We start from the raw sequence: 71,038 nt of genomic DNA, 5'->3' as shown, positions 1-71,038 counted from the left end.
ACGAGCATCTTGCTTGTAATTATATAACGCAAATCACGAGCAGGAAGTGACATTTTTTTACACAACCACGTTAACATGGCCACGTAAATCACTAGCTAAAGTAAATACCATTATACTTATATCCCGATGCAAAAGGTTGAGTACATGTCCGAAGAGTAGAGTCGCACACACGCACTCTGTCTCTCAGAATCTCACACACACACACACACACACACACACACCAGTTACGTGACGCCCACTTAAGCAGACACGTATGTTACAATTTCTGCACCCGCGGGTACACGTGATGCTGCGCATTTATTTAAGCCGGACGGCGAACCCAAACAGTAGCTGCATTCATTCCCCTCCCGCCGCCTCTTCTCTGGTCGCCGTCGCCCGGTAGCCATGGCCCGGCCGAAGGTAACAACATACTCCATACTCCCGCCGGAGCGGCTGTTTAATCTGGAAATTTTAGTGGTCATGCATGCATCTTTTTGTGCTAGCACTCCTATATAAGGGTTGACCGGTCGCTTCCCGCGGACGTGCGCGGGCGGTGGAAGAGGAAGCAGAAGGGAAGCAGGCTGTGGAGTAACGTTTTTTACCACAATTTCTTAGGAAACTGAGTGCAATAATTGAGTAGTTTTGCAAACTACCAGTACTACACATGAAACGGTTCAAAACCTATACTCCCTTGCCAGCGCGCGCTTCCCGCGTGAAACGGTCAGCGTCGCCCTGGAGCATCAGTGCCACATTAATGCCCGGCCAGAGCGGAGGCGACCTCTCACTGGCGCCGGCTTTGAAGCGGCGCGACGGCCGAGAGAGCGCCGCTTCCCGGTGCACCGACTGCTCCGCGTCGAGGCTGGCCATCGACCGGGGTGATGCCCCCCTTCCGTTTCGCACTCTAATCTGGTGCATGACACGTATTACGTCGACCCGGATGCTGCTGGCTGTCCCACATGTCGGCGAAGTAGTACATAGTAGTAAGAAGAAGCAAAGAATCATGCAGTATACTAGAGATTCCAACAAGTGACTAGACTACACCGCGTGTAGTATCTCAAATCTCCCTTCCGGTTTATAGGGCTCAAATCTCAAATCTCATCAACCAAGGCATTTTGCGACTGGAGGAATGTATCTCGTACTTTACAAAACTACCCTAATTAAACTCATGCATTAATTACGTAGTTTTCTCGTTTTCCTCTCCGCCTTGGTCACGGTGCACAATATTGACCACTCCTATATGACTAGCCGCTCTATCTACATGCGGGACATCAAAGCATCCAGGCCCGCGTGCCATCCACCAAATCACAGCGAGGTGCTACAGTCGAAACTCACCGGTCACCCCGGTGTGGCCGTCATGACCCGTCATATCACAAAACCCACACCTTTACCAGCAGTGGTAAAGTGGCCTCGAAGTTGGACTGGACGAAGCAACCATCATTTCACCGGAACGCTCGTTGAAGCCCTTTCTCCCCTTTCTTGAAGAAAACCTCACTCCACGCTACTCACTTCTACCATTTTTCTTCTGTACCGACAAAGGAAAGGTGGGAGAATCAGTGATGCTGCTATATTTTCATTCCAAGAATCTTCTTTTTGCGAAGCACCGACCGATTCTCACAGCCTATTCTTTTCCCGTTTTCATTGCGATTGTGGTTTCCTTTTGATTGATTTTTGTTTGTCAGTTTATTGATGGATCCTAGAGCACTAGGCAAAGAGTTGCCAGCGGACAACCCACTGGAGACAGCGATCTCCAGGAAGCGAGCACCGACCAACGAGTTGACCATGTTGGCGGGCCAACCCATGGATACGAAGAACTCCAAGAAACAAGCACTAGCCAAAGAGTTGACGGCGTTGGCGGACGAACTCCTCAAAGAAAGTTGGAAGAACAGCAAGGGCCCCACCGTTCCTACCCCAGAAACTATGATGGCCACCTTTGCGCGGCTCAAGGCCGAGTTTGAGGAGATAGTCGCCGTTGAGAAGCAGTATTCCCCTGGCAAGGTGATGGCCCCCATCGAGGACGAGGAGATGGCCCCCGAAGGGATGGGATCCCCCGGTGAGCAGCACAAGGTAAAAAATGAAAGTTGTGGTTTTTGATTATTTGCAATGTGCTTGCTAATATGTTAGGGTTGTGCAGGTGCCGGTGGACGTCCTTGATGATTCCGATGTCGCGGCCCGTCCTGTGGACAACACCCCAGAGATTGTTTTCGATGTCGCGGTCCGTCCTGTTGGCATCGCCCCGGAGATCAATTCCGATGCCGCTGTCCATCCTGTGGACATCGCCCCAGAGATCGATTCCGATGTCGCGGTCAGTCCTGTGGACATCGCCCCGGAGATCGAATCCCATGCCGCTGTCCGTGCTGTGGTCATTGCCCGAGAGATCGATGACAAGAAATAGTTGGTCGCGCTAATCCTTCAGGGTAGTTTGCATTGCCCTGTGTTTAATTACCAGAACGATGCGTGTTATCAAACCATCTTAGGGCTAGTGCATTGTCTTGTGTGGGCAGTACTTGCTAGTACTTTTGTTTGATAGTGAATCATGCGAACCCTCTCCGAGTTATGGAAACAGATGTATCCTCACCAGCTTTTGATGTAATATATGGCATGCTTAGATCCAAGTTTGAACTGTTTATCATATTAGCAGGGCTTATTTGATGATTCTTGGTGTTAGTAGGCTAGCTACTGTGCGAGCTATAGTACTTGCAAAACACTCACCGAAGAGAAATGTTGGGGCTGATGAGCTCGTGGTACGCTTATACTGATCCGTCGTTGATCGGCCAATAGCCCAAGCTCCTAAAATTGTAGGCTTAGCGATCAATCAGACAATAGTCGACACAGATACATTCAGGCCTCATTTGGTTCATAGGTTAGGAAAATCATAGCAAAAGTACAGAGACGTACAACACAAAATCATAGCAGTACAGAGACGTCCCTCCGTTTCAAAATAGATGAGTCAACTTTGTACTACTAACTTTGAAACGGAGGGAGTACAGATCCTAGGCGGGCTAGTTTGGCCTAGGGGGTTTTAGTGATATGATGTGGTACAGTGCTGTCCAGTCTTCGCGTGTGGTAGCAGTACTGCGGGTAGAGTAAGTTTTCTTGAAGAAGCAGAATTCAATGAAGTCATGATGGTTCCTTCGTCCGACTAACTTACAGTGGGAAAGGTTGAGCCTGCGCTACGACCGGGGTGGACCAGGATAATTTTGTGCATGGCAGGTGGACCAGGATGGTCGACGTCCCACATGTCGGCGAATGAAAGTATTCTTTACGATATAGTGGACGAGCAACGAGTATTCATTGTTTATTTTTGATGAAACCTATTGTCTCCACTGTTACGACGGAGGAGTGTGAAACACGGTAGCCTAGTGAACTTGGCATGTGCACCACTCCCTCCTTCCTCATGTAATACTACCATAGTGTTGACTATAAGGTTACAACTTTTTCTCACTTTCTCTCTATCTATTTCCTCTCAAATGTTTTTTACTGTTCTTTTTTTAGACACAATTGTTTTTTATGCCTCTTTTTTAGAATTAGTTTTTTTATACCTAGGAGCACGTGTAGAGACGAGCTCCTGCAGATCCCACTCCTTGACTTTGTCAATGCCTCTCTCTCCTCCACATAAGCGGGCTTGTCGAGAAGACAAGAGATGGTCTCTTAGCACAATATGTTTCACCATGTTTTTAGGAATAACTAGTTATTGCAGATAAGGCTAAGTGATGATCCATTGTACACATTTTTTTGTCATCTCTAAATTACATGCAAGACTTATGATAAGACTATCTTATCAACCATTGTACATGCCCTTTATAGCCCAGAATTTTACTGGTAGTACTTGCTATGAATGAGGGCAGCTGGCCTCTGAGGGGGGAGCGTGCGCGGGGAGGTGGTGGGGTGGGGGAGGGGTTCTGGTGGGCCAGGGCGGTAAGAAGCGGGCTTGGAAGCGGTGCGGACTCCCGCATGGCCCACCTCACATTATCACCACATATTTCTTGGAGTCCGTGCACGGCGGGCAGGCGATCTCTTCTCCCTCCCCCGTCTCTCTCCTCTCAGCCGATGCCCGCTGAGCGATTAGATTTCGGCTATCGACGGTTTATTCAATTGCAGTCCCACATGTCAGTGAAAATGCAAGACAACGCGTGTCCCCACTGGTGAGTGGCGTGCGAGCCGGACTGTCGGGGGTGCGACGTGAACGCGACGCGTACGAGTTGTAAGTGTGCCGCCTTTTCCTTTTGAACTTGCAAAGCGAAAAAAATTCGTGCGACCGATTGATAGAAATCTAGAACAAAATGGCAAGGGCGGTGCTTTCCCCCGCGTTAGGCGGGCTAGTTTGAGTGATATGACGTGCTACAGTGCCGTCCACTTGATCCATTTTTATGTAAGCAAGAGTCTACACTCTTATGTGGGAGGAGTGCGAAACACGGCGGATCTGATTTTGATCGAGGGATAACAATTCCCTGCGAAATAATGGAGCACTGTTAGCGATTATAGCATGATAGTTAGGGCATCTCCAGCGCTAGCCCTCAAATTTACACCGGCATCTGTCCGAGGACACTGGTGGATGCCATCCAATGCTGCCTGCATAACTTTCGACAACTATATGAACTAACCGGTCGAAATTCGTGCAAACAAAGCAAATTTCAAATTGACCGGATGAAATTCATTACATTTCGAGAACTTTTCCTGTAAACTGGATGAAATTCATTACATATTTCGCACAAACCGTACTAAAACCTACTGTAAAGCTAATCTAAACGATCGCCGGGCCCTGACCACCATGTCCGGCCCTGAACCCGAGAAAGCCGGCCATTGCCTTTGCCTCCTCCTTATCCGCCTCGATAACCTCCTCCTCCGGAGCACAAGGTTATGTAGATTTCCGCTTCCACGTCACCGTCAAGCGGCTAATCGGCCACCGATTTTTATCCCACCAAGCTTGGCGTCGACTGAGTGGAGGAGCGGTGGCCTTCCTGGGACCAGAGCGGTGGCAACCTACCGTGTACTACTCTTCCTCGGCCTCGTGGTCGTGGCGGCGGAGGGTGGCCGGGGGGGCGGCGATCTCCTTCGTCTGCTCCTGCGAGAGTACGTCCAAGAGAGCTTTGGAGCGCGCCCGGAGCGGAGCCACCGATGTCCTTCGTCTCCTCCTGCGACAGTACGTCCAAGAGAGCTTTGGAGTGCCCGGAGGCCATGGTTGGAGTGGTGCCAACAAAAGGAAGGGACCGGAGGAGAATGAGTGTGGGTCTTTGGCTATGGCTGGGAGCTGGGGCTCAAGTTAATATAGCGGGAGAATGGCAATGAGCCACGGCAGACAGATGGACGGCTGGCACCAGAGTAGGTTCGTCGGTAGCCGTGGTGTAACGCGGAGCAATCGCTTGCACCGGGATGCCGCGCGGGTGGCGCTCTCTCGGTCGTCGCGCTGCTGCAATGCCGGCGCCAGTGAGAGGTCACGTCGGGCGTGAATGCGGATGCTGCTTCAGTGACTTAACCGCAGGTGCTTTGTCTCACTGACATGTGGGCCCAACGAGCATTAGGCCCGCATGTCAGTGACACACCAACTGCACCTGCAGTTAAGGCCGGTGAATGCGGCATTGACGTTCTGGAGAGATGGTGATCGTTTCAGGCGGGAAGCGCGCGCTAGCGATGGAAGGGGTTTCGGTAGGCCAGGGCGGTCAGACGCTGGCGTGGTGGTAAAATGTGAACTCATGGATGACGAGCCTTTGAAGCGTATGCGGCACGTGTTGACAACCAGGCGTCCACGCAACCGCTCTTATCGCCAGCTAGCATTCGACGACCACCATTAGACACCACACAACCATACATAACTTACGAATAATGGACGAATCGATCAGACACACACTCGTGTGCAGTGGCACTATGATCAGTTGCTCACGATAGTACATACTTCGCACCATAGTACCCTCTCTAGCTAGGCTGTTTTATAGATTGTCGTTGTGATGGACAATATACATGAGCAAGGCGCCGAGTCACGAGTATGACCGTTGGTGTTGATCCAGGTGAATACATGCTCGGTGTTCGCGGAGGCCTCCAGCAAACGTCTAAACAGTAATATCACATACGCATAATTTTGGTTTTTATTTCTTTCTCCACTGACAGGTAGGCCCGCATAGATAGATAGATAAAGAACACAAGCTGATGAGGCGCATGCGGACTGTTTGACTGGTCAACCAGACAAATACAGAGCTATACGCTGAGCCAGTGACCGTATAATCACCATATCTCGTATACAACAATGATCAAAGTGAGCTATCAAGACAAGTTCAATGACCGCCAATGCATTTTACTCGGTAATAAATGACCAGGATTGAAGGGGAATCCAAATTTCCTTCGTCTTCTGTCCTTGAGCTCTTGACAAACCAATGCACTTTCCGGTTGTCCGGCCACTCCACCCCAGAGCTGTCACCAAGCGTCGTTCATGCCACCGCGCCGCACACTAACCGGTAAGGAAGCGATGGCATCCTGCCGCGCCGAGTTCTTCGCCGCCCACGACCGCACACAGAATGGTAGGCAAGCGGTGGCATCCCGCCGTGCCAAGTTCATCGCCGCTCGCAACCTCACACCTATGTGGGCGGAATTTGAAGCTGCCAAGGCCGAATGGGTGGTAGAGCAAGAGGCGGCCAAAGCCGCACAGAGGGAGCGGAAAAGTCAGAAAGCACTCAAGAAAAGAGAGGCCCGCCGCCGCAAGAAAGAAGAGGACGCACGCGCTACTGCGGAGAGGTCGGCGGAGATCCAAGCACGGTGGGGTGTCGCCGACAAAGTCGGGAAGGAGAACGACGGTGTCTGGCCAGCATGTGAGAAGTAGTAGTACTAGTAGTTAGTGTGTGTGTCTGTGGCGCCCGTACATTTGTTTAATTAATTACGAGCATGTAACAGTACTACTAGTTACTACTGTAGTTTCTAGAGCAAATTACCAGTACATTAGCCTAGACTCAATGGAAAAATTCCTATCCTATGCATCAAATGGCATATCTTTCTCTATAGGAATTGAGATGCATGTCATCTCACTTCCTATGATTTTCATATTCCTATAAAATTCCTATCCTATGAACCAAAGGAGGCCTCTGCTGGAGTAATACTGTAGCTAGCAGTACTATTGGTACAGTAGTTTTCTTCAAGAAGCGGAATTCAAAGTCATCATGGTTCCTTCGTCCGAGCAACTTCACAGTGGGTAAGGTTGGGCCTGTGATTTGATGGCTCATTAGTAATTACTGCGGCGCGACGACCGGGGTGAGTCTCCCTTGGAGTTCTGCGGGCATGGCAAGTGGACCAGGATGGTCGACGTCCCACATGTCGGCGAGTGGAAGTATTCTTTCCGATATCGAGGAGCAAGGAAACCGCGTGGTATAGTATCACTAGTGATTTATATTTATTTATTTTTCTAATGAATGCTAGCGTTTCAACTCTTACGACGAAGGAGTGCCAAACACACGGCACGTGCTGGATGTCGCACACGTCAGTGAAAGGAGTGGGACATGAACAACGTGGTAGAGCGTCTCCACTTCTGGGTCGGAGACCACACATAGTAGTACTACTGTACTAGTGGTATGAACGATACAAAATGCGACCCGGAGAGTGTCGGTGTGGAATGACACCTATGGGATCACAAGAATCCCTACTACGGTTGCCGGGGCACAGGGTTGCAAGAAGAGCAGGATCAGTAGTCAGCACAAGGATCGTTTACCCAGGTTCAGGCCGCAAGGATGCGTAAAACCCTAGTCCTACTTTGGTGGGTGTATTTCAGAGAGTTCTTGAGCTCTCGAACTAGCTGTGGTGAGCGTGTGGTTTGAAAGAGCCGAATCCTTCTCCAGTATGCCATGGGCCTCCTTTTATAGTCGAAAGGGGCTGCCACAGTGGCACACAGGAGGTGGAAAGGCGCACAGTGCTATGAGCTTATCGCTCGTATTACAGGACAAGTCGCATTTAATGCGCCGCTGAGGTGTCCCCTAGCTTTATCGGGCACGGGGGCGAGGCCCGTCCCGTCCGTCGCCGCTCCTCCTCGCTTCGACATGCGCCCTGGCCAGTGATGCGTGCGGCGCCATGTAGGCAGGTAGGCAGCTGAGGTGGCGCGGTGGTAGGGTCTTCACGAAGATCTGCATGCCGCCATGCAGGCGCTTGATGAGTTGGCCTGGGAGCTGCATGTTGCTATGCAGGTGCCTGCCCAGCTGGTTGGGTTGGCAGCTGCATGCGAACGGCGGTGGAAACTTGGTTGGTGCGGGCCTGACGGTGTCCCTGCTGGCGTCATCGGTGAGGGCCTTGCTGGGTGTCCCGGCAAGGGTCTCGCCGTGGCGCGCTGTCGTCCCCGGCAAGGATCTTGCCGGGGGGTCTTGTGGTTCCCCTCAGCAAGGATCTTGCCGAGGATCGCTGTCTTCTAATCCTCATCCGATCTTGAATATTCCTTGTCTTCACAAAGATATGCATGCCACCACAGAGGTGCCTCCCGAGCCCTGGCCCAACGTGGTTGATGGTGTTTGGGGACGTGGGCTCAAGGGTGGCTCGCTCTGTTCGTGTTTTGGGCGTGCTGCCCCGGCAAGGGTCTTGCCGGGGCCGCTGAGGCCGCCCCCGGCAAGGGTCTTGCCGGGGGAAACTGCTCCGCCCCTCTGCTTCTTTGCGTCCTTGGTCTTGGCGTTGCTCTGGCTATCTTGGGCTTCGGTTTTACCTTGGTTCACCTCCCCTGTTCTGCTTGGTGTGACCGTGGGCGCGGCTCCGACTGCCCGTGCACAGGTAAAGGGGTACAAAGGTGCGCCCCTTCTTTTGTACATCGACAGGAGCCCCCGGGCCTGGGCCACACATAAGCGCGACACATTGTTGGGCCAGGCCCAAAACAGTGCGCGGGCAGGCGGGGCGGTTTTTACCGCGGTAAAACTTTTCGCGCGCTTTGCTTCCCATGACCCGTGCGCGGCGTGGAGGGGTGCGCGTGACGTGGGTGGCGTGCATGGGGCAGTTCCCGCATGCATGCGTCACATCGTAGTAAAGAGGTGGCTCGCGCCTTCCCCATAAAAAGAGGGAGGCGTGGAGGCGCGGCTCATTTACCGCGCAGGGCCGGGTCGCGGTCTTCAAGGCGTCCACACCCCATGATCACGGGGTGGGGAGAGGTCGCCTCACCCGTCCCCTCGATTCTGCACGTTTGCCACGTGTCCTCCATGCGCTTGGGGTGGCAAGTGGTGGAGGCGGGAAACCGGGCCGTTGCTGGTTGGGGTAGCGGGTCGGTCCCGATCCCATGCGCCTCTGGTGGCTGGATTGGCCGAGCGGGGCGGCCGAGTTCCGACCCCGCCCCTTTATAAGGAGGGGGTAGGGGGATGGCATCCCGCACTCTTTTGTCATCTATCTCCTCTGGCTTCTGCGTCTTCCTTTTACTCGCCATGGAGAAAGGGAATCCTGGTCCCTCGACGGTGGCGGCGAGGGTTGCCGCTCGACAGCGCGTCCCTCCTCCTCCTGAGCCCGCGGTGGTGGAGCCGGCCGCAAGGGGAAGGGGGAGGGGGCGAGGCCGGGGCAGAAGTCGTGGTGCTCGGGGAAGAGGAGGACGGGGCGGCGCGCCGGCTTCGCCCCCGCCAATGATGCCCTTCCCGATGGAAGGCCATCTTGGAGACCAGTGATGACCCACAAGTATAGGGGATCTATCGTAGTCCTTTCGATAAGTAAGAGTGTCGAACCCAACGAGGAGCAGAAGGAAATGATAAGCGGTTTTCAGCAAGGTATTCTCTGCAAGCACTGAAATTATAGGTAACAGATAGTTTTGTGATAGGATAATTGGTAACGAGCAACAAGTAACAAAAGTAAATAAAGTGCAGCAAGGTGGCCCAATCCTTTTTGTAGCAAAGGACAAGCCTGGAAAAACTCTTATATAGAGAAAAGCGCTCCCGAGGACACATGGGAATTATCGTCAAGCTAGTTTTCATCACATTCATATGATTCGCGTTCGGTACGTTGATAATTGATATGTGGGTGGACCGGTGCTTGGGTGCCCTTACTTGGACAAACATCCCACTTATGATTAACCTCTATTGCAAGCATCCGCAACTACAACAAAAGTATTAAGGTAAACCTAACCATAGCATGAAACATATGGATCCAAATCAGCCCCTTACGAAGCAACGCATAAACTAGGGTTTAAGCTTCTGTCACTCTAGCAACCCATCATCTACTTATTACTTCCCAATGCCTTCCTCTAGGCCCAAATAATGGTGAAGTGTTATGAAGTCGACGTTCACATAACACCACTAGGGGATAGACAACATACATCTCATCAAAGTATCAAACGAATACCAAATTCACATGACTACTAATAGCAAGACTTCTCCCATGTCCTCAGGAACAAACGTAACTACTCACAAAGCATATTCATGTTCATAATTAGAGGAGTATTAATATGCATAAAGGATCTGAACATATGATCTTCCACCAAATAAACCAACTAGCATCAACTACAAGGAGTAATCAACACTACTAGCAACCTACAGGTACCAATCCCAGACTTGGAGACAAGAATTGGATACAAGAGATGAACTAGGGTTTTGAGAGGAGATGGTGCTGGTGAAGATGTTGATGGAGATTTCCCTCTCCTGATGAGAGGAGCGTTGGTGATGACGATGGCGATGATTTCCCCCTCCCGAAGGGAAGTGTCCCCGGCAGAACAGCTCTGCCGAAGCCCTAGATTGGTTCCGCCAAGGTTCCGCCTCGTGGCGGCGGAGTCTCGTCCCGAAAGCTTGCTTATGATTTTTCTTCGGACGAAAGACTTCATATAGCAGAAGATGGCCACCAGAGGGCCAACAGGGGGCCCACGAGGTAGGGGGCGCGCCCAGGGGGGTAAGGCCCGCCCCCACCCTCGTGGCTAAGTGGGGCCCCCTCTGACGTACTTCTTCCGCTCAATATTTTCTATTATTTCCAAAAATAACTTTTGTGGAGTTTCAGGACTTTTGGAGTTGTGCAAAATAGGTCTCTAATATTTGCTCCTTTTCCAGCCCTGAATTCCAGCTGCCGGCATTCTCCCTCCTTATGATGACATAATGTGTAATAACAGCCCATAATGCAATAAATATCGATATAAAAGCATGATGCAAAATGGACGTATCAACTCCCCCAAGCTTAGACCTCGCTTGTCCTCAAGCGAAAGCCGATAACGATAAATATGTCCACATGTTAGAGGTAGAGGTGTCGATAAAATAAAATACGGACATGAGGGCATCACGATTATTCTCATAACAACAACGTAAAAGGATATTGTCATATGATTTCTTATGCTCAAGTAATAATATATTCACAATGCGAAGTATGAATCAGAAACTTTATTGAGAACCAACCAACTATAATCTCAGTCATTGAAGCAATTGCAATTTATCATGACATCAGAAAGAGTCTATGTCAGAGCTTTCTAGCAAGTCCACATACTCAACTATCATTTAATCTTTCATAATTGCTAACACTCACGCAATACTTGTGGTTACGGAGTTTTAGTCGGACACAGAGAAAGATAGGGACTTATAGTTTCGCCTCCCAACCTTTTACCTCAAGGGTAATGTCAACAATAATAGTTCATGCTAACTCACATCCAATTAGATATATCTATCAGGGTCTTTCCAACACACTGTGCTTGCCAAAGGATAAAATATAAAAAGGAAAGGTGAAGATCACCATGACTCTTGCATAAGGTAGAAGATAATAATAAAAGATAGGCCCTTCGCAGAGGGAAGCAGAGGTTGCCACGCGCTTTCAGGGTTGGATGCACAAAATCTTGATGCGAAAGAACGTCACTTTATATTGCCCCTTGTGATATGAACCTTTATTATGCAGTCTGTCGCTTTTATTTCTTCCACATCACAAGATCGTATAAAGCTTATTTCCTCCACACCAATCAATCATACATATTTAAAGAGCAATTTTTATTGCTTGCACCGATGAAAACTTACTTGAAGGATCTTACTCAATCCATAGGTAGATATGGTGGACTCTCATGGCAAAACTGGTTTAAGGGTTTTTGGAAGAAGCACAAGTAGTATCTCTACTTGGTGCAAAGAATTTAGCTAGCATGAGGGGGAAAGGCAAGATCAACATGTTGGATGATCCATGACAATATACTTTATCTCAGATATAAGAAAACATAACCCATTACGTTGTCTTCCTTGTCCAACATCAACTCTTTAGCATGTCATATTTTAATGAGTGCTCCCAATCATAAAAGATGTCCATGATAATATATTTATATGTGAAACCTCTCTTTCTTTATTACTTCCTATTAATTGCAACGATGACCAAAGCTATGTTTGTCAACTCTCAACAATTTTTAATCATCATACTCTTCCTATGTGAAGTCATTACTCTCAATAAGATCAATATGATCTCTTTATTTCTTTTTATTCTTTTATTCACTCAAGATCATGGCAAAACAATCAAGCCCTTGACTCAACACTAATCTTTATTATATAGCTCACAGACTCGATTAGATAGAGGGATCATAAAGCAAAACTCAAAACTAGATCATACCAAAACTTTATTCTACTAGATCAAGATACTACTAATAGGATCGAACTAAGAAAAACGGTAAAGATAGGAGTGTGATGGTGATACGATACCGGGGAACCTCCCCCAAGCTTGGCAGTTGCCAAGGGGAGTGCCCATACCCATGTGATTATGTCTCCTTTGTTGAAGAAGAAGGCGATGATTTAGTTGATGGCGTAGTCTTCTTCCTTAATTTGCGCTTGAGGACAGAATTTTGATCCCTCAAGTCATCAATTTCCTGCTCCAGGGTTAATATCTTTTTGCATAATTCCTGCTTCTTTTCCTGCAAGAGACGAAAAGGGATAAACTCGATCTTAAATTTCTTTGCTCTATCAGGGAGACTCGACTTTTTGAACTCCACATGCATGTCCCCAGGTTGAGGTAATGGGACTTCATCTTCATCTGAGCTCGTCTCCTCCTTTCTCTTGGGCTCATAGTCCTCTTCTTCTTCCATAGTCCAACCACAATGCTCCACATCTCCATAGACCTTGGGATTTGTAAGGTAATCAGCCACATAGCTTTCTCCTTCAGAATCCTGGGACGACATGTTGCTCTAATCTGCAGCAGGACAACTCGAAACAAAAACAGAGGATATTTGCATGATAGAGGAGTCAAAACCTTCGGGAGAATATATAATGAATTTTTACCGACCAAAATACGTATCGTGCAAGAAAACGGAGTCCGGAGAGCACACGAGGTGCCCACGAGGTAGGGGGTGCGCCCAGTAGGGTAGGGCGCGCCCTCCACCCTCGTGGAGGCCTCGTGGCCTTCCCGGACTGCTTCTTATTTTTCTATTTTTCTAAATATTCCAGAACGAAGAAATATTGCCATAAAAACTATTTTGGAGTCGGTTTACTTACCGTACTACATACCTATTCATTTTCGGAGTCTGAAACGTTCCGAAAAGTGTCCGTTATGTATTCCTCCAGGGTTACGGTTTCAATAACATTGGTTTCAACATTTATGGGATTACCTGAGATATAATGTTTGATTCTTTGACGGTTCATCACCTTCGGATTTGTGCCTTCGAAGTTGTTGATTTTTATGGCACCGGAACGATAGACCTCCTCGATAACGTAAGGACCTTCCCATTTAGAGAGAAGTTTTCCTGCAAAAAATCTTAAACGAGAGTTGTATAGCAATACATAATCACCTACATTAAACTCACGCTTTTGTATCCTTTTGTCATGCCATCTTTTAACTTTTTCTTTAAACAACTTGGCATTTTCATAGGCTTGTGTTCTCCATTCATCAAGTGAGCTAATGTCAAATAACCTCTTCTCACCGGCAAGTTTGAAATCATAATTGAGCTCTTTAATAGCCCAATAAGCCTTATGTTCTAGTTCGAGAGGTAAGCGACATGCTTTTCCATAAACCATTTTATACGGAGACATAACCATAGGATTTTTATATGCAGTTCTATAGGCCCATAATGCATCATCAAGTTTCTTGGACCAATTCTTTCTAGATCTATTAACAGTCTTTTGCAAAATTAATTTGAGCTCTCTATTGATCAATTCTACCTGACCACTAGACTGCGGATGATAAGGAGATGCAATTCTATGATTAACATCATACTTAGCAAGCATTTTACGAAAAGCACCATGAATAAAATGTGAACCACCATCAGTCATTAAATATCTAGGGACTCCAAACCTCGGAAAAATAACTTCTTTAAGCATCTTAATAGAAGTGTTATGATCAGCACTACTAGTTGGAATAGCTTCTACCCACTTAGTAACGTAATCAACAGCAACTAAAATATGTGTGTAACCATTAGAGGCAGGAAAAGGTCCCATATAATCAAAGCCCCAAACATCAAATGGTTCAACAACAAGTGAATAGTTCATAGGCATTTCTTGACGTCTACTAATATTACCAATTCTCTGACATTCATCACAAGACAAGACAAACTTACGGGCATCCTTGAAGAGAGTAGGCCAATAAAAACCGGATTGCAAATACCTTATGTGCAGTTCTATCTCCAGCGTGGTGTCCTCCATAAGCCTCGGAGTGACACTTGCGTAGGATCTGTTCCTGTTCATGCTCAGGTACACAACGTCTAATAACACCATCTACTCCTTCATTATAAAGATGTGGGTCATCCCAAAAGTAATGCCTCAAATCTTAGAAAACCTTTTTCTTTTGTTGATATGTGAAACTAGGTGGTATAAATTTAGCAACAATATAATTAGCATAATCAGCATACCATGGAGCAGTACGAGAAGTATCTATGACATTTAATTGCTCATCAGGAAAACTATCATCAATAGGTAGTGGGTCATTAAGAACATTTTCTAACCTAGACAAGTTGTCTGCAACGGGGTTCTCAGCTCCCTTTCTATCAATAATATGCAGATCAAATTCTTGTAGCAAGAGAACCCATCTAATAAGTCTAGGTTTAGCATCTTTCTTTTCCATAGGATATTTAATAGCAGCATGATCAGTGTGAATAGTTACTTTAGAATCAACAATATAAGGTCTGAACTTATCACAAGCAAATACGACTGCTAAGAATTCCTTTTCAGCAGTGGCATAATTTCTTTGAGCATTGTCTAGAGTCTTACTATCATATTGAAAAAACATTTAATTTCTTATCAACTCTTTGCCCTAGAACAGCACCTAGAGCATAATCACTAGCATCACACATAATTTCAAAGGATAAATTCCAATCAGGTGGCTGAACAATAGGTGCAGAGATCAATGCTTTCTTAAGTAATTCAAATGCTTCTACACAATCATCATCAAAAACAAAATGGTATATCTTTTTGTAATAAATTAGTCAGAGGCCGAGAAATTTTTGAGAAGTCCTTAATGAACCTCCTATAAAATCTGGCGTGACCAAGGAAACTTCTTATACCTTTGATGTCCTTGGGACATGGCATCTTTTCAATAGCATCAACCTTGGCTTTATCAACTTCAATACCTCTTTCAGAAACTTTGTGCCCCAAGACAATACCTTCATTAACCATAAAGTGGCACTTTTCCCAATTCAAGACAAGATTAGTTTCTTCACATCTCTGCAAAACTCGATTAAGGTTGCTCAAGCAATCATCAAAAGAGGATCCATAGACGGAAAAATCGTCCATGAAGACCTCACAAATCTTTTCACAAAAGTCAGAGAATATAGCCATCATGCATCTTTGAAAGGTAGCAGGTGCATTATATAAACCAAAAGGCATACGTCTATAAGCAAAAGAACCAAAAGGGCAAGTAAAAGTAGTCTTTGATTGATCATTGGCTGACACAGGTATTTGAGAAAAACCGGAATAACCATCTAGAAAGTAAAAATGTGTATGTTTGGATAATCTTTCTAGCATTTGATCGATAAAAGGCAAGGGGTAATGATCCTTTTTAGTAGCCTTATTTAATTTGTGGAAATCAATTACCATCCTATAACCTGTAATAATTCTTTGTGGGATCAATTCATCTTTATCATTAGGAACGACAGTAATACCTCCCTTCTTAGGGACACAATGGACAGGACTTACCCACTGACTATCAGCAACGGGATAGATTATACCTGCCTCAAGGAGCTTTAGTATTTCCTTTCTTACCACTTCTTTCATTTTAGGATTCAGCCGTCGTTGATGATCACGAACTGGTTTGGCATCTTCCTCCAAATTTATTTTGTGTTGACATAGAGTGGGACTAATGCCCTTAAGATCATCAAGAGTATATCCAATAGCAGCACTGTGCTTCTTCAGAGTTTTCAATAATCTTTCTACTTCCTGACTTCTTACCTTCATCGAGATCCCAATCTTCGGAGTTGCATTTAATTCTATCCAATAAATCCCATTTGAATTCAATAGTCTTCATCATAAAAGAGCTAGCACAAGAAGTATCGAGCATGGTGCGATTGTTATCAGAAAGCCGAGCATAAAATTTTTGAATAATCATTTCTCTTGAGAGCTCATGATTGGGGCATGAATATAGCATTGATTTAAGTCTCCCCCAAGCTTGAGCTATGATTTCTCCTTCGCGAGGCCAAAAATTATATATATAATTGCGATCACGATGAACAAGATGCATAGGATAAAATTTCTGATGAAATTCCAATTTCAATCGTTTGTAGTTCCATGATCCCGTATCATCACATAGCCTATACCATGTTAATGCATCTTCCTTCAAAGATAAAGGGAAGACCTTCTTCTTAATAACATCACCGGGTATACCTGCAAGCTTAAATAATCCACAAACTTCATCCACATATATTAGGTGCTCATCATGATGCTTTGTTCCATCTCCTGCAAAAGGATTAGCTAGCAGTTTTTCTAACATACTCGAAGCAATCTCAAAGTGGAAATTTTCATTTTCAGTAGGTTCAGTAGGTTGAGGAGCAACTCTTTGCTCTACTGGTCGGGGTGAAGATACCCAGAACAAGCCCCTCAGAGGATTACTTTCCATAGTAACAAGTGACAGTAAATTTCAGCACACTATATAAATTTTTCCTTACCAAATTCCACCTACCAAAGGCGCTTCACTCCCCGGCAATGGCGCCAGAAAAGAGTCTTGATGACCCACAAGTATAGGGGATCTATCGTAGTCCTTTCGGTAAGTAAGAGTGTCGAACCCAACGAGGAGCAGAAGGAAATGATAAGCGGTTTTCAGCAAGGTATTCTCTGCAAGCACTGAAATTATAGGTAACAGATAGTTTTGTGATAGGATAATTGGTAACGAGCAACAAGTAACAAAAGTAAATAAAGTGCAGCAAGGTGGCCCAATCCTTTTTGTAGCAAAGGACAAGCCTGGACAAACTCTTATATAGAGAAAAGCGCTCCCGAGGACACATGGGAATTATCGTCAAGCTAGTTTTCATCGCATTCATATGATTTGCGTTCGGTACTTTGATAATTTGATATGTGGGTGGACCGGTGCTTGGGTGCTGCCCTTACTTGGACAAACATCCCACTTATGATTAACCTCTATTGCAAGCATCCGCAACTACAAAAAAAGTATTAAGGTAAACCTAACCATAGCATGAAACATATGGATCCAAATCAGCCCCTTACGAAGCAACGCATAAACTAGGGTTTAAGCTTCTCTCACTCTAGCAACCCATCATCTACTTATTACTTCCCAATGCCTTCCTCTAGGCCCAAATAATGGTGAAGTGTTATGTAGTCGACGTTCACATAACACCACTAGAGGATACACAACATACATCTCATCAAAATATCGAACGAATACCAAATTCACATGACTACTAATAGCAAGACTTCTCCCATGTCCACAGGAACAAACGTAACTACTCACAAAGCATATTCATGTTCATAATCAGAGGAGTATTAATATGGATAAAGGATCTGAACATATGATCTTCCACCAAATAAACCAACTAGCATCAACTACAAGGAGTAATCAACACTACTAGCAACCTACAGGTACCAATCCTAGACTTGGAGACAAGAATTGGATACAAGAGATGAACTAGGGTTTTGAGAGGAGATGGTGCTGGTGAAGATGTTGATGGAGATTGCCCTCTCCCGATGAGAGGAGCGTTGGTGATGACGATGGCGATGATTTCCCCCTCCCGGAGGGAAGTGTCCCCGGCAGAACAGCTCTACCGGAGCCCTAGATTGGTTCCGCCAAGGTTCCGCCTCGTGGCGGCGGAGTCTCGTCCCGAAAGCTTGCTTATGATTTTTCTTTGGACGAAAGACTTCATATAGAAAAAGATGGCCACTAGAGGGCCAACAGGGGGCCCACGAGGCAGGGGGCGCGCCCCCCACCCTCGTGGCCAGGTGGGGCCCCCTCTGATGTACTTCTTCCGCTGAATATTTTTTATTATTTCCAAAAATAACTTTCGTGGAGTTTCAGGACTTTTGGAGTTGTGCAGAATAGTTCTCTAATATTTGCTCCTTTTCCAGCCCAGAATTCCAGCTGCCGGCATTCTCCCTCCTTATGTAAACCTTGTAAAATAAGAGAGAATAGGGTGACATAATGTGTAATAACAGCCCATAATGCAATAAATATCGATATAAAAGCATGATGCAAAATGGACGTATCAACCAGCCCCGCGAGTTCTTCATCAGGCTGCGCCAGCCTCCGTGTCGCCGTCTTCGTCTTCCCGCCCCGTTTGCTCGGGAGATGGAGCGTGACCCGCCCCAATCCCTCAGATTGCACATGAGGGGCTGTGGGAATGGGGGCACGCGGGTCGACGTCGACTTCCCGGCTCCTCGGGTCATGGACCTCCTTCGTGGATGGAAGACGTTCGCTCACATCCACAGCCTGACGGCGGGGCTCATCCTCTTCTTCAAATTAATGGAGGACAGCCTGCTCTCCGTCATGGTCTTCGGAGACTTCGGGACTCGCCTGAAGTGTTGTGTGGAGAGCTCCTCCGACGGAGATTCCGACGATGGAAGCTCTTCCTCGAGCGAAAGTGATGAGGAGGACAGCGGGGCAGATGACGGGGACAAGTCCGACTAGGCGTCGGACGCCCCGCGCCTGGGCGGGTGTGGCAGCAGCAACATCTGCACCTGGTCGCTCCTCCGGCAGAGTTTTGCCGAGGGTGGGGCCAGCTCCTTGAACTTCTCAGGGTCGTCTCCTTGGGCGGCTGGCGTTGGGAGGCTGCGGAACAGGAAGAGGGCGGGTGGCAAGGCCGTCAACTCGGAGTACGCGGGCACCAATGCCTTCATCGCGTATTGCCGGTCCTGCTGCCTCGTCTTCCAGCTCCTTTCCCGGCACCGTCATCACCGGCCCACCCGTGGGCGGCCACCGAGGTGTTCTCTTGGTGCTTTCTGCTGCTCGTAGCTCGCCTAGGCGCCCCTTTTGCCCTTTCGCCTCCTTGACCTGCCTCTTGAGGAGAGGGACAAGAAAGGGATCACGGGCATCTTATCTCTTTTTTTAATCTGTAAACCTTCGGGCCTTGTTAAATTTAAAGCTTGTAATCCCCCTTGCTCATGTTTTTCATTCCGTACGGACTATACCGATGTGGGATGCTTTTAATGAAAAAGGGATGTCTGCCGGGTTTTTCGTTCGTGGGTAGACCCCGCGACAAGGAGCGAATCCTTGTTACAATTTAGGATAAACGTTTTCACCCGGCAACAGGCCTTGCCGTCCCCCCACTTCGCTTGACCATTCTCGCGCCCTTGGCGGAGGCAGGGATGAAGCGGGCTTAGGCTCCTCATTCTACTTCCTTGCCACCGCGACTACAACAAAATCCGGGCCCAGGAGATAATCCTTGGGTATAGAAAAGGGGAGCACGGTGGCCTAGAAATAAAATGAGGTTTCACATATCCCAGTTCCGTTCCGAAATGCATGATAGAGGATGAAAGACTTATCTGGATCTGCAGCCCCCGGCAACCTTGTCTTGCAGCGGTTGGATCCTTGTGCCTGCAGCCCCCGGCAACTCTGGTTTGCCGGGGTCGGGACGCCGGTCCGTTTCCTTTCTTCCAAGTAGCTCAGCAGAAGTGCTCATGTGCCCTGCGAACCAAAGGAGGACAGAAAAGAAACAGATAGACGCGCACTCGACCTCTATGCTAGGGTTTAGTCGCCGCTAAGCACTATCAACCCTAACCAAGGAAGAGACTCGACCTAGCATGCATGCTATAACTTAGGGCGCCAGCGCTTCATTTATTTATGCTCAGGGTCTGCGCCTGGCTTTGTACGAAGGGTTACATGCCTTGCCGGCAAAGCTTGTACAAAAGGTGGCTTGCCGGGAAGCCCGACAAGCCGCGCCTTACGGGTAAAACTTGCGAAGATGCTTGATGTTCCAGGAGTTGCTCACTGGGATAGCATCTTCGGTCTCCAGGCGGACTGCGTTGGGCCTGGTGACTCGCATTACCCGATATTGGCCTTCCCACTTTGGCGTCAACTTGTTGGAATTCTTGGCCGACTGAACGCGCCGAAGAACAAGGTCGCCTTCCTCAAAGCTTCGGGCATGAACCTTGCGGCTATGGTAGCGGCGCAAGGCTTGCTGGTAGCGTGCTGCTCTCACAGCCGCCCGAAGACAATCTTCCTCAAGGAGCGTCGCGTCATCTTGGCACAACTGCTCTTGCTCAAGCTCATCATAAGCGAGCACTCGAGGTGACCCGTATATGAGTTCCGTGGGGAGAACTGCTTCTGCCCCGTATACCAGGGCAAAAGGTGTCTGGTTGGTGGCTCAATTTGGCGTCGTCCTGATCGACCAAAGAACCGTCAGCAACTCATCAATCCAGCGCCTTCCATTCTTGTGCAGCTTGTCAAAGGTCTTTGTTCTCAGGCCTCGCAACACTTCAGCATTTGCCCTCTCCACTTGGCCGTTGCTCCGTGGGTGTGCCACGGAAGCAAAACAGACCTTGCTACCGAGGTCTTGAATGTATTGCATGAAGGTGTGGCTTGTGAACTGCGTGCCGTTGTCGGTGATGACTCTGTTTGGCACACCAAAATGGCAGACCAGTCCCTTGAAGAACTTGACGGCTGATTGAGCAGTCACCTTTCTCACTGCTTCCACTTCCGGCCACTTTGTGAACTTGTCGATTGCAGCGTACAAGTACTCAAAGCCCCCGACAGTGCGGGGGAAAGGGCCCAGTATATCGAGCCCCCAGACCGAGAATGGCCAGGAGAGAGGGATTGTTTGAAGGGCTTGAGATGGTTGATGAAGCTTCTTTGAATGGAACTGACACGCTTCACACTTGGTTACTAGTGCTGTCGCATCCTGGAGGGCGGTGGGCCAGAAGAAACCTTGCCGGAACGCCTTTCCCGCAAGGGCCCTCGCCCCTATGTGGGAGCCACATATGCCTCCATGTATCTCTGCCAACAGCTCCAGTCCTTCCTCCCGGGGGATGCACTTCAGTTTCACACCGTTCGGCCTTCTCCTATACAGGACGTCATCGACGAACTGGTACAGGGCGGACCGACGGGCTACTTTCTCCACTTCTTCCTGCTCCTCAGGAAGCTCCCCTGTTTGGAGGAATTGGACGGTATGCTGCGCCCATGCCGGAGCCTGGGGCTCGATGGCAAGGACCAAAGGCATCTCTTCCGCCATGGGAGCGGTTGTCTCTATGGCCAGGGCTTGACGCCCTGCCGGAGCCAGTTGCTCTTGGGCAGGCCCAGTGTCCGCGGCAGCACCCTTGCCGGCAGCCCCAGGGGGCTCGGTAGGAAAGTACTTGCCGGGACCTGACTTCCTCCGCTTGTTCTGCCCCGTTGATGGCTCGATGAATGGTTGAGTTAACCGGAGCAAAAAGGTACCTGGTTCCACAGGTAGCTTGAATGCAGCACGCTTTGACAGGTAATCGGTGATGTCATTCTCCATTTGGGGGACGTGCTCCGCTTGGATACCGTCAAAGCATTCCTCCAGCTTCCTCACCTCATCTACGTAGGCCTCCATCAATGGGCTCTAGTAATCCTTGTTGACCTGCCTAACGACAAGCTGCGAGTCACCCCTGACGATGAGCTTCTTAACCCCGAGGTCTGCCGCGATCCTGAGATCGGCGAGCAATCCCTCGTACTCAGCAGTGTTGTTGGTGGACATCTCCCTGGGGAAGTGCATCTGGATCATGTACTTGAGGTGCTCTCCAGTGGGCGCGACGAGCAGCACACCGGCACCGCCGCCTTGCAGCGAGGAAGCCCCATCAAAGTACATGATCCAGTCGCGGTCTGCTTCCTTGCCAGGGAGAGTGGTCTCCTGGATTTCTTCCTCAGGCGTTGAGGTCCATTCTGCAATGAACTCCGCCAATACTCTGCTCTGGATTGTCGAGGTACTTTCAAACTTTAAACCGAAACTTGATAACTCCAATGCCCATTCCACAATCCTTCCGGTTGCATCTGGGTTATGCAGTATCCGTTGCAACGGGAGGCGGGTGACGACAGTGATCTTGTGGGCTTGGAAGTAATGACGCAGCTTCCTCGAGGCCATAAGGAGGCCGAAGAGCAATTTCTGCACACCAGAGTACCTCGATCTAGCTCCCTGCAAGAGGGAGCTGACAAAGTAAACTGGGTGCTGCATCATCTTCTTCTTCTGCACCACCTCACTCGACCGCGCGGGCACTGCCTTGGTGGCATCAGACTCTGCCGGGGGCCTCGCCTTGCCGGCACCAGGCCCTGCCGGGGGAATCTTTGGTTTGCCATCCGCTGGTTCTGCCGCCGTCACTGCCTCCCTGTCGACCTCCCTCTATGCCACCAGTGCGGCGCTGACCACTTGATTCGTCGCCGCCAGATACAGCAGCAACGGCTCTTGTGGTTTAGGCGCAACCAGTACTGGCATGGAGGAAAGGTATTTCTTTAGATCCTGCAATGCTACCTCGGCTTCTGGGGTCCACTCCATTGGGCCTGCCTTCTTCAAGATTTTGAAGAAAGGAAGGGCGCACTCGGCAGACTTGGAGATGAATCGGCTCATGGCGGCAACGCAGCCGGTGAGCCGACGCACATCCTTGATCCGCTTGGGCGCCTCGATCTGCTCAATAGCCTTGATTTTGTCTGGGTTTGCCTCGATCCCGCGCTGCGACACAAAGAACCCGAGAAGCTCGCCGGACGGAACACCAAAGACACACTTCTCAGGGTTCAGCTTGAGGTTGATCTTGCGCAGGTTGGCAAATGTCTCTTCCAGATCTTGCACAAGAGTTGCCCCGTCTTTGGTCTTGACCACTATGTCATCCATGTATGCTTCCATATTTCTATGGAGCTGGGGTTCAAAACCAATTTGGACTGCTCTTGCAAACGTCGAGCCGGCACTCTTCAACCCGAAAGGCATCCACAAAAAGCAATACGTACCACATGGGGTGATGAATGCTGTCTTCTCTTCATCCTCTCTTGTCATGAAGATTTGGTGGTAGCCCGAGTAGGCGTCGAGGAATGATACCAGATCACACCCGACCGTGGAGTCAACAATCTGGTCGATGCGCGGCAACGGGAAGGGGTCCTTAGGACAAGCCTTATTGATATCTGTGTAATCAATACACAGCCTCCACTTCCCATTCGCCTTGCGCACCACTACCGGATTGGCCAACCACGTCGGGTGGAGCACTCCTCTCACCAAACCTGCCGCTTCCAACTTCCTAATCTCCTCTGTGATGAACTCCTGCCTCTCCAGAGCCTGCTTTCTAACCTTCTGCTTGACGGGCCGCGCATGAGGGCAGACAGCTAGGTGGTGCTCAACCACCTCCCTGGGAACACCGGGGATGTCGGATGCTTGCCACGCAAACACGTTGACATTCGCCCGCAGGAAGGTGGCGAGCGCGCCTTCCTATTTGCTGTCGAGGGTGGAGCCTATGGTGAAGGCCCCTCCCGTGCCATCCTCCCTGGCGGACACCTTCTTGGTCTGCGGTGGCTCGGCTCTGGATTTCTTGCTCTTGCCGGTAGAGCTCTCTGGCACATCCTCGACGGTAGCGTAGCACTCCGAAGAGGCGTGCTTCCCGGAGTGGGTGCGAGAGGTCTTGTCGGGCTTTCTCTTCCCTTCCGGGCCTTCAGCGTCAGGAGCAGGTGCCTTGACGGCAGCTGCTGCAACTGCTTCCCGGTAGAGTTGGTTGGCGCAGATCAGCGCGTCCTTCTTGTCGGAGGGGACGAAGATGATGGTCAACGGCTCGGGCATCTTTAGCATGTTGTAGGCATAGTGTGATGCTGCCATGAACTCGGCTAGTGCCGGGCGGCCGAGGATCCCATTGTAGGGCAAGGGGATCTCGGCCACGTCAAAGGTGATCCTCTCCGTCCTGTAGTTCAACTCTCCTCCAAACGTCACGGGCAGTGTGACCTTCCCCTTCGGCTGGCTCCTCCCCGGATTGACCCCATGAAACGTGCCTGTTTCCTCGAGGTCTCCATCAGTAATTTGCAGCCTTTTGATCACGACAGGCGAGATCAAGTTCAGGCCGGCCCCGCCGTCAACCAACATCTTGTTCACCTTGAGGTTGCGTATCGTTGGTGAGACCAATAATGGCAAACACCCGACCGCGGTTGTGCGGTCAGGGTGGTCCTCGGCGTCAAAGATGAGGGGCGTGCTGGACCACTTTAGCGGCTTCTGAGCGTTGAACGGCGGCTCCGCTGCCGTAATCTCTCGCGCCCACTGCTTGAGCTGGTGGCGAGAAGTATGCAGCGAGGCACCACCATCGACGCACATGGCCTCCGTAGCCTTCTGGAACTCTTGCTCACCGGACTCGTCGTCCTCGTCGTGATCATCGTCTTCTTGTTTCTTGTCACGGCCCTGGGCAGTCCTCTCTTGCTGGTTGTCCTTGCTGGGGCGGCTTCCTTGGCCGCCATGCTTCTTGCCGGATCCCCCAGCACCGTCCTGGCCTTTCTCCTTGTCCCGCCTTTCGTACTCGGCCTTTTGATTTTCAGCAAGCAGCTCGACTTGTCGGCAGTTCTGGAGGTCATGGCCCTTGGTGCAGTGGATCTTGCAGTACTGCTTGCCGGAGGCCCCTGGCTTGTCGGCAGCTGCTAAGGCCCGGCAAGCGGCGCACCCGGCTATCTCCTTGCCGGGGCTGTCTGCCTTGACCTTTTTGGCAGCGCCGGTGTTGTCAGACCCCTCGACGGCAAGTACGGCCTTGCCCTTGCATTTCCTGTTGCGACGCCGGCCCTTCTTCGTCGGGGTGGCGACGTCTTCGTCGGTAGAGTCGGTTTCCGCACCGGCATCTTCGCCGGGGTACTTCCTTCCCTCTTCAGCCCGGGCGCATCTATCGGCCAGAACGTAGAGCTCGGGCACATCCTTAACCTTGGTCATCGCCAGCTCTTCGTGCATCTTGCGGTTGCGCACGTTCTGATGGAACGCGCTGATCACAGCGGCGGGATGAACGTCGGGGATGTTGTACTGCACCCGGCTGAATCTCTGGATGTACTTGCGCAAGGTTTCCCCTTCCTTCTGGGGAATGATATGCAGATCACTGGCCTGGCCATGAGCTTGGTGGCCTCCTGTGAAGGCGCCAACAAACTCATGGCACAGATCCGACCAAGAAGAAATGGAATCCGCCGGCAAGTGCATCAACCAAGACATAACATTGGGCTTCAGTGCCAGTGGGAAATAATTGGCAAGCACCTTGTCGTCGCGAGCTCCGGCAGCCTGCATCGCGATGGTGTAGATGCTGAGGAACTCGGACGGATGGGTCTTGCCAGTGTACTTCGGCGACTTCTCGCTGACGTCAGGCTTGAACGTGCGGTGGGACGGCCACTGGAACTGCCGCAGCTCATGGGTAAAGGCCGGGCAACCCACCTCGTAAGGTAGGCCGCCGGAGTCCCCCGGTGCTGGGCGGTCCATAGCGGGTCCCGCCCGCTTGTCCGACTGGTGGCGTGTATCGCACCGGCGCGCGATGGTGGTCCGAGCATCTTCGTGAGCTCGTTCTCGAAGAACTTGGCGCTGGTCGCGGAGGGTCCGCGGGTCGGACGACGCTATGGAGATGTTATCACAAGCGTCGTCACGGGCTGGCGAGGAGGAGTAAAGTGCACCGTGGCCGCAGCTCCCCCGGTCCTCCTAGCGCCAGCACGTGGCGGCTCGGTGGAGCGCCGACCCGAGGGCCCCGCCGGTCGCGGATCGTCTTTGTTGGCGACAGCGACGAGGCTCCGGATGGTGGCCCTCCACTCGTCGAGCTTCTCTGCAGTAGGAGGGAAGTCGAGGAGCAGTTGCGCGCGCGCCAAAGCTTCTGCCGGCATGGACGGCGGCGACAGCTGCGTGGATCGCAGCGCGCTTCGACTTCTAACTGCGTTAGAAGGAGCTCCGTTACGACCCAGCGGCTGCGTGCCATTTTCGCCAGCACTTCGGCGGGCATGCTGAACCCCTTCATCCCGCGAATGACGCACAGGGCTCTTCCCACGGCGGTGCCTAGGGTCACCAGCGTGGTGACGCTGCTCGGCGCGCACACCATGGGAAGAGCGCGCAGTGGTCGCCGGTGTGGGCATCTTGGAGGTTGCTGCGCCGCCCGGAGGTGGCACAACGACAACCCTGGAGGGCCCCGCGCCGCCTGCAGGGGGCCCAGCTCCGTCTTTGGATCTGGCGACGTGCGGCCGGTCGTCTGCCGCGCGAACGACGCCGCTCGCCAGGCTCTGACTGCCAGGGCGATGCTGGTGCTCGCGGACCGTGGCCCGGGTCCTGTCCGCGACCGGTCCACTGCTCGTCCGCATCGGCACGGGCCGTTCGGCTCCCAACGAGCCGATTGCCGTGGCCGTCTTCTTCTTGTGAGCCATGGCGACGAAGAGCTGCTAGGCTAACTGCTAGACCAGATTCTCACAATTGCGCCCCCTACCTGGGGCGCCAAAGATGTCGGTGTGGAACGACACCTATGGGATCACAAGAATCCCTACTACGGTTGACGGGGCGCAGGGTTGCAAGAAGAGCAGGATCAGTAGTCAGCACAAGGATCGTTTACCCAGGTTCGGGCCGCGAGGATGCGTAAAACCCTAGTCTTGCTTTGGTGGGTGTATTTCAGAGAGTTCTTGAGCTCTCGAACTAGCTGTGGTGAACGTGTGGTTTGAAAGAGCCGAATCCTTCTCCAGTATGCCATGGGCCTCCTTTATAGTCGAAAGGGGCTGCCACAGTGGCACACAGAAGGTGGAAAGGCGCACAGTGCTATGATCTTATCGCTCGTATTAAAGGACAAGTCGCATTTAATGCGCCGCTGAGGTGTCCCCTAGCTTTATCGGGGACAGGGGCGAGGCCTGTCCCGTCCGTCGCCGCTCCTCCTCGCTTCGACATGCGCCTTGGCCAGCGATGCGTGCGGCGCCATGTAGGCAGGCAGGCAGCTGAGGTGGCGCGGTGGTAGGGTCTTCACGAAGATCTGCATGCCGCCACGCAGGCGCTTGATGAGTTGGCCTGGGAGCTGCATGTTACTACGCAGGTGCCTGCCCAGCTGGTTGGGTTAGCAGCTGCATGCGAACGGCGGTGGAAACTTGGTTGGTGCGGGCCTGACGGTGGCCCCGCTGGCGTCCTCGGTGAGGGCCTTGCCGGGTGGCCCGGCAAGGGTCTCGCCGTGGCGCGCTGTCGTCCCCGGAAAGGGTCTTGCCGGGGGTCTTGTGGTTCCCCTCGGGAAGGATCTTGCCGAGGATCGCTATCTTCTAATCCTCATCTGATCTTGAATATTCCTTGTCTTCACAAAGATATGCATTCCACCACAGAGGTGCCTCCCGAGCCCTGGCCCAACGTGGTTGATGGTGTTTGGGGACGTGGGCTCAAGGGTGGCTCCCTCTATTGGTGTTTTGGGCGTGCGGCCCCGGCAAGGGTCTTGCCGGGGGAAACTGTTCCGCCCCTCTGCTTCTTTGCGTCCTTGGTCTTGGTGTTGCTTTGGCTGTCTTGGGCTTCGGTTTTACCTTGGTTCACCTCCCCTGTTCTGCTTGGTGTGACTGTGGGCGCGGCTCCGACTGCCTGTGCACAGGTAAAGGGGTACAAAGGTGCGCCCCTTCTTTTGTACACCGACAGAGAGAAAGACACGTCTAGTTGGAAGGTCTCGGGGCATACACGTAAACAAATATAAAACCTAATATGTGCCTCCAATTAATATAGTAGTAGTAGAGTACTTAGTCACGTACTCCATAACATCACCGGGCATTGCACGTACAACATTTAGTGGTAGTAAGAGACAAATGCCTATATGCCACGCACGTTCATACTATTTGTGCCTTTCTACTTCACTTACTGCGCTACGTTACATAGGTTCGCACGTCCAGTCCTGGGTACATGTCCGTCTCGTAGTTCCAGTCCCACGTGTTCTTCAGATAGATGGAACGATCCTTGCATGACACGTGCACCTTGATGCTAGATGTGTCGCGTGTTGGCAAAAGGATGAACAAAGCTCATGTAAAAAAATAGAGTGGAAGAACATAGATTCCCGACGACCGAGAAGGAGCAAGGAACCTCGGGGTGGAGCGTCTGCACTCATAATATTTTATATTATTCAGCGATATAAAATCAACCAAACATCTCCACAGTGGACTGGAAGAGTACGAAACACGGCAGCCCAGTGTAGTTACATCATACTAGTACATGGCTAACCCACGCTATCACCATATTTCTTGGCTTCAGTGCGACACCTATCGCTAGTAATCCAGCAGCCCGTATCGCTTCTCCCTCCTCGTCTCTCTCAATGGCCCTATTTGGATACTCTAACTCAGTTAAAGGTTAGAGTTAGATTCTAATCCTGAACTAACCCTGAAGTAACTCTAGTGAAAGAGGTGTTTGGATGACAGGGTTAGATGGAGCGCGGATACGGCGAGGTGCCTTCATGGGCGGTGCGAGAGGGAGGGAGGGAGGGACAGGATGAGAAGCTTCGAGGAAGTGGGGAGGGATCTGCTGCAGGGAGAGCGAGAGAAAAATGTGTTTTTTAGTGTCCCGAGAAGAACTAACCCAAATAAGCACCTCTTGGGTGGGTTAGATTTTTTTGGGTTAGTTGAGTTCAAACTAACCCAAACTAACTCTAACACGTGAATCCAAACAGTAACCCAAACTAACCCTCCTGTTTGGATATTTTTGGGTTAGTTGAGTTCAAACTAACCCTCCTGTTTGGATATTTTTGGGTTAGTTGAGTTCAAATCGCACAGCCTGACCTTTCCAGCAGTAAGTAAGTTGAATCCGCTACTCCCTCACCCTCCTCGCCTCTGTGTCAAACCGCCTACGCGAAAACTGCCGCGCGTACTGCCCGGGAAAAGCCCCGCCCTCAACTTTTAACTACGCGAAAATAGTTCGAGCTTGTTCGTTCTATATAAATACTAGTACTGTATGTTTATTCACCCATGGGGTTGTTCAATGAATGGAGGGCCGGGGAGCACAAGTGAACAATACTACTAGTAGTAGTAGTAAGTAGGAGTCGTACAGGTAGTCACCTTAAATAGAGAGTTTCTTTTCTTTAATGCCACGTACACAAATTGAAACGCTTGTTGTGGAGAGAAAAAGATAATCACTCCACTATATATGTACGCAGGGGCCTGAGCGCTTTCTTTACTAGGGTTGCTCTCTTCATTCTCTCATCCTCTCCAGATATAAACAAGACATCGGTAGCGACATTTTCTCTCTGCTCACCGCTGGTCACAGATCCGGCCGGATCCCTTCGGCTGGTGTGTGTAGAGGACGAGGTGCATCGTTCACGCGGTCATCGCCGGCGAGGGAGGAACCCCACAGCTGCCGGACGGGCCCGATCCTCTTCCCGTGCCATTCTCTCTGACACAGCGCCGGCTCGGGAGGTCCTCCGACCCTTCTTCCTCCCTGTCGTATTGTCCGCAGATCCGACCTGCCGCCGCCGACATCCCGACGACCCTTAGGTATAAGTTCTTCGAAAGCGGCCTTGCTCTACTACCCCAGCTCCCCACATGTCTGCATGTGCATCTTTTTCTACTCCCATCAGCTCTTCCAAAGCCACCTAAATTTTTAGTATTATTAGAGGTAAAGCTACTTCATGCATTCGAATCTAGGGCTTTGTTCAAACAACGAAGAAAGGGGGGAAAGTTGTAGCATTAATCTAGGACTTGATTCAAAGAGGAATTAATATGGTGAAAGTAGTAGAGACCGGATACCCAACCGGTCTCTTGGTTGAAAAGGGAAATAATGGGAAAACGTAGTACAAACTAGATAAGGAACAGATCTATTATTGGTTGAAAAAAGGATAGAAAGTGGCGGCTGGTGGACAAGTCAACAGAGTATGTTCAGGATTAGATTTGTTGCCCTCACATATTAAAAGGTCTCCAGGATTAGAATTGCTGCAGATAGGGATATCCATTTCACCTTGTTGCTATTGTGACCTTTTGGTGAACTGCACAAAACACTTTTTTTTGAATGAGTGTCTTGTGCAGTTCAACTAAAATGTCACGTGGGCAACATCTCTCAATTTTGGTGGAACTGCACAAAATGGTGATTGGAGCTTCCAAAATCTCCGTCAAGTTCTGCTGGTAATCTCGTGCAACATTTTATTAGCCTTTGCAAGATGAGCCATCACTGTCACCACAATGGCACTTTATTTTAGTGGAACTGCACAAAAAGATAAGAAAATTATAGTTGCACCTTACATGAGCCGGACAGCCAACCTTAATGTTCCTCAATTTTAGTGCAACTACTAAAGAAGAACCTGCCAGCTCATGAGAGCAAGTACTTCTTGCTAGCTGAATGATGCAATATTTGCTTCATTTCAGGTGAACTGCAGAAAAAGGCGCATGAATTGAATCATGGAAGTCCAGGCATGCCTCATCCTAGTGGAGCTACAGTTTGAGTAAAGGAGGCCACTATTAAAGTGAAATCATGCTCTCCTGGTTTGTGGTGTGCAAACAGGAATACTCAACTACAGATGTTGTGACGGTCAAGAGCATTCACCAAGTTCTTCGATTGTATGACATGGCTAGCCAAGATGGATTTAATCCCGATATTCACTTTATCAAAAGGCTCTAATGGGTTGGTTCTGAATCTTGCAAGCTGGGAATCAATGAGATGTGTAGGCATCTTTGTTGTACTTATTATTTGAATCTTATTTGTTGGTTCTGAATCTTGCAAGCTGGGAACCAATGAGATGTGTAGGCATCTTTGTTGTACTTATTATTTGGATCTTATTTGTTGGTTCTGAATCTTGCAAGCTGGGAATCAATGAGATGTGTAGGCATCTTTGTTGTACTTATTATTTGGATCTTATTTGTTGGTTCTGAATCTTGCAAGCTGGGAAACACGACATGATGATGCAGAGGACAACAACCATAACAAACAGTTCAAACTTGGTAGTATTATCTTTGTGAAAGTGCGACAAATGTGTTGATCGTGTGCGTCCTGAGAATAATAATTCTAATTGTTGTGCATGTTGATCCTGTGGCACTGATAGAACGAGCCAATGCATTGCTTGTTTTAAGTATAAATTTCTATTAAAGCTAATTAAATTTAAGTAAAGTGACCACTAACTCCTGTTATTACAGGACCAATACAGACCCGCTCGTGAACCGACGTGTGGCCGGAGTAGGTTTCTTAATGGAGGCGTTTGAATGCGCCGAGGGTGCATCTTCTGCCGGCGTGCAGCGGACGAGGGAGGGGTAGTAACTGTTGTCGCATGTACACACTCAGTTTACTGTTGAATCCAGTTCCCCAAGAGCTAAAAAACGAACTGCTGCCGCCGCCTACACACTCGTTCACTTGAAGAGACTCCAATGGCGATCCAAGGGGTGAGCCTGCTGGATATGGACTTCAGCAAGGAGTTCCCCTTTGAGTTCACCGTTCAGTCCTATGGCTGCACCAAGTTGAATGTGATGTACACCAACGATCCGGACTCGGTGAAGCTCTGCCTCGCCGAGTTCAAGCAGTACCTACAGGACAAGAAAGCACAAGGTTTCAGGACTAGACCTTGTGCCCATCCATTCGTCTCCTGACAAGGACCAGCGGATCGCCGTCGCCCAGGTATGTGTGCGGGACGAGGTTCTCATCTACCACTTCTGTAGGGCCATCAGAGGTTCTGGAGCATTCGCCCGTTTTATCGGCAGCACCGACTGCACCTTCGCTACGGTGGAGAGAAGGAAGAAGGCGACGATTCGGCCATCTGGTGCAACAAGCTTGTCGACATCCAGAAGCAATACAAGATCGTCAGCAACGGGCAGGAGAAGGACTCCGTGGTTGACCTCGCCGAGACCATCATCGACCCCTGATACGCCAACATGAAAGAAGACAACGATACCAAGGACCTGGACACGTGGGAGGTACCTCTGAATCTAGCCTACATAACCTACGCGGCCAAGGACGCATACGCATGCTACGCCATGTACAGGCAGATCTTGGACATGAGGGCGTGTCTGCTTCCCGTAACCGACGAGTACACGGACAGCCGCAGCGTCATGATCAAGTGTGCCAGTAAGGTCTAGATGTTGTACTTTATCTGTTTATAAGCACCTTTATCATCTGAGTGTTTCATGCATTAGCCTAAGTGTCGTAATTATCTGTTTTGTCCGAAATTTTTCTTTTAAGAACTCATTAACCTGTTTGCTTTTTTTAGTGGCTATTTGCTTATGCATGTAACTAGTTCACTTGTCCGTTAAAAAAAACTAGTTCACCCGGCTGCCGTGCTTTGAATCTCCTTCCTCCCAACATATTCCCCTTCTGAGGTGCACCCAGCAGGTCTCGTACACAGACATATGGGACCAACCACCTATCCATTTGTATTTCTTTATTTTGTTCAATCTTTCGTCCTCTTCCTATACAGCTCAGTTCTATTTTTCGCTTTCATTAATCCTATATCTGAATTTTCTCCCACTTTAATTTTGTTTTTGATGTAAACTGAGTTTTCTCCCAGTACTTTTCCCTAGAACCAACTCAACTGTCCCACGTCTAGCCTAAAAAATAATAATACCCCACGTACTATTAACTCATCAAATTTAAATGATATTTTATTTCGTAAGTTGAAAGTTCTTACAAAATAATAATAATAATTGTTTATATATAACTTGGCAAGTTAACTCCTAGTGATTGCGTACATAAGCTTGCAAAGATTTTACTGACCAATGCAGTAATAGACGTGCAATCATGTGTTTATGTTTTTATAGCATTTCTCCGTCTAGCCCAACATGATATTTTCACCCAGCCCAGCAAGTCCGCGGATTTCGAGAAAAATGCAAATGGGCTTTAAATTCTACCATACATATAAACGGGCTGCATAGATGCTACATCATTGTTTCACCCAGCCCACCAAATGGACTAAAAAACAAATGGACTGACTGACATGTGGGCTAGTAGGTCGAAGCCTAAGAAGCCAGTAGGTCGAAGCCTAAGAAGGCGTTGGATTTACATCCAACGACCGGCATTCTTCTTCAATCTCTCGTCTTCTTCCCCCAGCGCTGCCGGGACCGTCTGATGCAGCCTCCAGCGTCCAGCGGCGTTGTTTTGCGCTCCTCAGCGAAACGCTACCCCGCCGACGGCCAGGCCATCCCTCCACTCCGCACCTCCTGTTATTCTCTGCCGAGTGTAGGCCCACCCCACACCCGAACCAGTCAAGTTTCCCACTCCTCTCCGTCTGCGACTCCACTGTCGCGTCTTCCCCATCTCCGGGTCATTCCAGTCTGGGGCCTCGCCGTCGTCCACCGCCTCGGTGTGCTCGGCGCGTCGTGGTAAACATACGAGAGTCATCGGAAGAGGACTGTACGTGGAGAGCCTGACGGTTGGGACCCACGAGGTCCATGGTCGCACGCAAGGAAAGTTCCTCCTTATTACGCACTGTGCGTGGACTGTACGTGGGAAGGGCTTCTGTATTTCGTGAAAAAAATGTTCCCCCCGCTGACAGGTCGGACCCACCAGCTATATCTTCGCACGCAAGGAAGTGCCTCCTTATTACGCACACAAAAATGAATACCCCCTGCTAGCTGGGACCCACCATAGTGGGTGGCTGACTTGTGGGCCTACTAAGTTGACGGGGACGAAGGGCTTTGTCAACTTAGTCAATATGAACGATTCTAGCTCCAGTGACCGTACGATGTCCATCCAACGGCCATAGTGCTTCTTCAACCTCTGGTCTTCTTGCTCCAGCCGCCCAAAGCAGCGCTGGTCGTGCCGTGTGATCCTGTCACCCGTGGTCGGCTATGATGCCGCGGAGGCCTCACCGCCCCCTACTACTCCCACCGCTGGCCAGGGCATCCCTCTACTCACCCACACCCCCTGTTATTCTGCGGCGACGGCAGCCTCACGCTGCAGCCGAACCAGTGAACCCTCGTACTCCTCTCCACGTGGGCATCCACTGCCGCGTCTTCCCCGGCTCCGTGTCGTCCCCTTCCTGGGCCTCGCCGTCGTCCACCGCCTTGGTGCTCTCGGCGCGGCGTGGTCAATGTGGTCAACGACCGACTTCCATCGGAAGAGTACTGTACGTGGAGAGGCTGACAGCTGGGTCCATGGCCGCAGCTGGGTCCACGGCCACAGCCTAGGTTTTTTGTGATTTGCCAAGTAAGTCGCTTTGTCAGGCATGTTGGGCTGCAAATCTTTCAAGACGAGGAGAGCTTCATTCGACTGGCCAAAAATGGCCTATCAGTAATGAGAAATGGGTTGTACATTTTTAAAACACATCAAACCGGCAATTAGTTTCAAATTTCTTTTTTTCATTTCGAGATTTTAAATTGCATTGATTTTTATGCGTGGACAATTTGTTGGATTTTATATTGATATACATTTATTTTTAAAATCAGTTTGAATGTGACTCGAATTTCGGTATTAAAAACAGTTCGGACCGCACCGAAATATGCAAAATTTCGTACAATTTTTTAACCGTGGCCACAATATGGGCTGTAATGCTAACAAAAAGAATATGGGCTCCAAAAAACCTTAAGAATTAGCAAATGGGCTGTAAATTATTAGAAATAATGGCAGATGGGTTGTATGCTGTTTTCCATAGATTTGAGGCTTTTCTAAAAAAAAGGTTGACGCACAAGCAGTGACTGTTGGATTTCCATCCAACGGCCGTCGTGCTTCTTCAATCTCTGCTCTTCCTGCTCCAGCCGCTCAAACAAGCGTCGGCGGGACTGCCTGTTCCCTCCTCCCCGCGGCCAGCTGTGCTGCCGCGCAGGCCTCACCGCCCCACCGTACTCCCATCGCTGGCCTAGCCATCCCTCTACTCACCCACACCTGCTGTTATTCTCCTACGATGGCAGGCGAACCAGTAAACCCTCGTACAGTCGTACCCCCCTCCGCGTGGGAAACAACTGCCGAGTCTTCCCTGGCTCCGTGTCGTTCCCTTCCTAGGCCTCGCCTTCGTCCACCGCCCTGTTGCTCTCGCCGCGGCCTGGTCAACGTGGTCAACGACCGACATACATCTGAAGTGGACTGTACGTGGAGAGGCTGGTAGCTGGGTCCACGGCCGCACGCAAGGAAATGCCTCCTTATTACATGCAAAATAATGATTCCTCCACCTGACATCTGGGACCCACCGAAAGGGCCTCTGTATTTCACAAAAAAAATGTTACCGCCGCTGACAGCTTGGACCCACCAGCTATATCTTCGCAGCAAGGAAGTGCCTCCTTATTACGCACAAAAAAATGAATACTCCCCCTGCTAGCTGGGACCCAGTATAGTGGCAGGCTGACTTGTGGGCCTACTAAGTTGACGGGGACGGAGGGCTTTGTCAACTTAGTCAATATGCACGATTCTAGCTCCAGTGACCGTACGATGTCCATCCAACGGCCGTAGTGCTTCTTCAACCTCTGGTCTTCTTGCTCCAGCCGCCCAAACCAGCGCCGGTCATGCCTCGTGCTCCTGCCTCCCGTGGCCGACTGCGATGCGGTGGAGGCCTCACCGCCCCCTACTACTCCCACCGCTAGCCAGGCCATCCCTCTACTCACCCACAACCCCTGTTATTCTGCGGCGATGGCAGCCTCACACCGCAGCGAACCAGTGAACCCTCATACGCCTCTACGCGTGGGCATCCACTGTCGCGTCTTCCCCGGCTCCGCGTCGTCCCCTTCCTAGGCCTCGCCATCGTCCACCACCCTGGTGCTCTCGGCACGGCGTGGTCAACGTGGTCAAGGAACGACTTCCATCGGACGTGGACTGTACGTGGAGAGGCTGACAGCTAGGTCCACGGCCGCAGCAAGGAAGTGCCTCCTTATTACGCGCAAAATAATTATTCCTCCACCTGACAGCGGGGACCCACCGGACGGGCCACCGTATTTCATGAAAAAAACATTTCCCCCTGACTGTTGGGACCCATCAGCTACATCTTCGCACGCAAGGAAGTGCGTCCGTGCAAAAAAACGATTCGCCCCCCTGACTGCTGGGACCCACCAGCTACATCTTCGCAGGCAAGGAAGTGTCTGACAGTCGGGACCCACCTGATCGAAGCGTACGTAGCATTGTCATTCTGGTCGCGAACATGTACGTACATACTGGTCGTCGTAGAGGCGCGCACGTGTCGTAGTAGAGGCGCGCACGTAGCATGTACACGTATGTACAGCGGCCAGGGTGCAAGAAAGAAAATACGACCACGTACGTACATACGGGCAGGGTCTCGAATGCCTACTCGCGCATACGTACGGCCAGGGCTCGTGTACATGGCTGGGTCAGAACGGAGAAACTGCGTCGTCGTCGTGTTCATGGGGAGCCAACCGGCTGGGTCAGAACGGAATGTGTCGTCGTGTTCATCGGGAGGGCTTGGACGGAACAGCCGATGGAAACGAGGCCTGGCGTACCGCAGAATGGAGGAAACGGCCTTGTGTTCGACCGGCCACGTTCGAAACGGGATCCTGTTCATCGGGAGGGGTCTGGCATACCGCAAAACGGAGGAAACGGACCTCCTACGGTCGAAACGAGGGTCCTGTTGATCGGGAGGGGTGTGGCGTACCACAAAACGGAGGAAACGGACTTGTGTTGGAGCGCTACGGTCGAAACGGGGGTCCTGTTCATCGGGAGGGGTGTGGCGTACCGCAAAACAGGACTCCACGGGATACTGTTCATCTCCACCGTCGACCCCCTCCAGCCTCCACGGGCTACTGTTCATCCACCGTCGACCTCCTCCAGCCTCCACCTGCGACTGTTCATCCATGGGCTCCTGTTCATCCAGCCTCCACCGTGCGCTACTCCACCGGCTACTGTTCAACCAGCCCTCTCCACGGCTCCTGTTCAACCACCCCTCCACGGGCTACTGTTCATCCTGCCCTCCACGGGGTGGTCCTGTTCATCCTGCCCTCCACGGGGTCCTGTTCATCCAGCCCCAACCGGCTCGAATGATCGGGGTCCTGTTCATCCACCCCCACTGGGAATTGTTCATCCAAACCCCCCAGCAGCGCTCACTGTTCATCCAGAGGCAACGCCACGGGGTCCTGTTCATCCACCCCCATCGGGAACTGTTCATCCAAACCCCCCAGCAACGCTCACTGTTCATCAGAGGCAACATCGATCGGCTTCAGTTAGCAGCACTAGCGAAGGAATCGCTCGATCGGGTTTAGTTAACAGCCATCGATCGATCGCTCGGGTTCAGTAACGCGTAGCCTGCAGTGCAATCGCTCGGGGTTCAGTTAGAGCCCAATGCCTCGCTCGGGTTCAGTTAGAGCCCAACGCCTCGCGCACACGCGCGTACGTACCAGAGAAACGCGCATCGCTCGGCCCCCAGCCACCCACCGTAACCGGGGACTCCCCGATATTTTCCGCGCCCTCGCTTCTACCACGGTTTTTTCCGTCATGGACGGCCCAAAGAATGTCATGCAGCTGCGTCTCCGGCCCGCCCAGGACGAAAAGCCCATTTTCTGTCATGATTTTTTGTCATAGAAGTAGGACCCCACCACATCTATGATGATACCAGGTTTTGTCACAATTATCGTCATAGAAGTGTCATAAGTATGACAGAAAAGATTTTCGTTCGGCGCAAAATGTCACGGATGTGTCTTTTTTTTGTAGTGCCTGTCTTGTAACATGAAACAAGGTCGTTATGTAATATAATGCTTGTGGCTCTTAAAATTTTTCCTCTTGTGCGGCCGTTTATGTAATCTGAGGGTTAACCAGTCGTCGGCTTCTGCCCCCACATAGATACTACGGGCGTGTTCGGGGTAAATCTAAACACTCTTTACTCCACATTCTGGTCCTTAAAGGAGGTGTTCAGCGCAACGAACAAGGCAATCGGACTATACGGCTTTTATCGCCCTCACGTAGCCATAGGGGTTTGACAATAAGAATCTTGGCGAAGCCCCTAGTATTCGGAAGACCGAGCTAGGGGCGCTATACACGCCTGATCGGATAAAAACCGATTCCTCGCATAAAGTGAAAAAAATCTCTAAGGATTTGAAACCTCTCGAACAGCTGACCAGCTCTCGCTACATCATGACAGTCAGTTTTCGGCTTTCTCTACTGAGGTGCTCATCTGGAAGAACTGGGACACAATCGCAGTAATTCTCCCTTTACTACCCTAGCCGATATAGCGGAACGTAAGGTAGTAAGCACAGGAGCCGGGCAACCCAACTATTGACCAAAGACATGATTCAGAGCCGATGCATATAATGCTATAAGTTCGGGGTGCCGAACCGTACTATAAAAAGTGTTTGGACTTTATTGCCGTACTGCGGGGCGTGATGAAGCCCCTGGCGAAGTGATACGTACCAGAGTGTACGGGTTCGATGAGTAATGAATACAAAGGCAAGGAGAAAATCAAGTAATAAGCTGATGCTACCATTTATTTACCATTGTAATGTGATTAATACGTCGAGGCGTACTTGTACAAGAAATGCGATAAGCAAGTAAGGCTATTTAACATGCCATGACTGAGAGCGACATGCGTGCGCGTATGTAAAACAGGTATAGCAATCGTTAGCAGAGACCACCTGGGGATTCCCTTGTACGCCAAAGCTCCTTGCCATCCTGGTGTTTTTATCCTTTGACAGGATCGATGGTCGGGCCGTCGAAGAAGGCCTAAATAAACCTGGAAAAGGAAAAAGGAAAAATTTGACAGTATATGTGTGTCTGGGATCGGTCGAGCCGAACTGTGGACCACAAGCTAGCTGTGCCTCCGTCGATGCCCATGGGATTTCTGGTGCGTAATTATGTACGCGTGGTACGAATGCCACTACCTGATCGGGCTGGGACGGAGGCCAAATTGCTAGTCGAGCTCTTGATGAGCCGCGCTGGCCTGGTGCAGCGTAGTCCGGACCCTCTTTACGATGTCCAGTGGCTCAACAGCCGGATTACGGTTCTGCTTGAGAAGGCCGCTCTGTGCTTCTGCTGCTAGGGCGGCGGTGTGCTCCTCTGTACGGAGGGAGCGTTCTGTGTTTCCGTTGGCCGTTATGATGCCACATGGACTGGGCATTTTAAGCTTAAGATAAGCATAGTGCGGAACCGCATTGAACCGAGCAAATGACGTCCGTCCGAGCAGTGCGTGATAACCACTGCGGAATGGGACGATGTCGAAGATTAACTCCTCGCTTCGGAAGTTGTCGAGGGATCCAAAGACAACCTCTAGTGTGATTGAGCCCGTACAACGGGCCTCTACACCTGGTATGACTCCTTTGAAGGTAGTCTTCGTTGGCTTGATCCTTGATGGATTAATGCCCATTTTGCGCACCGTGTCTTGATAGAGCAGATTGAGGCTGCTACCACCGTCCATGAGGACTCGCGTTAGGTGGAATCCATCAATGATTGGGTCCAGGACTAGTGCGGCTGATCCGCCATGCCGGATACTGGTTGGATGACCCCGGCGATCAAAGGTGATTGGGCATGATGACCATGGGTTGAATTTTGGGGCAACTGGCTCTATCGCATAAACGTCCCTTAGTGCGTGCTTGCGCTCCCTTTTGGGGATGTGTGTAGCATATATCATGTTCACCATTTTGACTTGAGGGGGAAACTTCTTTTGTCCCCCTGTGTTCGGTTGCCGGGGCTCCTCGTCGTCGTCCTTGCTTTGTGATCCCTTTTCCCTGTTCTCGGCGTTTAATTTGTCGGCCTGTTTAAAAACCCAACAGTCTCTGTTGGTATGATTGGCTGGTTTTTCTGGGGTGCCATGTATCTAGCACGGGCGATCGAGTATGCGGTCCAGACTGGATGGTCCCTGATTGTTTCTCTTGTAGGGTTTCTTCTGCTGGTTGGACTTGGAGCCACTGAATCCGGCGTTGACTGTAGTGTCGTCGGTATTATCACCATTGCTTCGGCGTTTGTGTCTGTTACGTTGGAGCTTGCCGTTGTTGTTCTTAACCTCGGAGGGGCCTGCCTCGCTGGCTGTGTTTTTGCTGTGATCCAACCAACTATCCTCACCCGCGCAAAAGCGGTCATGAGTGCCGTGAGGGCTGCCATAGATTTTGGCTTTTCTTGGCCTAGGTGGCGGGCGAGCCATTCGTCGCGGATGCTGTGTTTAAAGGCCGCTAGGGCTTCGGCATCCGGACAGTCGACGATCTGGTTCTTTTTGGTTAGGAACCTAATTTCCTGGCTGACTCCCCGGGCTGTTGAACTATGTGACTTAAGTCATCGGCGTCTGGCGGCCGGACGTATGTACCTTGGAAGTTGTCAAGAAAGGCTTCTTCCAAGTCCTCCCAGCTGCCGATGGAATTTTCAGGCAGGCTGTTTAACCAGTGCCGAGCTGGCCCTTTGAGCTTCAGTGGGAGGTACTTGATAGCATGGAGGTCATCTCCGCGGGCCATGTGAATGTGGAGAATAAAATCCTCGATCCATACCGCGGGATCGGTTGTTCCATCGTATGATTCAATATTGACGAGTTTGAACCCTTCGGGGAATTCATGGTCCATTACTTCATCAGTGAAGCAAAGAGGGTGTGCGATGCCTCTATATCGGGCCGCGTCGCGACGTAGCTCCGGTGGAGTCCGTCTATGGTTATCGGCTCGAGCGTGACTAGGTTTGTCACGTCCGAATAGGTAGCCGTCGTCGCGTGTCGAGGCAAGTCCTCGCGATCCGTAGATCGATCTTGTATGTCCTGCTCTACTGCCCAGGGTTTGCCGGAGGTCGTATGTATGACCCCGAACTGTTTTGTCTCTATTTTTCCATGGCGGCGGGGCGAGCTATTCGGCTTGAATTGCCGCTCTATCCCGACCACGAGGTGGTCGATCCGCCGCACTGTCCTGACCGCGTAGTGTTCGGTCGGCCGCGTTACGCGAGGGAGGTATGGGCTCCGACGCCTCTTCATCGAATTGAGGTAGCAACCTTCGCTTTGGGTAACTCTTGGCTGGGCGTCTGAGGCCGTATTCTTCGGCTGCCAGGACATCGGTCCATCTGTCGAAGAGCAGATCTTGGTCAGCTTGAAGCTGCTGCTGTTTCTTTTTCAGGCTCCTTGCAGTGGCTATTAGCTGGCGCTTAAAGCGCTCCTGCTCGAGGGGTTCCTCAGGCACGATAAAATCTTCGTTGCCGAGGCTTTCCTCATCCTCAGAGAGCGGACGATAACTACCGTCCTCCGAGTCGTTGGTCCTGGCCTGTTTGTTAGGGCTATTTTGTCCGTGTTCTTGATCCTCCTGCTCGGATGTGACCTCAGCAGGGTCTTCATTGTTTTCGACATCGTTCGGAGTATTATTTTCTCTGGTGCCAGTATTGCTGTTTTTGGGGCGACGTGACTTAGAGCGGCGCCGAGGACGCCGACGTTTTTGCTGTTTCTCAGGAGGTTTATCCTCAGCTGGATCCTCTTTGTCATCGTCGTTAGTTTTTTCAGGCGTGTCCACCATGTATACGTCGTAGGAAGGAGTGGCCGTCTGTCGTCCACTAAATGGAGGGTTTTGGCCTTGCTCCTTGTCGGCATCATCGTCCGTACTGACGATGTCTTCGGAGCCATAGTCAAGCATGTCGGTTAAGTCCTCGATAGTGGCTATGACGTGGGTGGCGGGTGGGAAGCAAAATTCCCCATGATCAGCCCCTAGTTCGAACCGTACATAGTTCGGCTGTGAGTCCCCCGCCAAGGACAAATTCTTTAATAAGTTCAGCACATCGCCCAAGGGCGAGTGCTGGAAGATGTCTGCAACACTGAACTCGAAGATCGATAAGTGGTCAAGTTCGGTATCCGCGGACTCACATGGTTCAGAACTTATACCCGGAGAAGAGTCCGGAGTTCCGGTGACACGAGTATTGCGTGAGGTTAAGTCCATGTGCGGCTCTAACGCCGGAGAATCTGTGGCCTCCGTGGTGGGGTTGAGCCTCCAATCCTTGGATGCCGCAGTGTGCTCTGGATCTAAAGCCAGAGGGGTTACAAGAGCTATCTCCTGGATGCGGTCTGACGACAGTTTTAGGACATGTCTGTCAAGGTGACCAGGAGCGGTCGCCGCGGTCTCGAATCCGGCGGAGATCAAATCTCCACGGATGTCCGCAACGTAATTCAAGCTCCCAAATCTGACTTGATGGCCAGGGGCGTAGCTATCGATCTGCTCCAGGTGGCCAAACGAGTTGGCCCGCAGTGCGAAGCCGCCGAACACGAAGATCTGTCCGGGGAGGAAGGTTTCTCCTTGGACAGCGTCATTGTTAACGATTGAAGGGGGCATCGAACCTTTTGGGGACGGCACGGTGAAGCTCTCAATGAAAGCACCAATGTCGGTGTCAAAACCGGCGGATCTCGGGTAGGGGGTCCCGAACTGTGCGTCTAAGGTCGATGGTAACAAGAGAAAGGGGACACGATGTTTACCCAGTTTCGGGCCCTCTCTATGGAGGTAATACCCTACTTCCTGCTTGATTGATCTTGATGGATATGAGTATTACAAGAGTTGATTTACCACGAGATCGTAATGGCTTAACCCTAGAAGTCTAGCCTATATGACTATGGTCATGAGTCTCCCTTTCCGGACTAAATCCTCCGGTTTATATAGACACAGGAGGATCTAGGGTTACACAAGGTCGGTTACAAAGAAAGGAATCCACATATTCGGTCGCCAAGCTTGCCTTCCACGCCAAGGAGAGTCCCATCCGGACACATGTGCAGTCTTCAGTCTTCGTATCTTCACAGCCTATCAGTTCGGCCCATGGCTAACAGGCCGGACGCCTGAGGACCCCTTAGTCCAGGACTCCCTCAGACACACTCTCCCCTCTCGTTGCTATGCATCACCATGATCTTGCGTGTGCGTAGGAATTTTTTTGAAATTACTACGTTACCCAACACTTTTGCACTCACATGCACAGTCATGTTTCGTCAAAGTGAAAGAAATGGAGATATTACAATACATGAGATGGAAAGATACTCCATCCGTTTCTTTTTACGCTGCATATAAGATTTCTCTCAAGTCAAACTTTGTAAAATTTGACCAAATTAATTCGTATGAAAATAACATCAACATTCACAATATTAAATCAACATCAGTAGATGTATTATGAAACTAGTTTCATATTGTATATCTTTAATATTGTCGATGTTCATATTTTTCAATGCAATTTTCGTATGAAAGACCAATAAAGTGTACCCTAAAAAAAACCCAAGAAAGTGAGCGAAAGGGAGGAGCCATGGACGAATGAGAACGCACCGCCCAAAAAGGAAAATTGATGAATCCGGCCCAAGAGGCCGCTGGACTGGACAATCCCATGCCCAGACTCCCTAAAGCCCACACCGGCCGAAACCCTTACCGCCTCCCCGACTCTATATAACCCAAACCCTAGCGCCACTGGCTCCCAGCAGCAGGCATCTCCCCTCTCCTCGGCGGCGCCACCGCCGCCGACCCTCGCCACGCCCAGCAACCACGGCGGTCTGCACGAACAAAGTCGGTAACGACCCCCTTCCCTGCTCTGACCCCCTTTCTGCCTCTCGAACTCCAAGCGGAGCGAAGCAGCCCGTCTGCCTTCGTTGCCTAGTTCTAGGGCCGTAGGTTGTGCGAGCTGTATGATACTGTATACACTGGTAGTCGGATAGCCAGGGTAGATTTGCTGTTGCTTCCGGATGAGTTCGTCTAGTCGCGCATCGCAAAAACTGATTACCGACGGATCTCATCGCCGCCGTGTATGAGACGATGCCACAGCAATCCGCCCCGCCGTCGCCGTTCTGTATGGTCTCGCTTCTGCGGTCTAGTAGGTGATGGTGGTGTACATTGCGTAGTGGCCTTGCGGTTCAGTGCGTTTATTTGTTAAAAGTACAGTAGGCGATTTCACTGAATAGTACCGGCTATTTGATGATAAAGCTGGTAACTTGTTAGCACATTGTTCTGATTGTTGTGCTACACAACTTAGGTGCTGTTATCTAACATCACAGTAGGTGATTACTATCATTGTCTGCAAAGACATCTTTTCATTGGTTATTCTTGTACACAGCTTAGGTGTTCGGTCTTGCTATTTCGTCATTGCTAAGATAATTTGGTGTCCTAAGGAACTAGTATCGTTGGCTAGGTTTATATGTTGGTCCTTTTCTTCTTCTGGCTGTAGTTTCTGTTGTTGGAATTCATATTTCTTTCTCGTTTCTGCTGCTGTTTCTTGGAGGACCATTGTCGATGCAGATGAGGAGACATGAGTTTTATGGGTAATTTGCGTCTGAGGCGTCTCTGTGATGTCACGCTCTTTTCACCTTGGAGATCTGATGCATACTTGATAAGATCCTCATTCTTTGCTTTTCTTGCTATGTTTGGTTTGTTTGGGTGAGATGAGGATATAATTACATTGTTGATGGATGGTATGATGTCCAATGAATCATGTATTAGCTCTATCTGATCATACCCATACTGGTTTTATTTCGTGTCTTCAAGAAAGAAAACTTTGCTGCTTTGTCTTTTTTTTTTCTTATTTACTCAGCATCTTTTTTAAAGGAGTTATCTCATGCAGAGGCATTTCTGTGATGTCACACTCTTTTTCACCTTGGAGATCTGATGCACCCCCTCACCCATGTCTTTTGTGTTCTTTGTACTTACATTTCAAAAATCTTTTTGTTTTGGGTTTTAATTGGCGAAAGATGAGATGATGAATCAATTAATTTCCCTATTGGTTTGATTGGCTGACATGATGGCCTAAATACTGAACCGAATCTGATCATCCTGCCTTCTCTTGTGTCAACATAAATGGATTTCTTTTAACTTTTTCTAGTTCCTAAGATATGGTGGTGTTTGTTGCAGAATGGTACCAAAATTGAATGTTGTGCAGTTTAAAAACAAACAAAGTTAGACCAATTCAAATAGAAACTTTGTTTCTAATTGAAATGGGCATAGTTGATGCAAATGAGGATACATGAGTTTATGGGTAATTTGCATCTGAGGCATTTCTGTGATGTCAGACTCTTTTTCACCTTGGAGATCTGATGCATCTGCCCTCACTGTTGTACTTTTCCTTGCTGGTACTTTCCTTTTTAAAATATTTAATTGTGGGTTTAGTAGGCCAGAGGTGATGTGATGAATGAGATTAATTTCCCTATTGGTTTGATTGGCTGATATGATGGCCTCAATACTGAACCGAATCTGATCATCCTCTTGCCTCCAATAAGTCAAATATGTTATTGCTTGCCTTTCTTTATCATTGTTACCATTGCTTTGTTCCATGGAGAGTAATTTCATCTGATCATTTTCTAATTTAATCAGTGGAGGTGAGATGATGAATGATTAATTTCCCTATTGGTTTGATTGGCTGATATGATGGCCTCAATACTGAACCGAGTCTGATCCTCATCCCTGGTTTGATAAGAGAAAGGAATGCATTATTTTAGCTTTCTTCTGGTTTTGAATTGTTGTAACTCTGCCTTGGTGTCAAAAATGAGTTTTTCAAGTTGCTTCTGTTGTTGGTTGAGCATGCTTGATGCAGATGAGGAGACACGAGTTTATGGGTAATTTGCGTCTGAGGCATTTCTATGATGTCACACCCTTTTCACCTTGGAGATCTGATGCATCCTTGATATTTTCCCTTTTGTTTCATTTATTTCCAACGTCAGTTGGATCTTTGCTTATGCTCAACCTGAAATTCCAGTTAACTTTCTCTGCTGATGTTTTTTTGGCTTTTTTATCAAGTGTAAATCAAATCCTTGTGGCTCTTCTCATTTAGAGTTGAACATTTGGTGGTGCAATGATTATACAACATTCCTCGTACTGATGGGAGATCCATGTGAACGACTCCAATACACCCATAGAATCTGAGCACCAAACAAATCATGCTTCTTCTGGATCTTGTCCTGATGGATCTTGTTTTTTTGAGTTTATTTGTCCTGAGGTTTGTTTTGCATTTGGACTTTCAGATTTGTCACCTTCAGAGCTAATGTTTGAGTGACATTAGTTGTGTTTTCTGCTCCATGGCACCAAACTTATTCATAATTCATTGTTTTAAATCTTGTGTGATTTGATAAGGTGTTATTCTTGGTGCTGGTTGTTGTAATTGGGCAGTGATTATAAAACATTCCTCGTACTGATGGGAGATCCAGATGAATGACTCCTAATACACCCATAGAATCTGAGCACAAATTAACCATTTGATCTTGTTCTAAGTCTGACTAGCAGCTGTTAGCTTCTTGCCTTGCAGACCATTCTGTTTTACCTCCAAACTGCTTTCCTCTGTTGTGAGATTCTTCAGCTGATGATTGGTTTGCTTCTGCGATTGTTTTTGATTTTTGTTGGCCAAGGATTAAACTAAGTTAATAGACAAGCATATGTTTGAATTTTCTTCATGTTGAACAATCTAATCTTCTCTATGAGGCCATTATCTTGCCCATTTATGTATATGTAGTTCTATTTGATGCATTTTGTTGTTGAATGATGCTGATGATGATTAGTGTGAACCTTTCTCAATGAAATCACTCATGATTACATAACCTACTGCCTTCCTTCTGAGGCATCATTATTCCTGGAATCCTTCTTCTGTTTCCTGATGATTTCTTTTGGTTTCTCTTGCATTGCTTGTTTGCCTAGGTCGAATGATGATTACAAGTGCATAGTTCATATGATCAAATCATGATTACTTGAACAAAAATAGTCTTTCGCTCCTATCTGACGACCTGTCATGCTCACCCTTTTTTATGAGAATCAAACCTAGTTTTATCTTTTTTTAATTGCATTTTACATGGACAATCCTACATTAATATCAATCTTAGAGGACGGTGAAGATTGATATTTGGTCTCGTTCGTCGTAACTGGTATTTATTTGCCTTGCCGACCATCCTGCTATATCACCACCCATATTCTGAGTCCTTACAACATTTACTATCTTGGTTTGACATGCTAATCCTTTTTTGGTGTTTGTCCAATGATTAAACTAAAATACTTGAGAAGCAGTTTCCATTTGACTATAAATATAGTGAAGTTTTTATTTGCTTGGATTTGTGCAGTGATGAGACAATTGAAGAAATATGATCATCTTGTTGTGATTATCAATCGCTACGTTCTTACTGAGCTCCTATCTTTGCATCAGTTCTTCTAATTGTTTTAGACTTTGATTGCTATTGTACAACATATACTTGGTGTTAGGAGTGATATTCCAAACCTTTTTGAGGATGATGATTACATATTTGTCGCTCCACTCTTAGGGTCCACATTGCTGGATCTATGCTGATTGACATACTTATGAATCTGACTTGGTAGTTCGTCTAATTGTTTTTGACTTTGATTGCTATTGTGCAACATATACTTGATGTTGGCAGTGATATTCCAAACCTTTTGAGGATGATGACATATTTATCGCTCCACTCTTAGGGTCCACATTGGTGGATCTATGCTGATTGACATACTTATGATTCTGACTCAGTAGTTATTTCTTCCAATTGGTTCTGTTTTCTTTACATACTTGCTGGTTCTTTTCCTTTGGTGATGGCAGTGACGATTTGCAAATATTCAAGCTCAACAGACCAAATCACAGGTTTTCTCTTAAGAGTTAATTTGTATGCCGAATATCCCGCTGAACTGAGCCATCCGATACCTGATTTTATAATCTGCTGTTTATTGTTCTTTTCTCCCGTTCCCTCTTTTCTGCTTCTTTTTCTTGATTAAGGATATTGATCATTCCTTTATCTATAATTCTGTTTAATTTTTTGTTTGTTTTGGTGGACATAGTTGCGATGAGGATAACAAGCTCCCTCTTCTGAAAGCATTGACGACATTGCTGGCAGAATCGAACCAATTAAATATTGCCACCACTGAGCAACTATGCATCTTGGAATAATATTTCTTTGCTGTTATTGATCGTTTGCTTCTTTTAACCTCCAGTTTACTAGATTTGTTTGGATTGTGATGAGGTATTGATGTGTAATTGAACACTGCGTTTTCTTCATATGATGTCATCTTGTGCACCTTGACTTTTTTTATACCCCTAGAATGCAATTGATGCCTATGATGAGTAGCTTTATGTTGGAATTACCGTCAGATACAGAATGACGATATTTGTGCGGCTTTCTGAGGTTAAAGTTTGCTCAAATCTTTTGCTTTTTATGTTGATACAACAGCCACTAATAATCACTGAAGTTGGAAGTGTCGGCCCTTGGCTGGAATCTCTGTTTACACCTTGTCTGATTCAGCTGTGTGCTTTGTTCTGTTCTTTTTTTGCAATGTCTAATTCTCTATGTATAAATTTGCCTGTTGCCACGTCTCTTTCAACACTGACCGAAGATGCTTTCACATGTTGATATATGTGCCTGAGATCATGTTTGTTGATTTACAGATCTGTTATTGTGCAATATGCAACCGGGGAAATGGTATGGCAGTGATGATAAATTTAAGGCTTGTTTCTCAAAACATTCGCAGTTGCCGCCTAAGAGCTTTCGCCCAGCCAGGCTTGAGAGCTAATGCTGCTAATTCCTTCCTTGGATGTCTGAGCCTTGTTACCATCCCCATTTTGTCTTTGTTTCAGTTTTATTAGTCTGTTGTCTGCACTGCATGGCTCTTTGCATTAAATGAAGATCAGTTGAAGGCTTGTTTACATTTTTGAGTTGCTGCCATAGTGTTTTTGCTAATGCTGCCACATCCTTCCTTTGAATCTTTTGAGGCTGAAACCATCATTTTGTTTAGGGATCCATTGTTGAAAAGCAATGGTGAAGCGTGAGTGCCTATCAACAATGTTGAACAAGTGTTCCGTTGCCACCTGAAAGAATGAGAAGGAAAGAAGGGCAGACTGAGCATGGATATGGATATTTTTGTTATTAGGTGTTAGAAGACCTGTTTGTGTGCATGTTGTATGGTTTCTGTGCTGGGTTACCCAACATGCTTGTGTATGTACTTCGGTGTGTGCATGAAGACTAACAGGGTCCTTGTTTGGTCGAGGATGCCCTTTGTATTTTTGTTGAACATTTGTAATGGATTTGAGTTCTTTCTAATAAAGTGTGCTGTTTGGCTCAGCATAGTGCCTCTGGAGCTCTAATTTTCTGAACCTGAAAATGTACTGTCAACGCAGTGTTTTTGGAAGCAAATGCGAACTGAAGTGTATTTCTTTGGCTTCCTGGTAACTTGTCAAAAGGAGTGAAATCGGTAGATGTTCAATGCGCACCTCCCACATAAAAATATTTTTCCAGCGACCAAAAAGAAGCTTTATGTAAATATAACCTACCATATCTCGTCCTAAAAAAATAGGTTTTGGGACTGATGGCTCGACATAACAGCCATGGTTGCACGATTGTGTTCACAACTGCTAAAGAGTATCGCTCCAATAGCCACTGCAGCTGTTGAAAGGAATTGAACACTATTGTACCATCGCCAATACCAGGCGAGCCTCCGGTGAGAGAGAAACAGTATGAAGGCGTGGGCCGCCTGTTTTGTGGGGTCATCTTACCATGTTGGCGACTGGTCTAAACTGTCCCACTCACACTCAGTCAGGTTTTAGAGTTGAGGGATGATAAAGTATACTTTTCTCTTTCCCTTACTGATACTTCTCTTTTAAAAATATATTTAACTTAAGGTTTAGGAGGCGAGAGAGATATGATAAATGAGATTAAAGGGGTGTGACCGATAGAGTGTAAAAAAACATTGTGCATTATGGGATGGAGTGAGTATTTGTCAGGGCCGTGACGCTGCTGCGTTTGTGACTTATTCGGCATGATGTGGGTTACGAGAGAAGTATGGAGATATAGATACGGCATGATTGTTGGTTTGCTGATACAAGTACTATGAAACCGATGGGTAGATTGTTGAATACCCCGGTATATTTGGAGAGCGGACGAGCTTGCTTATGTGGACCAATAGTACGACATGCATGTGGAGCGTGCATTGACTGATCACAGGAATATGTGAGAGTTTTGAATGTGTAGATATTTAACATACATGGCTGGGCCCGTATAGCGCGGCTATGAAGCGGTGGGTCGCCAACTTACCGTTATGAAGATTGCCGAACCGTTACTGAATGTGCCGTTTATGTAAAAACTGCATGCCCAATCTATGTGCGGCGCTATCCATTCCAATTCTACCTGATGAACTCAAGTTCAACATAACTCATCTAAGCATCCCTGCCCTGAACTTCTCGATTGCCATACTGCACTCCAAAAATCTTTCGGAAGTCCTTCGGGGTAAACACAATGTTCTGATCTTCATCAATGATGATTGCGCATGACTCCACCTTCACCTTCCTCAGAATGCCCCCAAAACTGATTTCAGAAACGAGCACTTTTTGTAATGGAACTTTAAATTGTTACAGTTTTTAAAATTTGTTCGCAAATTCAAAAAAAAACTGTTTTCAAAATTTGTTCGGGAATACGTGAACATTTTTGGAATTCAAGATCATCCTCAAGGGCAAGAACAAGAAAGTGCAATCATTGACGATGAACCTCAACAAATGCAAGATGAAGAAGAAGATCTTCCACCACACATTACTAATCCATATGTCGAGGACATGGATGATGGACATGAAGTTGAACCTCGTGAAACTCTTACCTCCATCATGCCTCGTGTGGCCGGTCGTGTTGATGTGGACAAAATTCTCACTGGCATATTGGAAGGTAGAGTCACTCGTAAATATTTGACAAACTTTTGTGCTCACTTCTCGTTTGTGTCTAGTGTTGAGCCTCTCAAGGTACAAGATGCATTGATGGAGAACGATTGGCTCATTGCTATGCAAGAAGAGTTGAACAGTTTTGAACGCAACCAAGTGTGGTCATTAGTCAAGAGGCCAACGAACAAAATGGATTTTCAAGAACAAGCAAGATGAGAATGGTGTAGTCATCCGTAACAAGGCAAGGTTAGTGGCACAAGGGTACTCACAAGTTGAAGGTTTGGACTTTGGTGAGACCTTTGCCCCATTGCCCGTCTTGAATCCATCCGCATCTTACTTGCTTATGCTGCTTTCAATGGTTTTACATTACATCAAATGGATGTGAAGAGTGCTTCCTTAACGGTCCTCTACAAGAAGAAGTATATGTATCACAACCACCTGGGCTCGTTGATCCCGATCACAAAGACTATGTGTATAAACTTCATAAGGCTTTGTATGGCCTCAAACAAGCACCTCGTGCTTGGTATGATCATCTTAAGAAGTTTTTACTCGATGATGGTTTTGTGAGAGGGGTGTCGATCCCACTCTTTTTACTAGGAGGGACAAGGGTGATTTTATCTTATGCCAAATCTATGTAGATGATATCATTTTTGGTTCTCCTAACATTCATTTTTGCAAGAAGTTTGCGGCTTCCATGACCAAGAATTTTGAAATGTCACTCAATGCGGATTTGAAGCTCTTCCTCGGATTTCAAATTCAACAATTTCAAGAAGGAATATTCTTGTCTCAAGCAAAATACCTCAAGGATATCCTAAAGAAGTTTGGCATGTCTGATGCTAGTCCATGTAAGACACCCATGCCAACCAAAATTGTACTCATTGAAGACATAAATGGTATTCCTTTCGACCCATCTATTTACCGCTCTATGATTGGTTCATTGCTTTATCTTTGTGCATCTAGACCAGACATCATGTTTAGTGTATGCATGTGTGCTAGATTTCAAGCTTCCCCTAGGGAAAGTCATCATAAGGTGGTTAAGCATATTCTTAGATACCTTGTTCACACCCCAAAGTTGGGTCTATGGTACCCCAAGGATGCTAAGTTTGATCTCATTGGGTACACGATGCGGATTGGGCTGGAGACAAAGTGGATCGTAAGTCCACCTCCAGCGCATGTCAGTTTCTTGGACGCTCCTTGGTAAGTTGGTCCTCGAAGAAACAAAATTGTGTGCCCTCTCTACCGTAGAAGCTGAATACATTGCAACCGCCAGTTGTGCAACTCAATTACTATGGATGAGACAAACTTTGAAGGATTACGGTATCACCTATAGACAAGTGCATGTTCTATGTGATAACGAAAGTGCCATCAATATTGCTGAGAACCCCAAAGATCATACCCACACCAAGCACATTGATATTAGGTATCACTTCTTGAGAGGTCATGTAGAGAAGGGTGATATTGACATTGCTCATGTTGGCACAGATATGCAACTTGCAGATATTTTCACCAAGCCATTGGATGAAGCAAGGTTTTGTCAACTTAGGCATGAACTTGGTATCTTGGAGCTTGACAATATTATGTGAAATATAGTACCCATACATGCATGAACTTAATGTCGTGTCTTGATGTAGGCATATATTTAGGGGGAGACATTCAATTCATGAGTGTTCTCACCCTACATAATGCATAAATAGAACAAACACTCTCAAAGTTATCATGGTTCTCGAACTATGGTGCTTTAACATGATGGAGTCGTGACTATGTACCCAAAGTCTACATCTTTGCGGCACTATGTTCCTTATGCTCAAACATGGTGACCTTGGTCACCGCTTGTGAATTGCTTATATGGACCTTTCTTTACTTCATATTGTTGGGTCATTAGTACATCTTAGTATGGCTTAGATTACTCAGGTTTTCACCCCTATAAATCTCTAAAAACTCCTTGGCGGAGTCTATATCAAATTATATTTGTTGGCCCCTTACAAATCTTTCCCCTGCCCTGTTTTTCTGTCCAGTGGCCGGACATCCGGGCCTTGGGGAAAATTCTTCTGCTGCTCAAACTGTCATCGAGCACTTCCAGTGGCCGGACATCCGGGCCCTAACCGGACATCCGGGCCCTGAACCTTTTGCTCCCTGGCCTCCTCACGCCGGATATCCGGGCTTGTCCCTGGATGTCCGGCCCGTTGGCCCTGATTCTTCTGCTCTCCGACCTCCGCTCGCCGGATATCCGAGCCAAGCCCCGGATGTGTTGGAAATATGCCCTAGAGGCAATAATAAATGGTTATTATTATATTTCTTTGTTCATGATAATCGTCTATTGTTCATGCTATAATTGTATTGTCCGGAAATCGTAATACATGTGTGAATACATAAACCACAACGTGTCCCTAGTAAGCCTCTAGTTGACTAGCTCGTTGATCAACAGATAGTCATGGTTTCCTAACTATGGACATTGGATGTCATTGATAACGGGATCACATCATTGGGAGAATGATGTGATGGACAAGACCCAATCCTAAGCATAGCATAAAAGATCGTGTAGTTTCGTTTGCTAGAGCTTTTCCAATGTCAAGTATCTTTTCCTTAGACCATGAGATCGTGCAACTCCCGGATACCGTAGGAGTGCTTTGGGTGTGCCAAACGTCACAACGTAACTGGGTGACTATAAAGGTGCACTACGAGTATCTCCGAAAGTGTCTGTTGGGTTGGCACGGATCGAGACTGGGATTTGTCACTCCGTGTGACGGAGAGGTATCTCTGGGCCCACTCGGTAATGCATCATCATAATGAGCTCAATGTGACTAAGGCGTTAGTCACGGGATCATGCATTGCGGTACGAGTAAAGAGACTTGCCAGTAACGAGATTGAACAAGGTATTGGGATACCGACGATCGAATCTCGGGCAAGTAACATACCGATTAACAAAGGGAATTGTATACGGGATTGATTGAATCCTCGACATCGTGGTTCATCCGATGAGATCATCGTGGAACATGTGGGAGCCAACATGGGTATCCAGATCCCGCTGTTGGTTATTGACCGGAGAGGCGTCTCGGTCATGTCTGCATGTCTCCCGAACCCGTAGGGTCGACACACTTAAGGTTCGGTGACGCTAGGGTTGTAGAGATATGTGTATGCGGAAACCCGAAAGTTGTTCGGAGTCCCGGATGAGATCCCGGACGTCACGAGGAGTTCCGGAATGGTCCGGAGGTGAAGAATTATATATAGGAAGTCAAGTTTCGGCCACCGGGAAAGTTTCGGGGGTTACCGGTATTGTACCGGGACCACCGGAAGGGTCCCAGGGGTCCACTGGGTGGGGCAACCTATCCCGGAGGGCCCCGTGGGCTGAAGTGGGAAGGGAACCAGCCCCTAGTGGGCTGGGCGCCCCCCATGGGCCTCCCCCCATGCGCCTAGGGTTGCAAACCCTAGGGTGGGGTGCTTCCCACTTGCCTTGGGGGGCAAGGCAGCCCCTTGGCCGCCGCCCCCCACCCTAGATGGGACTTGGCCGGCGCCCCCCTCCCAGGGGGCCTATATAAAGGGGGGGGGAGGGAGGGCAGCAAGATTACAGCCTTGGGCGCCTCCCTCCTCCCCTGCAACACCTCTCCCTCTCGCAGAAGCTCGGCGAAGCCCTGCCGAGACCCGCTACATCCACCACCACGCCGTCGTGCTGCTGGATCTCCATCAACCTCTCCTTTCCCCTTGCTGGATCAAGAAGGAGGAGACGTCGCTGCACCGTACGTGTGTTGAACGCGGAGGTGCCGTCCGTTCGGCACTCGGTCATCGGTGATTTGGATCACGGCGAGTACGACTCCGTCATCCACGTTCATTGGAACGCTTCCGCTCGCGATCTACAAGGGTATGTAGATGCACTCCTTTCCCCTCGTTGCTAGTATACTCCATAGATGCATCTTGGTGAGCGTAGGAAAATTTTAAAAATTATGCTACGATTCCCAACAGTGGCATCATGAGCCAGGCCTATGCGTAGTTACTATGCACGAGTAGAACACAAAGCAGTTGTGGGCGTTGATGTTGCCAATTCTTCTTGCCGCTACTAGTATTTTCTTGTTTCGGCGGTATTGTAGGATGAAGCGGCCCGGACCGACCTTACACGTACGTTTACGTGAGACAGGTTCCACCGATTGACATGCACTAGTTGCATAAGGTGGCCAGCGGGTGTCTGTCTCTCCTACTTTAGTCGGAACGGATTCGATGAAAATGGTCCTTATGAAGGGTAAATAGAAATTGGCAAATCACGTTGTGGTCATACGTAGGTAAGAAACGTTCTTGCTAGAAACCTACGAGCCACGTAAAAACTTGCAACAACAATTAGAGGACGTCTAACTTGTTTTTGCAGCATGTGTGATGTGATGTGATATGGCCAGAAGATGTGATGAATGATATATGTGATGTATGAGATTGATCATATTCTTGTAATAGGAATCACGACTTGCATGTCGATGAGTATGACAACCGGCAGGAGCCATAGGAATTGTCTTTATTATTTTGTATGACCTGCGTGTCATTGAATAAACGCCATGTAAATTACTTTACTTTATTGCTAAACACGTTAGCCATGTAAGTAGAAGTAATCGTTGGCGTGACAACTTCATGAAGACACGATGATGGAGATCATGGTGTCATGCCGGTGACGAAGATGATCATGGTGCCCCGAAGATGGAGATCAAAGGAGCATGATGATATTGGCCATATCATGTCACTATTTGATTGCATGTGATGTTTATCATGTTTTTGCATCTTATTTGCTTAGAACGACGGTAGTAAGTAAGATGATCCCTTATGATAATTTCAAGAAAAGTGTTCCCCCTAACTGTGCACCATTGCGAAGGTTCGTTGTTTCGAAGCACCACGTGATGATCGGGTGTGATAGATTCTAACGTTCGAATACAACGGGTGTTGACGAGCCTAGCATGTACAGACATGGCCTCGGAACACACGCAATACACTTAGGTTGACTTGACGAGCCTAGCATGTACAGACATGGCTGTTGGAAATATGCCCTAGAGGCAATAATAAATGGTTATTATTATATTTCTTTGTTCATGGTAATTGTCTATTGTTCATGCTATAATTGTATTGTCCGGAAATCGTAATACATGTGTGAATACATAGACTACAATGTGTCCCTAGTAAGCCTCTAGTTGACTAGCTTGTTGATCAACAGATAGTCATGGTTTCCTGACTATGGACATTGGATGTCATTGATAACGGGATCACATCATTAGGAGAATGATGTGATGGACAAGACCCAATCCTAAGCATAGCATAAAAGATCGTGTAGTTTCGTTTGCTAGAGCTTTTCCAATGTCAAGTATCTTTTCCTTAGACCATGAGATCGTGCAACTCCCGGATACCGTAGGAGTGCTTTGGGTGTGCCAAACGTCACAACGTAACTGGGTGACTATAAAGGTGCACTACGGGCATCTCCGAAAGTGTCTGTTGGGTTGGCACGGATCGAGACTGGGATTTGTCACTCCGTGTGACGGAGAGGTATCTCTGGGCCCACTCGGTAATGCATCATCATAATGAGCTCAATGTGACTAAGGCGTTAGTCACAGGATCATGCATTGCGGTACGAGTAAAGAGACTTGCCGGTAACGAGATTGAACAAGGTATTGGGATACCGACGATCGAATCTCGGGCAAGTAACATACCGATTGACAAAGGGAATTGTATACGGGATTGATTGAATCCTCGACACTGTGGTTCATCCGATGAGATCATCGTGGAACATGTGGGAGCCAACATGGGTATCCAGATCCCGCTGTTGGTTATTGACCGGAGAGGCGTCTCGGTCATGTCTGCATGTCTCCCGAACCCGTAGGGTCTACACACTTAAGGTTCAGTGACGCTAGGGTTGTAGAGATATGTGTATGCGGAAACCCGAAAGTTGTTCGGAGTCCCGGATGAGATACCGGACGTCACGAGGAGTTCCGGAATGGTCCGGAGGTGAAGAATTATATATAGGAAGTCAAGTTTCGGCCACCGGGAAAGTTTCGGGGGTTACCGGTATTGTACCGGGACCACCGGAAGGGTCCCGGGGGTCCACCGGGTGGGGCCATCTATCCCGGAGGGCCCCATGGGCTGAAGTGGGAGGGTAACCAGCCCCTAGTGGGCTGGGGCGCCCCCCATGGGCCTTCCCCCATGCGCCTAGGGTTGGGAACCCTAGGGTGGGGGGGGGGGCTTCCCACTTGCCTTGGGGGGCAAGGCACCCCCCTTGGCCGCCGCCCCCCACCCTAGATGGGTTTGGCCGGCGCCCCCCTCCCAAGGGGCCTATATAAAGAGGGGGGGGAGGGAGGGCAGCAATAATCACAGCCTTGGGCGCCTCCCTCCTCCCCTGCAACACCTCTCCCTCTCGCAGAAGCTCGGCGAAGCCCTGCCGAGACCCGCTACATCCACCACCACGCCGTCGTGCTGCTGGATCTCCATCAACCTCTCCTTTCCCCTTGCTGGATCAAGAAGGAGGAGACGTCGCTGCACCGTACGTGTGTTGAACGCGGAGGTGCCGTCCGTTCGGCACTCGGTCATCGGTGATTTGGATCACAGCGAGTACGACTCCATCATCCACGTTCATTGGAACGCTTCCGCTCGCGATCTACAAGGGTTTGTAGATGCACTACTTTCCCCTCATTGCTAGTATACTCCATAGATGCATCTTGGTGAGCGTAGGAAAATTTTAAATTATGCTACGACTCCCAACAGTGGCATCATGAGCCAGGCCTATGCGTAGTTACTATGCACGAGTAGAACACAAAGCAGTTGTGGGCGTTGAGTTTGCCAATTCTTCTTGCCGCTACTAGTCTTTTCTTGTTTTGGCGGCATTGTAGGATGAAGCGGCCCGGACCGACCTTACACGTACGCTTACGTGAGACAGGTTCCACCGATTGACACGCACTAGTTGCATAAGGTGGCCAGCGGGTGTCTGTCTCTCCTACTTTAGTCGGAACGGATTCGATGAAAAGGGTCCTTATGAAGGGTAAATAGAAATTGGCAAATCACGTTGTGGTCATACGTAGGTAAGAAAACGTTCTTGCTAGAAACCTACAAACCACGTAAAAACTTGCAACAACAATTAGAGGACGTCTAACTTGCAACAACAACAATCATGAGCCAGTGCTATGTGATGTGATATGGCCAGAAGATGTGATGAATGATATATGTGATGTATGAGATTGATCATATTCTTGTAATAGGAATCACGACTTGCATGTCGATGAGTATGACAACCGGCAGGAGCCATAGGAGTTGTCTTTATTATTTTGTATGACCTGCGTGTCATTGAATAACGCCATGTAAATTACTTTACTTTGTTGCTAAACGCGTTAGCCATAGAAGTAGAAGTAATCGTTGGCGTGACGACTTCATGAAGACACAATGATGGAGATCATGATGATGGAGATCATGGTGTCATGCCGGTGACGAAGATGATCATGGTGCCCCGAAGATGGAGATCAAAGGAGCATAATGATATTGGCCATATCATGTCACTATTTGATTGCATGTGATGTTTATCATGTTTTTGCATCTTATTTGCTTAGAACGACGGTAGTAAGTAAGATGATCCCTTATGATAATTTCAAGAAAAGTGTTCCCCCTAATTGTGCACCGTTGCGAAGGTTCGTTGTTTCGAAGCACCTCGTGATGATCGGGTGTGATAGATTCTAACGTTCGAATAAACCGGGTGTTGACGAGCCTAGCATGTACAGACATGGCCTCGGAACACACGCAATACACTTAGGTTGAATTGACGAGCCTAGCATGTACAGACATGGCCTCGGAACACGGAGGACCGAAAGGTCGAGCATGAGTCGTATAGAAGATACGATCAACATGGAGATGTTCACCGATCTTGACTAGTCCGTCTCACGTGATGATCGGACACGGCCTAGTTAACTCGGATCATGTTTCACTTAGATGACTAGAGGGATGTCTATCTGAGTGGGAGTTCATTAAATATTTTGATTAGATGAACTTAATTATCATAAACTTAGTCTAAAATCTTTACACTATGTCTTGTAGATCAAATGGCCAACGTTGTCCTCAATTTCAACGCGTTCCTAGAGAAAACCAAGCTGAAAGATTATGGCAGCAACTATACGGACTGGGTCCGGAACCTGAGGATCATCCTCATAGTAGCCAAGAAAGATTATGTCCTAGAAGCACCGCTAGGTGAAGCACCAATCCCAGAAAACCAAGACGTTATGAACGCTTGGCAGCAGTGTGCTGATGATTACTCCCTCGTTCAGTGCGGCATGCTTTACAGCCTAGAACCGGGTCTCCAAAAGCGTTTTGAGAAACATGGAGCATATGAGATGTTCGAGGAGCTGAAATTGGTTTTCCAAGCTCATGCCCGGGTCGAGAGATACGAAGTCTTCGACAAGTTCTTCAGCTGTAAAATGGAGGAAAATAGTTCTGTAAGTGAGCACATACTCAGAATGTCTGGGTTGCACAACCGCTTGACTCAGCTGGGAGTTAATCTCCCGGATGACGCGGTCATTGACAGAATCCTTCAGTCGCTTCCACCAAACTTCAAGAGCTTTGTGATGAACTACAATATGCAGGGGATGGAAAAGACCATTCCTGAGGTATATTCGATGCTGAAATCAGCGGAGGTGGAATCAGAAAAGAACATCAAGTGTTGATGGTGAATAAAACCACTAAGTTCAAGAAGGGCAAGGGTAAGAAGAACTTCAAGAAGGACGGCAAGGGAGTTGCCACGCCCGGTAAACCAGTTACTGGGAAGAAGTCAAAGAATGGACCCAAGCCTGAAACTGAGTGCTTTTATTGCAAGGGAAGTGGTCACTGGAAGCGGAACTGCCCCAAATACTTAGCGGACAAGAAGGCCGGCAACACCAAGGGTATATGTGATATACATGTAATTGATGTGTACCTTACCAGTACTCGTAGTAGCTCCTGGGTATTTGATACCGGTGCGGTTGCTCATATTTGTAACTCAAAACAGGAACTACGGAATAAACGGAGACTGGCGAAGGACGAGGTGACGATGCGCGTCGGGAATGGTTCCAAGGTCGATGTGATCGCCGTCGGCACGCTACCTCTGCATCTACCCACGGGATTAGTTTTAAACCTCAATAATTGTTATTCAGTGCCAGCTTTGAGCATGAACATTGTATCTGGATGTCGTTTAATTCGAGATGGCTACTCATTTAAATCCGAGAATAATGGTTGTTCTATTTATTTGAGAGATATGTTTTATGGTCATGCCCCACTGGTCAATGGTTTATTTTTGATGAATCTCGAACGTGATGTTACACATGTTCATAGTGTGAATACCAAAAGATGTAAAGTTGATAACGATAGTCCCACATACTTGTGGCACTGCCGCCTTGGTCACATTGGTGTCAAGCGCATGAAGAAGCTCCATACAGATGGACTTTTGGAGTCTCTTGATTACGAATCATTTGACACGTGCGAACCATGCCTCATGGGTAAGATGACCAAGACTCCGTTCTCCGGAACAATGGAGCGAGCAACCAACTTATTGGAAATCATACATACCGATGTGTGCGGTCCAATGAGTGTTGAGGCTCGCGGAGGATATCGTTATGTTGTCACTCTCACTGATGACTTAAGTAGATATGGGTATGTCTACCTAATGAAACACAAGTCTGAAACCTTTGAAAAGTTCAAGGAATTTCAGAGTGAATTTGAGAATCAACGTGACAGAAAAATAAAATTCTTACGATCAGATCGTGGTGGAGAATATTTAAGTCACGAATTTGGTACACACTTAAGGAAATGTGGAATAGTTTCACAACTCACGCCGCCTGGAACACCTCAGAGAAACGGTGTGTCCGAACATCGTAATCGCACTCTATTAGATATGGTGCGATCTATGATGTCTCTTACTGATTTACCGCTCTCATTTTGGGGCTATGCTTTAGAGACTGCCTCATTCACTTTAAATAGGGCTCCGTCGAAATCCGTTGAGACGACACCGTATGAATTATGGTTTGGGAAGAAACCTAAGCTGTCGTTTCTAAAAGTTTGGGGAGGCGATGCTTATGTCAAGAAACTTCAACCTGAAAAGCTCGAACCCAAGTCGGAAAAATGCGTCTTCATAGGATACCCTAAGGAAACTATTGGGTATAACTTCTACCTCAGATCCGAAGGCAAGATCTTCGTTGCCAAGAACGGGTCCTTTCTGGAGAAGGAGTTTCTCTCGAAAGAATTGAGTGGGAGGAAAGTGGAACTTGATGAGGTGATAGTCACCCCTTCCGAACCGGAAAGTAGCGCAGCGCGGGAAGATGTTCCTGTGGTGCCTACACCGACTGGGGAGGAAGTTAATGATGATGATCATGAAGCTTCGGATCAAGTTACTACTGAACTTCGTAGGTCCACAAGGACACGTTCCGCACCAGAGTGGTACGGCAACCCTGTCCTGGAAATCATGTTGTTAGACAACGGTGAACCTTCGAACTATGAAGAAGCGATGGCGGGCCCGGATTCCGACAAATGGCTAGAAGCCATGAAATCCGAGATAGGATCCATGTATGAAAACGAAGTATGGACTTTGACTGACTTGCCCGATGATCGGCGAGCCATAGAAAACAAGTGGATCTTTAAGAAGAAGACAGACGCGGATGGTAATGTGACCATCTATAACGCTCGACTTGTCGCTAAGGGTTATCGACAAGTTCAAGGGGTTGACTACGATGAGACTTTCTCACCCTTAGCGAAGTTGAAGTCCGTCCGAATCATGTTAGCAATTGCCGCATACTATGATTATGAGATATGGCAGATGGACGTCAAAACGGCATTCCTTAACGGATTCCTTAAGGAAGAGTTGTATATGATGCAGCCGGAAGGTTTTGTCGATCCTAAGAATGCTAACAAAGTATGCAAGCTCCAGCGCTCAATCTATGGGCTGGTGCAAGCATCTCGGAGTTGGAACATTCGCTTTGATGAGATGATCAAAGCGTTTGGGTTTACACAGACTTATGGAGAAGCCTGTGTTTACAAGAAAGTGAGTGGGAGCTCTGTAGCATTTCTCTTATTATATGTGGATGACATATTATTGATGGGAAATGATATAGAATTCTTGGAAAGTATAAAGGCCTATTTGAATAAGTGTTTTTCAATGAAGGACCTTGGAGAAGCTGCTTATATATTAGGCATCAAGATCTATAGAGATAGATCGAGACGCCTCATTGGTCTTTCACAGAGTACATACCTTGACAAGATATTCAAGAAGTTCAATATGGATCAGTCCAAGAAGGGGTTCTTGCCTGTATTGCAAGTTGTGAAGTTGAGCACGGCTCAATGCCCGACCACGGCAGAAGATATAGAAAAGATGAGTGTCATCCCCTATGCCTCGGCCATAGGGTCTATTATGTATGCCATGCTGTGTACCAGACCTGATGTAAACCTTGCCGTAAGTTTGGTAGGAAGGTACCAAAGTAGTCCCGGCATGGAACACTGGACAGCGGTCAAGAATATCCTAAAGTACCTGAAAAGGACTAAGGATATGTTTCTCGTTTATGGAGGTGACGAAGAGCTCGTCGTAAAGGGTTACGTCGACGCTAGCTTCGACACAGATCTGGATGGCTCGAAGTCACAAACCGGATACGTGTATATTTTGAATGGAGGAGCAGTAAGCTGGTGCAGTTGCAAGCAAAGCGTCGTGGCGGGATCTACATGTGAGGCGGAGTACATGGCAGCCTCGGAGGCAGCACAGGAAGCAGTCTGGATGAAGGAGTTCATTACCGACCTAGGGGTGATTCCCAATGCGTCGGGCCCGATGACTCTCTTCTGTGACAACACTAGAGCTATTGCCCTTGCGAAGGAGCCCAGGTTTCACAGGAAGACCAGGCATATCAAGCGTCGCTTCAACTCCATTCGTGAAAGTGTTCAAAATGGAGACATAGATATTTGTAAAGTACATACGGACCTGAATGTAGCAGATCCGTTGACTAAACCTCTCCCTAGGGCAAAACATGATCAACACCAGGACGCAATGGGTGTTCGATTCATCACAATGTAACTAGATTATTGACTCTAGTGCAAGTGGGAGACTGTTGGAAATATGCCCTAGAGGCAATAATAAATGGTTATTATTATATTTCTTTGTTCATGATAATCGTCTATTGTTCATGCTATAATTGTATTGTCTGGAAATCGTAATACATGTGTGAATACATAGACCACAACGTGTCCCTAGTAAGCCTCTAGTTGACTAGCTTGTTGATCAACAGATAGTCATGGTTTCCTGGCTATGGACATTGGATGTCATTGATAACGGGATCACATCATTGGGAGAATGATGTGATGGACAAGACCCAATCCTAAGCATAGCATAAAAGATCGTGTAGTTTCGTTTGCTAGAGCTTTTCCAATGTCAAGTATCTTTTCCTAAGACCATGAGATCGTGCAACTCCCGGATACCGTAGGAGTGCTTTGGGTGTGCCAAACATCACAACGTAACTGGGTGACTATAAAGGTGCACTACGGGTATCTCCGAAAGTGTCTGTTGGGTTGGCACGGATCGAGACTGGGATTTGTCACTCCGTGTGACGGAGAGGTATCTCTGGGCCCACTCGGTAATGCATCATCATAATGAGCTCAATGTGACTAAGGCGTTAGTCACGGGATCATGCATTGCGGTACGAGTAAAGAGACTTGCCGGTAACGAGATTGAACAAGGTATTGGGATACCGACGATCGAATCTCGGGCAAGTAACATACCGATTAACAAAGGGAATTGTATACGGGATTGATTGAATCCTCGACATCATGGTTAATCCGATGAGATCATCGTGGAACATGTGGGAGCCAACATGGGTATCCAGATCCCGCTGTTGGTTATTGACCGGAGAGGCGTCTCGGTCATGTCTGCATGTCTCCCGAACCCGTAGGGTCGACACACTTAAGGTTCGGTGACGCTAGGGTTGTAGAGATATGTGTATGCGGAAACCCGAAAGTTGTTCGGAGTCCCGGATGAGATCCCGGACGTCACGAGGAGTTCCGGAATGGTCCGGAGGTTAAGAATTATATATAGGAAGTCAAGTTTCGGCCACCGGGAAAGTTTCGGGGGTTACCGGTATTGTACCGGGACCACCGGAAGGGTCCCGGGGGTCCACCGGGTGGGGCCACCTATCCCGGAGGGCCCCGTGGGCTGAAGTGGGAAGGGAACCAGCCCCTAGTGGGCTGGGCGCCCCCCCATGGGCCTCCCCCCATGCGCCTAGGGTTGCAAACCCAAGGGTGGGGGGCTTCCCACTTGCCTTGGGGGGCAAGGCAGCCCCTTGGCCGCCGCCCCCACCCTAGATGGGACTTGGCCGGCGCCCCCCCTCCCAGGGGGCCTATATAAAGGGGGTGGGGTGGGAGGGCAGCAAGATTACAGCCTTGGGCGCCTCCCTCCTCCCCTGCAACACCTCTCCCTCTCGCAGAAGCTCGGCGAAGCCCTGCCGAGACCCGCTACATCCACCACCACGCCGTCGTGCTGCTGGATCTCCATCAACCTCTCCTTTCCCCTTGCTGGATCAAGAAGGAGGAGACATCGCTGCACCGTACGTGTGTTGAACGCGGAGGTGCCGTCCGTTCGGCACTCGGTCATCGGTGATTTGGATCACGGCGAGTACGACTCCGTCATCCATGTTCATTGGAACGCTTCCGCTCGCGGTCTACAAGGGTATGTAGATGCACTCCTTTCCCCTCGTTGCTAGTATACTCCATAGATGCATCTTGGTGAGCGTAGGAAAATTTTAAAAATTATGCTACGATTCCCAACAGGATGTCTGGCCCGTCGCCTGCTGCCACATATAACAGGGGAGGGGCTTGGGATTTGGGGGCAGTTCCTCACTCACTCCCGTTCCTATCCCCATCTCGCCACACAGCCGCTGCCGCTAGGCCGTGCTCCGGCGCTGCCCCGGCCCTCTCCTCCGACCTCCGGCCCCGATCTCCTGCCCACGGATTCTCCTCCTCCCGATCTACGGTTCTATCCAATCCATTTCTTGGGTCGTGGTGTGAATCTCTTGGGAGGGACTGGTGTATTGTGGGATTCACCGCCGGAGTTCTTGATGGCTCATACCAAGAACTGCGGCCCCGAGCGCCCTGAGCCTTCTTCTCGGGTCGCTCGCCGGCAAGGCTCAACCGACTCCGATGAACATACTCGGCCTAAGAATAAGAAGACCACCACCAAGAAGAAGAAGCGGGCACCATCCACAAGTCCCTCGGCCTCAGATCCGGATGATGAGGACTATGTTGGGGAGGAAGAGGATGACTTTGCTCCAAGACACTCTGTTGGCCAGTCCAAGCCTGGCACTAGGAGGGCACCGGTGCCTCAAGTCCGTGGTTCTGCAATGCCCTTTGTCCATGGTCGTCGCATCTCCATGGAGCTTCCTGACAGCGGGGATTGCCCCACTCACAACTTCACAACTGTGGGGGCGGGTCAATATCTTGTGTTCTGTCGGGATGTCAATCAATATGAGATGGTGGCTGATGCCGAGGATCCTCGGTTCCGGACTCGTATGCAGCAGGATCTCTATTCCATTTTCGTCCATGGGCGAGGACTTGCTCCTCACAAATACTTGGATCTCAACTTCCTACGTGATCATCCTGCCATGTTCCCTAACAACCCGGTCAAGATCATTGATGATATGACTCTAGGTCCTGCAATGACCTTCACGTGTGATTGGAATGAAGCTGCCATTCTTCAGTTCTATGCCACCTGTTTCTTTGGTCCGGACAACACTCTCGCATGGATGACCGATGACACTACACTGAGTATCACTTATGATCGGTTTGTTTAGATTTTGGGCCTCTCTCGAGTTGGACATTGCATTCACAGTATGGATCCAGAGTATAAGCCCAAAGGGATTGATGCTTGCTTGCCTCTTGTGAAGCCTACCTCTCAGCTCACTGAAGAGGAACGTGGATATCCACTCAATGAGGTATCCATCTTCCGTGCTCCTTACTACATCCTCTATCAGTGTGTGCTTCGCACCCTCTATCCTAAGAAGGGAGATCGCTCAAGGGCTCGCAACTACTGTATTGACTTGATGGTTCGTATGCATGACGAATCCACTCTGCCTCTGGACACAACCCATTTCATTTGGCATGAGATCCGTCTTTGCAGCTCCATTCAGTCGCGCCAGTTCCCTCATGCTCCATTTATTCAGGCTTTGATTGATCACACTGCTCCCTTTGAGGTGGTTAAGACTGCTATGCACTCCATTTGGACGCCTCCTCCTCATATGCGCGTGCTGGATAATGCTCAGCCTGCTGCTCCTACTCAGCCTAGGAGGTCTGCTAGTGGGACTCAGCCCACTGGTTCCTCTGCTCCATCTTCCTCGACCGCTCCTCGTGGCCGTTTTGCCTCGTTCTTGGGCAAGGCTCAGTCTGCTATCATGAAGGCAATTACTTTCAGCTGTCATCAGAATCATGATGTTCAGAAGCGCCTCATCATCTCCAAGAATCAGCTCAAGCAACGCCTTCATGATCGTGGGAGTCCTGTGAGTGATGACGATCCGATTCCCGCAGCTCCGTCCTCTTCCACTTTCGGATTCCCTTCTCGTGTCGAGTACCCCGAGTTCTTTGATGATGCTGATGACATCCGCCAGGAGTGACAGAGTCCGTTTAGTTCTTCGCCCCTTTTTACTTGTTACTGTCAAAGGGGGAGAAGTAGTATCTTAGTATGGTCATGCTATGATGTGTTAGCTATATTCAAACTTGTTATTGTGAGACTATGATATTATGTTGCTACCTATGGTATTTATGGTACTTATGTTATTATCTTGTGGCTATGAAATGTTTGTAGTCTATGCGTTATGGTAGTTTCATGTGTGCATGTCTCTCACATTTATATCTCTTGTTGTACATCCTAACATATTCATCTCATGCACATAATGAGGGGGAGCTAAAAGTAAATAGAAACATAAACATATTTTGTACTTTTGCTCTCATGATTGTCAATGCTAAAATTGTTTATTGCATCTATGATACTACATGTATGATTGTCATCAACAAACAAAAAGGGAGAGATTGAAAGTGCAATCATGCCTTTACATCTTTGTTGTTGATGACAATATACATGTAGGGGACTAACAATAGCTGTCAAGTAAATCTCAGGTGTTGGTCCCCGGTTCATCAAAGTGTGTGGATCAAGAGCATACGAAGTGGTTTCACTCAAGGATGAAGTATTAAAATGATTTCATATTTTGTTTCCTTGAGTATAGGATTCCACACTATTAAGAGGGGATTGATAGGGTTAGTAAAAGACTTGCTCTTGCCAAAATATCTCCTTTCCATAACTCATTTGATCTATCACTACTCTCTGGCTTATTCTGCCCCCGGGAGTGCCGGATGTCCGGGCTGCTCCCCGGATATCCGGCTCGTGCCCCGGATGTCCGGCCTTAGCCCTCTTCATGTCCAGAAGGTTTCTGGTTCCACGTCGGATGTCCGGGTTTTCCCCGGATGTCCGGGCCTTCCTGATACGCCGGATGTCCAGGCCCTATCCCGGATGTCCGGCCTCTACTACCCGTGGAACAGCTGAAGTTCTGTTACCTTTTAGTGATCGCGCCGGATGTCCGGCCATCTGCCAGATGTCCGGGCCTTCCTGATACGCCGGATGTCCGGGCTTGGCCCTCGGATGTCCGGCCCCTCTGTTTTCTATTCTGCTTCTGCTTTGTTCCTCGTACCTTGCCAGGCCAGATGTTCGGCCCCTAGCCCAGATGTCCGGCCTGCCCATTCACTTACACTACAACGACCATATTTGTGCTCACACTATATATAGCCCCTCTTCCCCACGGGAGAGGGTTGACCATTCACTTTGAACAAACCTGATAACCCACAAGTTTTGGGGATCGCAACAGTTTTCGAGGGTAGAGTATTCAACCCAAATTTATTGATTCGACACAAGGGGAGCCAAAGAATATTCTCAAGTATTAGCAGTTGAGTTGTCAATTCAACCACACCTGGCTAACTTAGTATCTGCAGCAAAGTGTTTAGTAGCAAAGTAATATGGAAGTAACGGTAGCAAAAGTAATATTTTTGGGTTTTGTAGTGATTGTAACAGTAGCAACGGAAAAATAAATAAGCGGAGAACAATATGTGAAAAGCTCGTAGGCATTGGATCGATGATGGAGAATTATGCCGGATGTGGTTCATCATGTAACAGTCACAACATAGGGTGACACAGGACTAGCTCCAATTCATTAATGTAATGTAGGCATGTATTCCGAATATAGTTATATGTGCTTATGGAAAAGAACTTGCATGACATCTTTTGTCCTACCCTCCCGTGGCAGCGGGGTCCTAATGGAAACGAAGGGATATTAAGGCCTCCTTTTAATAGAGTACCGGACCAAAGCATTAACACATAGTGAATACATGAACTCCTCAAACTATGGTCATCACCGGGAGTGGTCCCGATTATTGTCACTTCGGGGTTGCCGGATCATAGCACATAGTAAGTGACTATAGACTTGCAAGATAGGATCAAGAACTCACATATATTCATGAAAACATAATAGGTTCAGATCTGAAATCATGGCACTCGGGCCCTAGTGACAAGCATTAAGCATAGCAAAGTCATAGCAACATCAATCTCAGAACATAGTGGATACTAGGGATCAAACCCTAACAAAACTAACTCGATTACATGATAAATCTCATCCAACCCATCACGGTCCAGCAAGCCTACGATGGAATTACTCACGCACGACGGTGAGCATCATGAAATTGGTGATGGAGGATGGTTGATGATGACAATGGCGACGGATTCCCCTCTCCGGAGCCCCGAACGGACTCCAGATCAGCCCTCCCGAGAGAGATTAGGGCTTGGCGGCGGTTCCGTATCGTAAAACGCGATGAATCTTTTTCTCTGATTTTTTCTCCCCGAACACGAATATATAGAGTTGGAGTTGAGGTCGGTGGAGCTTCAGGGGGGCCACGAGGCAGGGGGCGCGCCCCCACCCTCGTGGCAAGGGTGTGGGCCCCCTGGCCTTGATTCTTTCGCCAGTATTTTTTATTATTTCCATAAATAATCTCCGTGGAGTTTCAGGTCATTGCGAGAACTTTTGTTTCTGCACATAAATAACACCATGGCAATTCTGCTGAAAACAACGTCAGTCCGGGTTAGTTCCATTCAAATCATGCAAGTTAGAGTCCAAAACAAGGGCAAAAGTGTTTGGAAAAGTAGATACGACGGAGACGTATCAACTCCCCCAAGCTTAAACCTTTGCTTGTCCTCAAGCAATTCAGTTGATAAACTGAAAGTGATAAAGAAAGCTTTTACAAACTCTGTTTGCTCTTCTTGTTGTAAATATGTAAAGCCAACATTCAAGTTTTCAGCAAATATTATGAACTAACCATATTCACAATAACACTTAGGTCTCATGTTTACTCATATCAATGGCATAACCAACTAGCGAGCAATAATAATAAACCTCGGATGACAACACTTTCTCAAAACAATCATGATATGATATCACAAGATGGTATCTCGCTAGCCCTTTCTGAGACCGCAAAACATAAATGCAGAGCACCTTTAAAGATCAAGGACTGACTAAACATTGTAATTCATGGTAAAAGAGATCCAGTCATAGTCATACCCAATATAAACTAATAGTAATGGATGCAAATGACAGCGGTGCTCTCCAGCTGGTGCTTTTTAATAAGAGGGTGATGACTCAACATAAAAGTAAATAGATAGACCCTTCGCAGAGGGAAGCAGGGATTTGTAGAGGTGCCAGAGCTCGATTTTGAAATAGAGATAAATAATATTTTGAGCGGCATACTTTCATTGTCAACATAACAACCAAGAGATGGCGATATCTTCCATGCTACACACATTATAGGCGGTTCCCAAACAGAATGGTAAAGTTTATACTCCCCCTCCACCAACAAACATCAATCCATGGCTTGTCCGAAACAACGGGTGCCTCCAACTAACAACAGTCCCGGGGGAGTTTTGTTTGCAATTATTTTGATTTGATTTGCTTAAAGCATGGGACTGGGCATCCCGGTGACCAGCCATTTTCTCGTGAGTGAGGAGCGGAGTCCACTCCTCTTGAGAATAACCCACCTAGCATGGAAGATACAGACAACCCTAGTTGATACATGAGCTATTCGAGCATACAAAATAGAATTTCATTTGAAGGTTTAGAGTTTGGCACATACAAATTTACTTGGAACGGCAGGTAGATACCGCATATAGGAAGGTATAGTGGACTCATATGGAATAACTTTGGGGTTTAAGGGATTGGATGCACAAGCAGTATTCCCGCTTAGTACAAGTGAAGGCTAGCAAAAGACTGGGAAGCGACCAACTAGAGATCGACAACAGTCATGAACATGCATTAAAATTAATAAACATTGAGTGCAAGCATGAGTAGGATATAATCCACCATGAACATAAATATCATGAAGGCTATGTTGATTTTGTTTCAACTACATGCGTGAACATGTGCCAAGTCAAGTCACTCGAATCATTCAAAGGAGGATACCACCCTATCATACCACATCACAACCATTTTAATAGCATGTTGGCACGCAAGGTAAACCATTATAAGCTCCTAGCTAATTAAGCATGGCATAAGTATCTATAATCTCTAATTATCATTGCAAACATGTTTATTCATAATAGACTGAATCAGGAATGATGAACTAATCATATTTACAAAAGGAAGAGAGGTCGAGTTCATACCAGCTTCTCTCGTCTCAATCAGTCAATCATATATCGTCATTATTGCCCTTCACTTGCACGACCGAACGATGTGAATAATAATAATAGTGCACGTGCATTGGACTAAGATGGAATCTGCAAGCATTCAATAAACAGGAGAAGACAAGGCAATACGGGCTCTTGGTTAAATCAACAATAATGCATATAAGAGCCACTTCAACAATTTAATCATGCTCTTCTCCTATCGACCCCCAAAGAAAAGAAAAGAAATAAAACTATTTACACGGGAAAGCTCCCAACAAGCAAAAGAAGAACATGAAATATTTTTGGGTTTTCTTTTAATTATTACTACTACAACATGAAAGGTAAACTAGCTAAACGCTACAACTAATTTTTTTCTTAAAGTTTTTCAAACACACAAGAAGAAAGCAAGAAAAAGAAAATAAACTAGCATGGATATTACAGTGAAAAAGTATGAGCACCAACATCTAGCAATGAGTGTGTAACATGAATATAACGTCGGTGAGAGATACGTACTCCCCCAAGCTTAGGCTTTTGGCCTAAGTTGGTCTATTGCCACGGCTGGCCTGGCGGATATCCAAATTTATAGTTGGGGCCGTACTGTGATGCAACAGTCATTGCATCGTGGGCTGCAGCTTGGAGGCGAGCTATCTCAGCCCTCCTCTTATACTCGGCCGCCTCCTCCCTGGTTATGAAATATCTCCCCTTTGCCTGAAAGTCAAAGAAGGTAGCAGCAGGGAGAGCGACGTGATAGGTGCGTCGTTTGTCAAAGATTAGTTGGTAATGGAGGAACTAATCGTTCC

General features: G+C 48.2%; 1 long non-coding RNA gene and 18 other non-coding genes across 19 annotated transcripts; all 19 read left to right on the top strand.

Moving 5' to 3' along the window:
• Positions 1–43,330: 43,330 nt before the first annotated feature.
• LOC109771518 (uncharacterized) lies at positions 43,331–48,971 on the top strand. Its single transcript, XR_002234900.2, has 2 exons — positions 43,331–43,449; positions 48,299–48,971. It is a non-coding gene; the product is annotated as an uncharacterized lncRNA (long non-coding RNA).
• Positions 44,167–44,264, top strand: LOC120965725 (small nucleolar RNA Z101). The gene has a single exon (XR_005758749.1). It is a non-coding gene; the product is annotated as a small nucleolar RNA Z101 (small nucleolar RNA).
• LOC120965734 (small nucleolar RNA Z102/R77) lies at positions 44,312–44,392 on the top strand. The gene has a single exon (XR_005758758.1). It is a non-coding gene; the product is annotated as a small nucleolar RNA Z102/R77 (small nucleolar RNA).
• LOC120965726 (small nucleolar RNA Z102/R77) lies at positions 44,623–44,707 on the top strand. Its single transcript, XR_005758750.1, has one exon. It is a non-coding gene; the product is annotated as a small nucleolar RNA Z102/R77 (small nucleolar RNA).
• LOC120965720 (small nucleolar RNA Z101) lies at positions 44,878–44,975 on the top strand. The gene has a single exon (XR_005758744.1). It is a non-coding gene; the product is annotated as a small nucleolar RNA Z101 (small nucleolar RNA).
• Positions 45,048–45,133, top strand: LOC120965727 (small nucleolar RNA Z102/R77). The gene has a single exon (XR_005758751.1). It is a non-coding gene; the product is annotated as a small nucleolar RNA Z102/R77 (small nucleolar RNA).
• LOC120965732 (small nucleolar RNA Z102/R77) lies at positions 45,247–45,330 on the top strand. The gene has a single exon (XR_005758756.1). It is a non-coding gene; the product is annotated as a small nucleolar RNA Z102/R77 (small nucleolar RNA).
• Positions 45,455–45,551, top strand: LOC120965722 (small nucleolar RNA Z101). The gene has a single exon (XR_005758746.1). It is a non-coding gene; the product is annotated as a small nucleolar RNA Z101 (small nucleolar RNA).
• Positions 45,713–45,798, top strand: LOC120965754 (small nucleolar RNA snoR8a). The gene has a single exon (XR_005758778.1). It is a non-coding gene; the product is annotated as a small nucleolar RNA snoR8a (small nucleolar RNA).
• LOC120965755 (small nucleolar RNA snoR8a) lies at positions 46,027–46,111 on the top strand. Its single transcript, XR_005758779.1, has one exon. It is a non-coding gene; the product is annotated as a small nucleolar RNA snoR8a (small nucleolar RNA).
• Positions 46,406–46,483, top strand: LOC120965744 (small nucleolar RNA U83). The gene has a single exon (XR_005758768.1). It is a non-coding gene; the product is annotated as a small nucleolar RNA U83 (small nucleolar RNA).
• Positions 46,554–46,647, top strand: LOC120965683 (small nucleolar RNA snR60/Z15/Z230/Z193/J17). The gene has a single exon (XR_005758711.1). It is a non-coding gene; the product is annotated as a small nucleolar RNA snR60/Z15/Z230/Z193/J17 (small nucleolar RNA).
• LOC120965713 (small nucleolar RNA Z43) lies at positions 46,741–46,836 on the top strand. The gene has a single exon (XR_005758738.1). It is a non-coding gene; the product is annotated as a small nucleolar RNA Z43 (small nucleolar RNA).
• LOC120965757 (small nucleolar RNA U31b) lies at positions 47,135–47,221 on the top strand. The gene has a single exon (XR_005758781.1). It is a non-coding gene; the product is annotated as a small nucleolar RNA U31b (small nucleolar RNA).
• On the top strand, positions 47,304–47,387 carry LOC120965758 (small nucleolar RNA U31b). Its single transcript, XR_005758782.1, has one exon. It is a non-coding gene; the product is annotated as a small nucleolar RNA U31b (small nucleolar RNA).
• On the top strand, positions 47,451–47,554 carry LOC120965736 (small nucleolar RNA Z107/R87). The gene has a single exon (XR_005758760.1). It is a non-coding gene; the product is annotated as a small nucleolar RNA Z107/R87 (small nucleolar RNA).
• On the top strand, positions 47,690–47,785 carry LOC120965609 (small nucleolar RNA R30/Z108). Its single transcript, XR_005758652.1, has one exon. It is a non-coding gene; the product is annotated as a small nucleolar RNA R30/Z108 (small nucleolar RNA).
• LOC120965743 (small nucleolar RNA snoR77Y) lies at positions 47,965–48,045 on the top strand. Its single transcript, XR_005758767.1, has one exon. It is a non-coding gene; the product is annotated as a small nucleolar RNA snoR77Y (small nucleolar RNA).
• On the top strand, positions 48,336–48,456 carry LOC120965516 (small nucleolar RNA SNORD14). The gene has a single exon (XR_005758563.1). It is a non-coding gene; the product is annotated as a small nucleolar RNA SNORD14 (small nucleolar RNA).
• Positions 48,972–71,038: the final 22,067 nt, after the last annotated feature.

Source organism: Aegilops tauschii, chromosome 5 (assembly GCF_002575655.3).
Source record: "Aegilops tauschii subsp. strangulata cultivar AL8/78 chromosome 5, Aet v6.0, whole genome shotgun sequence".
In the NCBI taxonomy this organism is placed as follows: Eukaryota; Viridiplantae; Streptophyta; class Magnoliopsida; order Poales; family Poaceae; genus Aegilops; species Aegilops tauschii.
This window is presented reverse-complemented; position numbering and strand designations above follow the sequence as displayed.